This window comes from Macrobrachium rosenbergii, chromosome 14, assembly GCF_040412425.1.
Source record: "Macrobrachium rosenbergii isolate ZJJX-2024 chromosome 14, ASM4041242v1, whole genome shotgun sequence".
NCBI classification, from domain to species: Eukaryota; Metazoa; Arthropoda; class Malacostraca; order Decapoda; family Palaemonidae; genus Macrobrachium; species Macrobrachium rosenbergii.
In genome coordinates this window covers 14,881,013-14,953,101 of record NC_089754.1, presented here as the reverse complement: position 1 = coordinate 14,953,101, position 72,089 = coordinate 14,881,013, and the positions used below count along the sequence as shown (strand labels likewise).

Below are 72,089 nucleotides of genomic sequence, written 5' to 3'. Positions count from 1 at the left end.
ATTCCCTGTAGGTTATCATCACCTTCATTTTAAGTTCTTCACTGGAGGAGTTGGTAGAGTTGGCCCAGCGTCCGACTCTCCGACCGGCCAGTGAAGAATTAGAGGAATTTATTTCTAGTGATAGAAATTCATTTGTCGTCATAATGTGGTTCGGATTCCACAATAAGCTGTAGGTCCTGTTGCTAGGTAACCAATTGGTTCTTAGCCACGTAAAATACATCTAATCCTTCGGGCCAGGCCTAGGAAAGGTGTTAATCAGCTCAGTGGTCTGGTTAAACTAAGATATACTTAACTCATTTATAATTTTCATTAATCATTAAGTTATTTATTTCATTCCACTATGGCGCTGAATGACCAAAATAGGTCCCAGTGCTTGGGCTTGTCCCTAAATTTCATAATCCATCCATCCAGCAGAAGATTCGCCAGCCTTGCTTTGGATCAAACCTTAGAACAACATCATCTGATATTTTAGATTTAGTTGACCTTATAACAGCACGGACTCACAGCACAGACTCTTGCTCACAGAACAACATAAACAAAAAATAAACTAACGAAAGGCTGACAAAAAGATGCCGTGACAAGTATATCATCAGTCATGGAAAAGAAAGCTTAGCCAAAGTCTTAAGAACGATTTATTGCATGATGAGCTTGCTCTCCACCATGAGCCTTTATGACACCTAACAGGTGAAAACCAACGGGGTGTGAAGTACCCTTTTTGGTTGCGAGAGAAAATCCCTGCATTCAGAACCTTTGTTAAGGGAAGACCAACCGAAAATCAAAAAGCTTTTTATCTCCCATCTACAAAATGTTTCTAAAAAAAATTAAAAGTTTAGATTTATATTACAAATAGTAAAGCTTTATTTTTATGATAGGAATTATTCAAAAGCAGCCACAATCACTGTCTGACAACATTTATTCAAACACCACTTGTATGGCATAACTTCGGTTCCCCAATATTTACTCTTCCCTTGAATAAAAGATAAAAAGAGATGCGCAATCACTGCCAACTCGGCCAGCAACGGGGATTGCCACTGAGGCTTCAATGGTTTTTTCATTATTTTATCGCATTTGTTAGCATGTCCCCTGTTCAGTATATTTTGTTTTATTTGTTTTGTTAATGAAATATTAACAATATGATTTTAAAATATATATTGAAATATGGACCTTTGGACTTATATTTTGAGGTTGTTAAATCTTGATTGCAAAGTTTATATATATTGGTTTTACTCGTTGTGACATTATGAAATGAAGACAAATTACTTTTTTCATGTTTTGGAACACCAGTCCTGGAATCAAGTCTGCTGTTTGAGCTGCCCAGTGCTTATTTAATGATGTATTTGAAGGAGTAGAAGGATTCGGTCAGCATTCTTTAAAGGAAAGGTCAATATGTGCTTGCATATGAAAACAAGGGCATATCTCCCAAACAAATGTGTTCACATTTATGAAGCAAGAGCTCTTTTTGACGGACTTTGAAATGTAGAGGAAAGTAAAAGGTTAAATCATTTTCAAAGTGAGGGATGTAGGAAATTTACCAAAAGGTTGTGACAAGTTGCAAGGAAACATTCCCTGATATGAATGCTCTAAATCTTTATCTTCATATTGATAGCAGAAAAATTAGTATGTATTTTTATTCTCCACTTGAAATTTTGCAGTATACAAGTCTGCTGTCAGTATACCTAATCGACTTCTTTTTCTTGTTCTCAGCTTAATCCCTAGTCAGGGACAGTGTTTTTAATGGGCTCCTTCAGGGAGTTTCCATATTGTGTCCTCCCTTCGACATTTTTTTTTTTTTTGAGATAGATGAGACGTTCCTCTGCTTTCCTTTAACTTCCAGTTTTGCAACCATTTTATCTTCAGGAATGCATGCGAAATGTCTTGAGTAATACACCAACTACTGATGACAAATTTAATATACATTCCTTTTTCAAATTTGTTAATGTCAATTTAAAATCTATTGCAGTTTCTAGACAAAGGAAAAATATTTTACTTGATTACTACGTGTGGTGAAAGTTATAGAGGACAAATTTTAGGGTAAGGCAACACTGATAATTTATAGTAAAATTTCCATCTTTTTTATTACTAAGACGCATACGATTAACTTACATTAATTAGTAATGTAATTTATGGTCTAAGAATGTTTAGCAAAGACTGTGCATTATGGAATACAATGTCACTATTGATATTATGACTAAAGAGACTTTTATATTTCCTTAAAATACTAACGTTACCTCAGTCATATTTAATCTTGGTCCTAGCAAGTAAATTCATAACGGATTTTGTCTAACGTCTTAATTCATCGCTGAAACTGGTTTTATCCCTTCAGATAGATAGCTGTCCTACCAAGCTAAAAGTTTTCATACAGCGGCCAGGCTCTGTGTTTTGTTAAATGAAGTTAGCCTTATATCGACACGGTCAGAAAAATTTTAACAGCGATATTTTAACCTATCCGTTAGCATTTACCTAAGATTTATTCATAGAAAATGGTCAAGTCATATGTTTGACGAAGAATATCAAAACTTATCAATAGCGTATACCGTTATATAATGCTTTAATCGGTTACTCTTTTCTGTCTCAGACTTAGAAATTAAAATCTTTCAATTCTTCCCAATATTTCTTTCATATTTTCTTGAATTTATTCTCGCTGTTTTGACTATCACCAGCGGCTGCATTAACAGCGAACTCATTTTTCACCGGTCACTGAATGCAATCAGCAGGAAAATCCCAATCACCAGAGGGTGAGAAATGTGCGTATCCGTTTGCATAAGTCGCACTGCAGGAAACGTTTCCATATAGATAAGTATCATGCCTTAACTCTCGAGCTAGAGCAGTGCATTTTTAGTTTTCTGTAAAAGAAAACCATTGTGCCAGCTTTGTCTGTCCGTCTCACTTTTTTCTGTCCGCACTTAGATCTTCAAAAACTACTGAGGCTAGAGGGATGCAAAATGGTATATTGATCACCCACCCTCCGTTCATTAAAACATACCAAATTGCAGCCCTCTAGCCTCAATAGTTTTTGTTTTATTTAAGGTTAAAGTTAACCATAATCGTGTTTCTGGCAACGATATAGGATAGGCCACCACCAGGCAGTGGTTAAAGTTTCGTGGGCCGCAGCTCATACAGCATTATACCGAGACCACCGAAAGATAGATGTATTTTCGGTGGCCTTGATTATACGCTGTATAGAAAACTCGATTGCGCTGAAGAAACTTCGGCGCATTTTTTACCTGTTTAAATATTGTTGTATTTAATATAAATCGAAGATGACATGCTTATTTTCACCTTGTTTCCCTATTCCCGTTCATACTATAATCGTTCTGTTTTGTGCTTCTCGACTTGTTCCTTTTGTCAGAGACTTCTCCCCTCTCCTAATACTTCTTCCTTTCTCTGTCCTTCTCAAATAGAAAATTAGGCCGAGTTGTTTACGCCCTTCATTAGGAAGAAACAAAAAACCTCGAGAAATGTTTCCAGACGAGTTTTAGGAATGTCTCGGCCAACCTAAAAACTGTTAAACGTTCGCCTGAGGAGATCTCTCCAGACAAAGCCTGGCCGCAAAAGACATGGATAAAATGTGTGTTGTACCCTTTTTGATGATCACGTTGAGAATGTCAGAAAATTCCGGAGTTTAAAGTTGGGTCACTTTTCCCTACATTTGTCCGCCTTTATAAATCTACAGTAGAGGTAAGCGTGAAGAACCCCCAGCCGTTCCTTTTGAGTAGGCTCTTTTGGATCTTTCTACGGTCGTTCCTTCTGAATAGGCTATTTGGATCTTTCCTAGGTAGTGACCCCCAAGGGTTTTCGGGGGTCGTTATCTAGGACTTATATTTCTTGGGGGTCATTATCTTTATGATATTTACAGTCTTTTGTTTATATTTTTACGGTAATCCCCAACGGACTTGTACTAAACACGCCACAAAGGAGGTGGATACACATCAGGTGAAAACCCTTGGGGTCACTGTCTAGGAAAGGTCCTGTTTTGATCACGAAAAGAGCTTCGCCTCGCTAATTCATCAGGTGAGCGCAAAGGCCACTCAAGAGCGAATGTAATACATGTCAGTAAACTATGCAATGTTAGTGAATTCACTTTTTAATATATACATAATTAAATGCAAGGGTTTATTTTAAATCGTTACAATTTCCTCTTAATTTATAGATTTTCATACATGTTTTGGATACTCTTTCCAGTGAGAGTCTCGAATCCGATTGAAAAATAACTGGAGAAGCTGTCCATTACCTGGTTTCGAACCCATGAAGTTTAAAAAAGGGTGCTCTTGATGATTTAGGGTAGACTCACTCTTCCTATCTTGCTTAAGTTCAAATCAGTCGACGTTTTCAGTGAAAAGCATATCCAAGTTTAGGGATAAAAATAGGGAAGTTAAGAAATATATGGCTCCGTCGACTGTGACTATCTGTAACTCAATGATATATATATATGTATATATATATATATATATATATATATATATATATATATATATATATATATATATATATATATACACATTATATGTATATATATTATATATTATATATATATATATATATATATATATATATATATATATATATATATATATATATATATATATATTATGGATGTAAGATGAGAACACTGTCGAACTAAAAACCATAGGGATAAATCCAAAGTGATATAAGTATTCCTTCGATAATTTAATGAAACCTTGAGCGTTCGCGTGCTGCTGACAAGGGCCAAGCGTTGGGACCTATGAGGTCATTCAGCGCTGAGACAGAAATTGACTTTAAAAAGGGTTGAAAGGTGTAACAGGAGGAAAACCTCGCAGTCGCACCATGAATCAATTGTTAGGAGAGGGTGGAAAGTAAGGTGGAAGAAAGAGAATATGAACGGAGGTACAGTAAATGGAATGAAAGGGGTCAAAACCGTAAGTAATGCCTACAGGTACCGCATGAGGTGCACTGGTGGTTAAGCCCCGACGGGGACATGCTGCTTCAGGCTAAAATATTGACAGAAAATTTACATGCAAAGTCATTTCGTAGAAATATAAACAGATAAATAGCCAAGAGTTCAGTATGTCATTATCCATATCAATAGTTCCTCATTAGACGGGTGGGTACCGTTCTCTGCTAACATTCTGCTGGTCCCGCGTTCGATTCTCCGACCGGCCAATGAAGAATTAGAGGAATTTATTTCTGGTGATAGAAATTCATTTCTCGCTATAATGTGGTTCGGATTTCACAATAAGCTGTAGGTCCCGTTGCTAGGGAACCAATTGGTTCTTAGCCACGTAAAATAAGTCTAATCCTTCGGGCCAGCCCTAGGAGAGCTGTTAATCAGCTCAGTGGTCTGGTTAAACTAAGGTACACTTAACTTTTTTAACCATATCAGTTGTCAATTATGTTATTGAATTTTTCATTAGTTATTTTTACTGGGCCTGGCCAGATAGTCTCTGTGTTGCTGATGGCTTTGACCTTCATGCTGAATAAGAAAGAAAAAACTCATTTTGTTAACGAAAGTATGATGAAAAGATTTGAGTCCTTTAGGAGGAAACTGTCTAGTTCTAAAGGGGAAGAGGAAATCTATTTTCTTCATAAGTAGATTAATGTTTTGATCGAAAAATACGTTGCAGTAAAGTTTTGCATCTTTGCAAAGTGTGAGAATATTTGGAAAAAGTCATTCTGGTTGAAGTCCTCTATTCATTCATTTATTTATTTCTTTATTTTTGTTGTTTATGTTGCAGTTATAGTTTTCAGCCGATTATTGCAAACAAAAGCTACAATGTTTATCATTATGTAAACCAGACTGCAGCGATTGTAATTGCCTCAATGTATTAAAAATAAAAACCTTTACCTGGGAATTAGTTCTTTGGTCTTATTTTAAATTTATTCATGTCTATATTTATTTTTTTATTAGAGACTTTTGACATGTTTGTCAACGTAGCTTTTCTTTCCTTATGGAATCGTAACTAATACAAGTTCACAGATATTTATGTATGACATCTGCAGTGTGATTGGCCCGTTGTCTTGAAGTAATTTACTTTGATACCATGGAAAAACTATCATAAATCGTTTTTGTACTTTCCTGGTGATAGATACTTCTTAAAGGTATACACTCTTAAAACTTATACAGTTTGTTTAGGTATTGCTAAAATATCTTTTTAGTGCACCAATATTCTAATTCATAATCACTGACATTTGTTGTCTCTCATTAATTAAGATTTCTTGGCCTTAACGTTATGCTGTAGTAGTTTTTTGGAAAGAAATGATTATCTTTTCGAAATATTTTGTAAGTTAGATTATTCTAAGATTCTCTCTCTCTCTCTCTCTCTCTCTCTCTCTCTCTCTCTCTCTCTCTCTCTCTCTCTCTCTCTCTCTCAAGTCCACTGCGTGATTAGTAAGTTTTCCCTTCCTTCAATTTAGGGATTTAAAGATACGGCTTTACTGACCTGTAGATTTTGTTAACAAGCGTAGTTCATGAGAAAAGAAAATGTCTAAGTTAAAATTTGACAGCTGCTTCTAGTTGGTATATGGGGCCTCCTAACTTGAACCCTAATGACCAGAAATTAGCTTGAATTTAATGGTATCCTTCATCTTTGGCATTTTTAGTCACAAGTTTGAGTTGTGTTAATATCACTCAAGAAGAGAAGTGAGTTACAGTATTGTGCTGGATATGGACAAAGAATGCACGCGAAGTGCGACAGCGTTAAAATTTTGCGCTTAATTATTTTGTCTTTTGCTTCTAAAGGATTAGTGTAAATTCATTTGAGCGTAAATAAGTTGTAGGTGTAATTGACGACTGCTGTTTTGACCTTATTACCAGTTTACAAAGGGGATTTAGGAAATAATTCTTACCTGGCCCTTTGAAATTTCAGTGCGGGAGAACCTTACTTATTTGTTTTAAAAGTAATCACAAAAACAATTAGCCAGGGATGAGTAAATGTATTAATACATGTACACAGTTCCTCGTTGGGCGAGTGGGTTGCGTTTTCAGCTAGCACTCCGACCGGCCAATGAAGAATAAAGGAATTTATTTCTGGTGATAGAAATTAATTTTCGGTATAATGTGGTTCGGATTCCAATAAGCTGTAGGTCCCGTTGCAGGATTGGTTCTTAACGTAAAATAAATAATCCTTCAGGCCAGCCCCAGGAAGCTGTTAATCAGCTCAGTGGTCTGGTTAAACTAAGGTATACTTAATTAATACATTTACACTAAATGGTCATGCTACCGTATACTTATTAATTCTAAAATTCCGCTCAGACTTAACATATATAATTGTTAAATGAATCTGGAGGGTCCTGTCTGAGAGCACTCGGCATTTCTGATAACAGTCAAGACTCGGTGATTTATAAACTTGACCAAGCAATGGGATGCATGTTGATTACCCAAAAAGTTTTTAAATCTCAACACGACACATTTAAGCGAAAATCATACGTGATTGCCGCAATCTAAAGTTCAGTTCAAACATTTCTTAGTGTGGTAAAGAATAATTAATCACCGTTAAATTATTTGGCTTCTTTGTGTCCTTCGCACAGATATCAATTAATTTAATCCACGAAAACAAGACGTTTTAAGTTTTTCAACGCTTTACCAAAGTGGTCACAACAAGTAAATAAAAAGTGGACATTCTTTTCTTCCCTTTCTTCTTATTTTGTTTTTATTTATAATGTTTAGTTTTTTTTCCTTTTCTTTTCTCAAAAGCATCAAAGAGATATGAGGCATAGCGTGTCGGCCCTCTGGCGACGGTGTGAAGAAATTGTGAAGAAATTGGCCGGTGACACGGAATATATTGCACAAGTTTTCTCGCCGGTTATCGCTCTTCTCCGAGTTTCAATTTTTTGGTCGTTTTATTTTCTTCTTTTTTTTGTTTGTTTGTTTTTTACTCAGATTATCTCTGTTGGCAACCAGACACCCTGTAAGAGAACAGGTTGAATGATGATAAATGACTTTTGGGGAAAATGGAAGTAACAAAACCAAAGGTAAAGAAAGGAAATGGGATTTGGCAGTTCCCCCCTCACAATAATGGAATGGGAAGGATGCGACAGTGATGCAGATGGAGAGGACGTCTGAAAACTCAACTGATCCACTATTTTCATGTATATCCACATGCATACAAACACACACTTATTATATAGACATATACAGTATATAATACATACTGTATATATATTCCCGTGTGTATGTATGTATATATATATATGTGTGTATATATATATATATATATATATATATATATATATATATATATATGTGTGTGTGTGTGTGTATGTGTGTTGTATATATATTCAACAGTGTTTTATGGGCCTTTTGTCACAGAATGTCAGATTATAATATACATATATATATATATATATATATATATATATATATATATATATATATATATATATACATATATATATATATATGTTTGTAAATATATATAGATATATATACGAATGTCTTTTATTATAATATAATAGTGTTCTGTAAGGTTTTAATATGTGTGTGTGTTTGTAAAAATATAGATATATATACGAATGTCTTTTATTATAATACCAAATATTTTGATTACTCCACAAACCAAAATTTTCGATTAGCAAAATTATATATATATATATATATATATATATATATATATATATATATATATATATATATATATATATATATATATATACATACATACATACATACATATATATACATACATACATACATACACATTACATATACATATACGTACATACATACATACATTATATATATATATATATATATATATATATATATATATTTATTTATATATAAATGTATATATATATATATATATATATATATATATATATATATATATATATATATATATATATACTAGCGGGAGGCGTGCGCTACTGCACGGGGCAAGAGGGCAATTAAAGGATTCCCTGTTTAAACTCAGCTGCCAGTCGTGAACTGGGTTCTTAGTCTTAAGGACTTCTCTTCGGGTGCTTCTTTGACCTCATACAAATCAACGTTGTAATACCTATGGTCATCATCCCCATTAATAGATAATGTAGCCTCCAGGAAATAAAAAACAAAATTTCCAAAAATTTATAAAATGGTAAAAATAAATTGATGATACATTATAAATTTTCAAGAAAATCAGCTTCCTCCACGAACTTCAAAATATCTTCCCCGGGATCCCAGGAAGGACGATAGTTACCCTCTTCATCAATGAACTCTGAGAAGAAACGATTTCTCAAGTTCCCAAGGTTGGGGCACTGAACCAGCACAAAGTGCTACACAGAGACTGATGACAATAATACGAAATACACTTTCCCCTGAATGAATTCTTGGCTTGGGACAATTATGATACAAACTAAGTGATGCAGAGTACAATACAAAAATACAAAAAAATGTTTTAATCATCTGAAAAACAGAAATAAATTAATAAAGAGCATCCTGTTAACGGGAAATCAAGCTGCAATGATTTTGTTATCAGATCTTCCAAGGAATCCTGCCTTCCTCTTCTGGAGAGGACACTCCTCTTCAAAGGTGCCCTCAAAGTACTGGCCTCCCTAACGAGCCTTTGGCCCTCACCCTTGGGCCCCCCACAAGGTGTGCTTCCCCAGCTTGGCAGGATGCCTGCCTTCTCCGAGGCTGCAGCCTCTTGGTCGGACCCCTCCCTTCAAGGCTGCCCTCAAGAGACTGGCAAGCCTTGGGGGCTTTTGGGCCTCATCCTTGAAGTTCTTGGGCCTTCTCCAGGCCCACTTCCCCAGCCTGGCAGGATACCTGCCTTCCTCCGAGGAAGCAGCCTCTGGGTCAGACCCTTCCTTTCAAGAGTGCCCTTAAGAGGCTAGCAAGCCTTGTGAGCTTTTGGGCCTCGTCCTTGAAGTTCTTGGACCCATTCCAGGCCAGCTCCCCGAGCCTAGCAGGATACCTGCCTTCCTCTTGAGGAAGCAGCCTCTGTGTCGGACTTTCCCTTCAAGGCTGCCCTCAAGAGACTGGCGAGTCTTGGGGGCTTTTGGACCCCATCCTCCAGGTGTTTCAGCCCTCTCCAGGCCTGCTTCCCCAGCCTGGCAGGATACCTTCCTCCGAGGAAGCAGCCACTGGGTCGGACCCTTCCTTCCAAGGCTGCCCTCAAGAGACTGGCGAGCCTTGGAGGCTTTTGGGCCTCATACTTGAAGTTCTTGGGCCCTCTTCAGGCGTGCTTCCCCAACCTGGCAGGATACCTGCCTAACTCCTAGGAAGAAGCCTCTGGGTCAGACCATCCCTTCAAGACTGCCATCAAGAGATTGGCGAGCCATGATGGCTTTTGGGCCTCATTCTTGAAGTTCTTGGGCCCTCTTCAGGCCCACTTCCCCAGCCCGGCAGGGTACCTGCCTTCCTCCGAGGAAGCAGCCTCTGGGTCGGACTCTTCCCATTAAGGCTGCCTGTAAGAGACTTCCGAGCCTTGGGGGCTTTTGGGTCACATCTTTGTTGTTCTTGGGCCCTCTGCAGTCCCGCTACCCCAGCCTGGCAGGATACCTGCCTTCCTCCAAGGAAGCAGCCTCTGTGTCGGACCCTTCCCTTCTAGGCTGCCTTCTAGAGACTGGTAAGCCTTGGGGGCTTTTGGGCCTCACTCTTGAAGTTCTTGGGACCTCTCCAGGCCTGCTTCCCCAGCGTGGCAGGATACCTGCCTTCCTCCAAGGAAGCAGACTCTGGGTCGGACCCTTCCCTTCAAGACCTCCCTCAAGAGACTGGTGGAGCCTTGGGGGCTTTTGGCCCTCATCCATAAAGTTTTTGGGCCCTCTCCTGGCCTATATATTTACTATAAGACGTCTTCACTACGCCAGGATCCTTAGAAGTTGTCTTCAGCTCCTGAAGTATTCCTGGAGAAACGCCCATTGGATTTCTGGTCGGAATGATTCCGAATACAGGTTCTGGGTTTTTCCATTAAACGTTTGTTTGTTTGTTTGAATGCACACTTCGAGATTCGCGAGGCTGCAGCAGAAGGAGACGAAGACAGCTGGATTCTTGAAGACTCCTTGAGGAATCAATGATAATCCAGTGGGTGTTTATCCAGGAGTTCTTCAGAATCCTGGAGTCGTGGAGACGTCTTCAAGGAGACTTTGTAACCCACTGGGCGGTTCTCCAGCTGAAGACGGCTTCACATAATCCTGGAGTCTTTAAAACTTCAAGAAGACGTTATAATCCAACGGGGGTTTCTCCAGGAATGTTTCAGGAGCTGAAGATGACTTCAAAGGATCCTGGAGTAGTGAAGATATAAATACAGCTTGCTTGACCTTTAGAATTTATTTGAAGTGTTTAATTAACCTCATGTGGTAACCATGAACCATCTGCATTAGGGGAAGGGAAGGAGGAGGATAGAGGGAAGGGGATGGGGAGGAGGAACACACACACAGACGGGCAGCCACACACACACACACACACACACAGAAAGGTAGCCAAGGAAATTAATATAATATATATATATATATATATATATATATATATATATATATATATATACATATATATATATGTATATTTTTATATAAATATGTGTGTGTGTGTGTGTATATATATATATATACAGTATATATATGTGTGTGTGTGTGTATATTTATATAGATAGTGTGTATGTCTGTGTGAGAGAGAGAGAGAGAGAGAGAGAGAGAGAGAGAGAGAGAGAGAGAGAGAGAGAGATTAAGCAAACAGGCCGTATCACAAATGAATTTCCTGTGAAACTGGTAAACAGAAAGACTAAGATAAAATCAGTGACACACTTACAGGACTAACAAAACTAAAACTAATCCAGTGTTAATACAGTTGAAATATATAGCCTGCGAAGAAAGGTGAGTACATAGATTCAGTAACAGACAGACTAAGAAACAGGGAGAAAATGGAGATTGCTGAAAGACCCATAATAAGAAAAGCACAAAACTTAAAATCGACAAAAATGGAAGCAGACAGAAGTTTGAGCTCCTTCCCAAGTAGACAGCGGAATGTATAATGCTGTGATTAAAAGAGGAAAAAGAGAGAGAGAGAGACTCGTCATATTTTTTTGTTTACTCTCGATTTAAGAACTGGTGCGCCAGAGTTTTCCATCTCATTACAAAGCACTAAAGCTAATTAGGCAACAAATTGGGAAAATAAAGGAACTTTTGATCGCTACGAAAGTCTTCCATTTAAGCGTAAAAGCCGGTTAGAGATAAAACTTGCCTGTTTTGCCCAGACGGCTTTAGCGCTGACTTTCGTGCGATTTTTTAAGAATTATATGCAGTGTCTGTATATACAGTGCATTCATACATTATTTCAACACATATATATTTTATACACACCCATAATATATATATACATATATATATATATATAATATACATATATAATACATATATATATATATATATATATATATATATATATATATATAATGTATGAAGGAGAAGGCAGGCGAATCAGCCAAGGTGATAAAATATACAGGGGGGGGGGGCAGGAACAAACATGGCGACGTACTATAATTAATTTCGACGTGTTTGGCATTCAGCTGAATGCATCATTACGGTTCTGTACAATAAATAACGACTAATAAAAAAGTATATGACTCTGCTAGTCATCTAAAAAAATCGTTTATACGCTAACTAAAATGAAAATCAAAATTTTATAAGAGCCTGACGGCGTCTCTTCCAAACACGTGTGTGTGCGTGTGTTCGTCGTCCATCGGAGTGGACAAGACAAAAGCATCTCGTTTTCTTTCTCTAAAGGAACGCGATTTCAACCATACAATATTTCTGTCTGTTTCTCCCTAACCATTGTTGTCTTGATGTATGTACAATCACCACTACTTGCATTGCCATGCAAGCATTCTAATCATGTACTCATAACGTTCCAACGAATCTTCTGTATCAAACTGTGTGTATGTTTCTGTTTGTGAAGACGACAAACGTCTCGCCATTTCACATATATTGTGCTACTGCATTGTATTCATTAATCTGTCTTGAATCTCATGCAATTGGCCATATGTAGAATTTCCTGGCCTTTCCATTGATATATGTTTCATCACTGTATGTTAATCGTGTCTCTCAATATCGCCATCTGTTTGTCTGCCGACAAACACAGATGCCCGAATCTGTACCTCTGTTTTCACCTGTCTGTGTGTAGACGCTACCTTACCGCTCGCACGCGTCAGTATCATCTTCGAAGATTCTGTACGTTATACCCCCACCAAAATCACTTTCATGTATCATAATAAAGTTTTCATTAACCTACCCATCTCACAGACTCATCATCAACATAGAGTTACGGGCTGCTCCAGGAGCAAGAGCCCGTGCTGCCACAAGGCCAGCTAAATCTAAAACAACAACAACAATGTACGTTACGGGCTGCTCGAGGAGCAAGAGCCCGTGCTGGCACAAGGCCAGCTAAATCCAAAACAACAACTGTACATTTATCTCAGTAAGGAACTACCAATAAACCAGTCAACACCCAGCCAGTATGTCACTCAGTCCCCAGTCCTTACAACTTCACACTTACGTAAAAGTACACTCAAGACTGACAAAGTTACACAGAAAATTAAAAGCACATATGTTGATTAAAGGTTCAGATAAAAATACAAAAAAAAATATACAAAAAATTACAGTTATGAAATATTTGAGGAGCACTGGGGGTCGACCTACCATGGCAAGATTTAAACAAAAACTAAAAGAATGTAAACAAAAACAACAGGTTAAGAAAGGTACAAGGGCGTGGAGGTGGACTGGGTCACTTCTCACTTGGTGTTCAACTGTGGAACAAGCTGTTTGATGAAGAGACTCTCGAGGATCAATAATTCATTTGGGCTGGAGTTTTGACCCACAATAATGAAATTGTCATATTTAATGGGAACTTTACATTTTTTTGCCATGTTCACGTATACTGGACTGTTCAGGGTTTGATAGTGACGATCCAGTGCGGAAACTAAACTCCCTTGTGGCAGTCTATGCGAACCCTCATCATCCTCTGAGAAGAACCCACGTAAGTTCCCAGACTACATCTGGGACAAGAATATTTGTACACTACACCAGAGGACATGAGGGGGCATAAACGATCTTTAAATCGAAACAAGGAGCCAATTGTGAGTGGATTAATAGGGATAAGTTTAACATTTAATGCACCAAAGTATTTTTGTACATTGTTAGTAAATTCAGCCCTAAAGGAATCATCGCGCAAATATGGGAATCGGGCATAAAAGAGAAGCTTAGGAACGTTTATTTTATTAGCGCTAGTGCAGAACTCTTTATTAAGAACCCTGTAAATAATCCTGTTGACGAGCTTAGTAGGAAAGCAGTTATCAGTAAAATATGTTAAAAGACAGTTACAGGTTTGGGAACTAATTTTCATAGCTTTTGTTTTCGAAATTTTAAATTTAACTCCATTTTTACTCTTGTATATATACAGTAGAGCTGTCTCCCTTACATCTAACTGGTGTGTTTTCATAAGGAAATTACCCTTTATTTCTGTGAAATATGTTCTCATGTGTTCACTATCAGTCTATCTATCTATCTATCTATCTATATATATATATATATATATATATATATATATATATATATATATATATATATATATATATATATATATATATATATATATGGGGGAAGTGGGCGCCTCGTGGCGCAGTGGCAAGTGGTTGTCTCATGAAATAAGACACCCATCTATGAGTGTCAAAACAGACAACAAGGGACAATTGGGTGCGTTCCCAAGAAGCCAGTCAGTATGCCTCTGTTGACATAATACATAAACAGTGAATTAGGTACCTAGTTGGTCGCGGCCAGGGTGGGAAGAGAGAGAAAATGTACAGTATACCATAAAAGCAGAAGGGCCTTTACAATCTTTAGGTTCATAAAATTTTTAAATTAGTTTTTTATCATAACCATCTACAGACCGTGTACGTGCTAGTAAAATATTTTCCCGAAAACTTTTAATAATTGCCAAAATGATGAGGATAATAGCCCTTAAGAGTTTTTTTAGTATTTGTTAAATTATGCTAAAAATTACGGAATCAAGCTTTTTATAATTATGTCATCCAGTGTTGCTGTCGGATCCTTGGATTCATGGACGGTGGAACAGCTGCCAAGAGCCTACAAAATACTTGTAGACTGTAGTGTAAAGGTGTGATTTCCTTGTATCGGTGGTGTGGAATGGTGATGGGTTATGGTATTTATGAAGTGTCATATCTGCTTAAATTGGTAGAGAGTTACGAAATGTGAGTGTTACTTCAGTTGATGCAAAATAATCGGACATTGTACTAGAAATATTGTATTGCTATTATCCTAGCACTGTCTTGGTGGCAAGATAAACTGGGCTGAGCTAGACCTCCATATTCCACTTGGATTGTAATTTTTTAGCGATGTAGAATAAAAAAAATTCTAGTTGGTCAAGAGGGAAGCAAAGATCAAGAAACTTAAAACATGCCGAAGTTCACATATCTGTGCACATTAGGATTAATCCGTATTTCATTACCAGACCTTTAGAATGTGCGAATTCACATGGGAAACAAATACTGTGCTTTCATATCAGTAACTTGGAAGTTAGCCTACCAGTCTTGGGGTTTGGTAATTTCCCACGAAACACAAAACTGCTTAACTTTTATGCATTTTTTTAATGTTTTAAGTTTCCCACACAACCTTATATTGTCAGTATCCCTCACAACCATATTAACAATTAAAAGGGACTACAGTGGGTAACATAGGAATTGGGTTGAAGAGAACACTAAGAACAAGAAATTGGGAGGACAGGAGTGTTTATATTAAAATATATCAAAATATATTAAACTATATTGGTATTATTTTACTTATGGACATTAATTGCTTTCAACATAAAATATAGGTTTTTCTGTTGTATTATGATGTGATTTGAATGATTTTGAGGTTTATTTCCATCGCAAATGAATACTTATCCTTCCCCGGCAAATGATATACTGTATACATAATAAAATTACGACTTGTCAGAATACTGCACCCCCTCTCCATAGCTAATACGGCAAAACTGTGTTTACTGATTACAGTTTTGCCGTATTAGCTATGGAGAGGGGGGTGCAGTATTCTGACAAGTCGTAATTTTATTAATTTTGTATATATCATTTGCCGGTGAAGGATAAGTATTCATTTGCGATGGAAATAAACATCAAAATCATTCAAATCACATCATAATACAACAGAAAAACCTATATTTTATGTTGAAAGCAATTAATGTCCATAAGTAAAATAATACCACTATAATAAAGCTGGAATAATACAAGACTCTTGTGATTTAAGTAACAATGAAGAGAAGGAAAAAAATCAAAATGTACCCATGATATCCACATTGCTGCTAAGCTTCACTAACCCAACTTAGGACATCAGAGGGAATGGGTATTCACAGAATTGCATCATAATCTAGCCAAACCTAACTTAGATGCCAGGTCCTCTTTAGTGAATAGATACAATTATGTGGGAATAAACTTGGTGAATTATGAATTTTCATGTATTTTCGTATTTCAAGGAAAATTTCGATTTTCCATAGGTAATCATATTTTGAGCATTATGGGACATCCTTGTAACTTGAGAAACTATTTTTTTTTTACTATCTGTTACTCAAGGCTGGAGTGTTTATATTGTGATATGTTTCCTTAACATCCTTGGTACGAAACTGATGCTTCACTCGATGGGTCCATGATAAAATGCCGAAACGTGATTGGTTTTGTTGTAAGTTACAGAAGTTATGTATAATTTAGGAAATTGGTATTCCTTTAAAAATCTGGCCACAGTTTGTGGTTATGGCACATTTGTTTTAGCTGTCTTTCTTGCTTTGTGGATTGTTTTGACTATAGCTAAATTTCAAGCCTAATTTCATCCTCGTCCAGATGCTCTTTTCCTTTTGGTATGTGTTTTGCCTAATTTCTCTGTGTCCAAAGTGCAATTTTCCTTCAAATTTTAAGTATACCTTATTTTAACCAGACCACTGAGCTGATTAACAGCTCTCTTAGGGCTGGCCCGAAGGATTAGACTTATTTTACATGGCTAAGAACCATTGGTTACCTAGAAATGGGACCTACAGTTTATTGTGGAGTCCGAACCACATTATACAAAGAAATTAATTTCTATCACCAGAAATAAATTCCTCTAATTCTTCACTGGCTGGCCGGAGACTTGAACTTGGGCCTAGCAGAGTGCTAGCTGACAACTCTACCGACTCGTCCAACAAGGAACTATTTTCCTTCAATTATAGAAAACAGTGGTACTCATGGTATTGTAGTACCGAAGTGAAACTTGTTGAGACATAGAAAAGGCGTTTATGTAATTTCCAATTTAGTTATTCCAGGATACTTTTTGGAAGTTTCTCCCTTCTACCATGTTAGTTGATTTTGTTTGTGAACCACTGGTTAGCCCTCCACAGTGTGACACCCAGCGGTCTTGAACATCTAGGTCAGATTCTGACTTGTCTGACAACATCAATCCTGCTGATAGTTCTGACTCTGATTAAGTTCATGGAATGTTTCAATCTAATATTAATCATGCAATAGGTAGGGACCTGGTGCCCTAGGCTGTGTTAGGTGTGGTTGGGTAGGTAGCACCCTTGTTATCCTAGGTTAGGTTACATAGGGCGATTCCAGGGTTACCCTTCCCCTTACTAGGTAAGGATGCAGCTCCCTAGATTAGGTTTGGTAGTGTGTCTGGGCTAGTTGAGGACTCAGGCCTCCTAGGTTAGATTAGGTGAAGGGGTCCAAGCCTTCCCCCCATTCCTGATGAGGTAAGGGTGCAATTTCCGAAGTTAGGTTAGGTAGGTTAAATCAATCCCTGTATTTTACTAGTTTTGCCTTTTTCCCCACCCACAAACAACTTTTTCTCACTGTGGTCCCCTGAATTTTAGGATATAAGGGTGGGTCCACTACCTCTGCAAGTATTTGGTAACAAACGTTTAAAGCATACATTAAAATAAAATCCAATAATGGTTTAAAGGAAAATTTCAATAATACAGCTTAACTTGAATTGGGGGACCAGTTCTTAACAAGTACTTTAAATTGTACAGTGCTGCTGCATTGTCTTAGGGTAGGATTATCTTTTGACAGTGCCAAATGTTCTGTTATCTCATTGTGCATCTTTTGAGAGTAGAAAATGTTCTGTTATCTCATTGTGCATAAACATAACGATTATGACTCACTATAGCAGGCAACAAAATAACCTTAAATTGTTGCAGCGGCCTTTCTGTTCTAATAAAAATAATTAATCACTTGGAAGTAGCCAAAGTTTAAAGCACTCTTCCATCTTACCCATGACAGCAGCAAACATATTCCAAAGCAGAATGATGTGGCAGGTGATCTTAACCTTATTTTATGATAGACTAAAAGTGGTAGTACATGGTTTTGAAAGTATCATCACATCTGAATGGTGACTCGATTAGCAGTTCACATGATTATCTTTCTTGTGAAATGGAGGGTCTTGTATTCTTAAACCTCTATAGGGGCGATAGTGCTGTCAGTGCACCTCACATGGTTCACCATAGGCATTACTAAAGATATTTTTGCAGCCTCCCTTTGGCCTCTAGGTACACCTGCTCTTTAGCCTTTTATTTGCCTCCATTCCACATCCTTTCTTTAGTCTTGATGTCCAACCCCTTGAACTTCCTCTTTTTCATTGTCTAAACTCTAAAGCACTGAATGACTATAAGGTGCTTATCTTTATGCTGAATTGTTATAAATCAGTCAATTTGAATTCTCAAGACTAAATGGAAGAAAATGGCGGTCCTGATAATCACAGGGAAATTTGCTGAATAAATAGCAATTTTTGGGGTTTAAGCCATTCATTGTAGAGAAAGGTATAAAAGGAAAGTTTTGTAGACGATATTAAACTAGGTGCCATCTTCACTCAGGAACCTTGAGTAACAAATTACAGACATTGCTTCATTAACCTTAGCCAAAAAGTGTTACAAGGGAATGTTCAGGGTTGCATCCTAATCTGACCTACGAGTCCTAGCTGGCTGGAGACCTGGATCCCCCTTGGCATTACTGAAGTTAACATGTTCCTTTCTTCAAATCTGGCAGGTTGAAGGTTGTGATTTGTCAGGAGGAGGAGGAGGAGGATGTACTGTCCTTCAGTGAGACTGTTTGCATGTGGGTATGCACTGTCCAGAAGAAATTATTGCTTCCAGTCATCCTCCTTGTGCTTTTTCCCAGAAAGTTCTTTTTAAACGACATGTTGATAACATCCGGCCCCCTCCTAAAATTTTTTTTGAAAGTCAAGTAGATAGCAAGTTTTGATGTGTAAAACTGGTAAATGAATGAAATGTTTGTGGCATGGTCAAGCCATTTTCTCTGTATCTAGAAGTAATCCCAAAATAAGCTGGGAATCCTCATTGAAATTTAATATTGAGGTGGTAGGCAGGTGACTGGCATCAATCTATCACTTTTTTTTAGTCATCAACCTGTCCCTTTTTTAGACCATTGTGGAGTCCAGACCTCTGTCTTTTGTGCAATGACAGTTCTAGACTGGGTTGTGAAGCTTGACATTTTTTTTTTTATCTTTGTATTTGGTGGTAGAGCTGTAAATCTGTTTCCTTGTTAGCCAGTCTCCAAGGAGGTTGTTCCTGTGCTTCTGGCCTCGTGGCTTCGGGGCTACACACTTTCAAGTTCACTATTCATCGAGATTTAGAGAGTTGGCAGATTATCTTGATGAAGGGGCTGAATGCACTTGTGCTCCTCTCTTCTTTCCGTCTTGTCCTCTTCGAGGGTGTGAGTGTGCTCCTTCCCTTGTCTCCTCTCTTCCTCCTGTGGATTTGACATCTTTCCTCGATTCTCCCATGAAGTAGCCAGGACTTTCAAGACGTTAAGAATATATACCTATACTGTACTACTATAGCACTGGGATGGTGGTCATGGGCACATACAGTACCTCTCCCTTCTGTCTGGTTATTCATGCTCTGCATCAGCCATTTATTTTGTCATCAGAGATTCTGGTGGTTGCCCTGGAGTCCCTGTTTTAGAAAACCTGGTTTACACCTTTCTCCCTTCCTCCTCTCTAGGTGTTTTTCCCTTTTTGCACTTCTGTCATTTCCATCTGTCATTGTCTATGAAGGTGGTAGCTAGGAAACTTGACTCAGGTTGACCCTCTATATTCCCCAAGTATCATTTTTTGCACTGTAATAGGGGTACCAGTTTTACACCCCTTTAGGAACAAACAGGGAAAAGTGTACTGTATATGGAAAATTTACTGTTTTTCCCATACCTTCAGCTACCTGCCTATACTATGGCACTGTTCTTGCTTATGCTTTGCTTATGATTGTGTGTATGTGGTACCTGTCCCCATATGCTGCTCATGCATTGTCTGTGCTCAAGCACATGCATTACTTTGTGCAAAGTCAGCCTTTTGTCTTGCACAATGCTTGTTGTGCTTAGATGCTGCAGGTGTTTGTGCAGTGTCTGTGCTCATATGCATAGACTAACTGTACCTGTATGCTACATGGGATTGACATAACACTTTCTTTTGCTGGCTGGCTCCATCTCTGTGCATGTACATGCTCTACTTGTGCTTATGTGGAGCACATATTCGTGCATATTTGATGCCTCACTACCACAGAGTACAGAGACTGGTATTACAACTTAACTGCTTCCGGAAAAATGGTTGAGGTCATTTGTGGTCCTCGCCAACATCTTGGCTCATGGTTCTATGCTCCAACATTTTTGTTCGTGGTTCTATGCACAGTACTACTAGGGTTAAGCGAGGGTGTCCACAATCATGAGAGCAGTCCAGGGTAGGCTGTGTATCAGCTTCCTCTCTTCCCGGGAGGATCCTTTTCATTACGTAGGGATGAGTTGGAATCTGATGGTCCCACATCTTCAGAACTATGCAAGCAAGTTGGATGACCTACCATCAAGTCTCAGTGTTTGTTTGCATTCTCATGATGTTCTGTCTTAGAATTTACCCGCTTTCTGAGTACCAGTCAGTGTCTGATGTGCTGCCAGTACACCAGCAGAGCTCAGGTCACCTTTGGATGTGCTTGCATGTTGTGAATGTTCCTTCATAAATGTTTGTGTTCCACCAATATTAAGACTAGAGGAATTGTGGTCGAAGGACTTAAATGGATGTACTCTTAATAGACAAGTATTTCATTTAGTGATGATTGCACACCAATCTTGGCTGGTACTTCTGCTGTTGATCTTGGCATGATGTGTTCACTACAGCCCTAGACCAGTACTGTAGCAAATTCAGGACTGACCAACTACTGTACTTGCTTTGCACCAATGGCCATTGAAGGATTTTCATTGTGGTTGGGAGTTCATGGATGGTATTTTTTGATTGGCAACTCCCTCATGATATCTTCCTTCCACTCACACTCAGCAGGGACTGTGCATATGGTAGTAATCCTTTCTAGGTATAGTGACTAAGATCTAGGCACACTGCTTGACAATACTGTACCTGTTATGTTACACATCTTTACTCATTGTCATGGGTGCCTGGTACTAGTCACTTTTGGTAGACTTCTACCAAACAGATGGTTCCCTCCCCCCGCGCTCTCTCTCTCTCTCTCTCTCTCTCTCTCTCTCTCTCTCTCTCTCTCTCTCTCTCTCTCTCTCTCTCTCTCTCTCTCCATGATGTGTCAGATTAGGTGGTTTCCCACACAAGGTTCTCCTCCCTGCAGACTTTCTATGAGCTCTAGCAGCCTTCAAGTCAGGTCAGTCATAGAATCCTACCTATTTTGGAGAGCAATAGTTTTGGTTGCCTACCACTGTGCTCAGTTTTTTGGAACACAATTGGTTTGCTTAAGGCTCACCCGATTCTTCATCTTGCATAATGAGCATCAACTATGAAAGTGAAGGAGGGTCAAGGGTCATCTGAAGAGGAGACAACTGAAGATACAGTAGGATGGAGTCCTTATCCAAACTTGTTACTTCCTTTATTCATTTCAGTACTGATGCTACTTTTTCATTAGGCTTCACTCCGCCTTTTGACGAGGAATCTTTACCAATGAATAATTGTCTTAAGTCATCTCTACTGATTTGCTTCATTGTTTTGGGATGGATCCTCACCTGGTGTCAGCCCAAAGAAGAATTCTTGGTGTGGAGCATAGGAAGGTGCATGGTTTGCTCTCCTCTTTGACTCACACTTCAAAGGTATCTCCAGGTCTTCATGAAGCAGTTGGAAAGGTTGAGTACTACCATACTTCTTGCTGTCTCTGATGAGCATTCAGTTCCCTCACAACACAGGGAAATGAGCATTCACTCTTTCCCTTCCTTCTTACGATAGCCTTGCTCCTTTCTGGGAAGATAGGCTTTCATGAGGCAGTTTTGGGTAACGTCATCTTTTTGGTAAAGGGAGCTTTGGTTTTTCCTTCCTCTGCAGGGAAAGACAGAACATTTATTGTGGTCTAGAATAACATGGGCTCTCTGATAGCTTCATCCTTCAGTCTTGCTTTCTTGGTTTGGAGTGGATGACAGTTCACATGACTCTTCTGTTGCCTGCAGGATTCTTCCATTTAGACATCAAAATGAGGGATACCTCTAATATTCAGATTTCATATAAATATCTTTAATCTTTTTGCCTTCTTGTAGCTTTAATCTGTGAATTGATTATTAAGTCATTTTTTCATTCATCCTCACAACTAGTAGGCCTCATTCCATGTTTATAGTTTGGAGGGGTTTTCAGCCACCTCTGCTGAGATGAAAAGCTAAGGATCAGAGTATCACTTAAAACTTCTCTGGGCATACTCTTCATGTAGCCATTAGTCTTCTCAGTATTGCAAGGGTTTAGTGGGGTGCTATTGTACCTTAATTCAGTCCAGTTCTTTGTTAAGGGAGTTCCATGAATGTTCCCCCGTCCAGCTTCACTGGTTTCAGGAAGCAATGTCAGTTTTGGTTTTTGTGTGGCCCTACTTTTCTGTTCCTGGGAATTGGCCAAGTGGACATCAGGCTCATAAAACTCAGCTCTTGATCCTGATTCTGGTAATTTATTGAGCCTGATTCTGGTTATTTATTCTGTGATTAAGGACAGCAATGAAAGTCCCCCATTACCACCCATACTTATAGACAACTTATTTTGTATCCTGTGACTGGGATTCATTAACTTAGTTTGATTTTTTACTTCTCTCTCCCCACCGTTCTCCACCTAAGGCTCATTCTGGGACAGGTCTTTACCTGGTGTTGCCCCTCAGGAAAAGATTTTTCCAATATAGAGTCTTAGGTGTATGAGCTGTACTTCATTTAAGAATTGTTACTATCCAGGGAATATATTTTGGGAGTCCTTAGGAGAGGAGCACGTAGGTACAGAACTGTTCTTGCTTCTGTTCATCATTGGCAGCATGTTCTTGGGTCTTACTACCCATGTGGAGGTTGCATTTCGTGCACTAGCAGATATTTTTTGCCTACAGTGTTCTTTTGCCTGCAGAATAAAAGTTTTAAAACTAACCCTCAAACAATGCCAGTGCCAGCCATGCTTATATCAATAGAAAATAGAAAGCATATACTTGCTCACACTCTTGAAAGCACTAAGGCTTCAACTTGTACCTAGAAGCATTTCTGCCCAAAAGCACTGTTACTTAGTCTTTTAATGCCTTCAGTACAGACACTGTCTTGGACTCTTGATAAATGTGTGTACACGCTGGCATGTACCTCCAGTACAGGCTTGGTTAATTGGCATGAAGTAATGCTCAGGCAAATATTTTTCATCCACAATAATTATCTGATACAACTTGTCCTTAAAAACTTTGTGTAGTTCATAATCTCTACTTATTGCTTTGCTGTGGTCTTAAAATTATAAACGCTGATGGCTTGTGAAGTGCTAGAACCACCAATGACCTGCTGTAAACTTCTTCATATATGCATTATCAATGGCGCACACTTAAGGGTTTCAAAGACTGTCTTCGCCTGGATTGTTAGTAGGCTAGGCAGCATACTTTTCTGTATCTTATCATCAATCCATGTAACAAGTAATTTCATCTCAACTGGCCTAGCTCTTTTCTTTAAGAGGATAGTGAGGTTGACAGATTCACAAGATTTCATAGCAAAATAAGTGCCTGTGTGATGGTCCTTGTGAGCATGCTGCTTTCATGCTTGGCAGCAATCTAAAGGTTTCTCTCATGGTAATTGCCACCTTCTCATCAGCAACAATATGTACACAGATGGGCATTTTGTAGACAGGATGGATACTTCAAAACCAAAAAAAAATCAAAATGCCATAGAGTATCAGTTGTGTACACTAGCAACTTTACGGCAGACTGGGAATTGAGGAGCACTGCTGCTGCCTTGATGTTCAGGATTCACAAGAGAATATTGTACCACTAATGCTTACCCAGGAAAAATCAAAGTTCAAAATTTGGAGTATGGTTTCTCCAGAATGTGTATTATTGCTAACACCACCATAAAGTCGAAATATCATAAAACAGACCTTAATAACCTGGGAAGCACTTGTACTTGCAGGACAGATGTGCTTGTTGAAGTTAACTTGTGACATGTTTAAAGACTGGTCACAGTTAAGTGACTGCTATACATTCATTGTAATACAATTAAGGTGGTACAAACACCTGATACCTTCATATGAGATAGGTTTTCATCATCAAGAATCCCAAAAAATCCTTCCAAATGATCTTCAGCTTTCCTTTTCAGTCAAAAATAGAGGTGGATTAGCTTTGACAAGCTAAAAATCTTGGATAAAATCTATTTATGTAAAGTTCATGAAGTAGAGCCTATTTCACCCCCAAGAGAATTGACCTGATGATTAGGATAACTTGGCCAGGTGAGGATGAAGCAGCTAAGAATTCTGTTGCTTAAATAAAGTTGCAAGCTACTACACCCTCTTGCTATTCTTGTAGTAAAGCCTCTTGTAACCCGAGTTGCCCTTAAGAGACTACCAAGGGTGTTAGCATTAGTGATTCTTGAACTACAAGAAAAGTGGCTAAGGTACTTAAATAGGTTTCTCCAAGGCACTAGGTAGTTGTTGAAGAGAGAGACAGGTCTTGCTCAGCCATGAGTTTTGGCAGATTCCCTACCCTGAAGTGAGACTGAGGTGTGAAAGGTACTTGGTGACTGCTTGTCCCAGACTGAGTTGCACTTGTGACTTTTCATACCGAGCAGAAATTTTACTTTTCAGATACAGTAATTGATTTTTATAAGTTTGGCCTGATGACCTAGTACTGGAACAGTTTTGTCATTCAGTGATGTGTTCTTAAACATTCACAAAATAAGACGCCCACACTAGCTCTGATGGATAGTGATGTCAGTTGTACAGGTCGACCATCATTAACCCAGCAATCACTAATCTGGTTCATCACTAATCTGGCTCTAATTTCAGCTAGTGCAATTTCAAATTTCCCAGGTCACCACACCAACCTGCTGCTACTATTAGTTGGCACTACTTGTATGCACACAATTGCGTTCAGTGGCTTAAAGTAAAAATTAGAAAAACTCATAAGCATAACAACGTGAACCAAAACAAGCTGGTGCAAGTTCTCCTGATGCCAGAGAATGTGTGTGTTCGGATGTACCTTATGCATGCATTTGTGGTTATCTTTTGGGTTTTAAAAATAAAAAATGAGAAAATACAGTAAAAATGTAACCGAGAATAGCGTAAAATATAAATTATAAAAACCATAAAACGAACCAAAACAAGCTGTAGGAAGTTCTCTGATGCCAGCGAAAGAGTTTGTGTGTTTTTCCATACCCTAAAACATGATTGCATTAATCTTCTTAATTGTAGAAATAAAAAAATGAGAAAATGCAGTAAAAAATAAAAATGAGAATAGTGTAAAATAAAAAAAAAAATCATGAGTAACACTAATGAAAACAAGCTGTAGGAAGTTCTTCGATTCCAGCAACTAAGTTTGTACATTTGTATGTACCCTAAACACACAATTGCGTTGTAAATCTAAAAAAATCGGAAAATACAGTAAAAATAGGTATGAGGATAGCATAAAATATAAATGTAAAAAATCATAAGCGTAACAATACAAACCCAAACAAGCTTGTGTGTTGATACGCACCCTACACACACGATTGCATTTATCTTTTGGGTTGTAGAAATAAAAAATGAGAAACGGTAAAAACATGAGAATAGCATAAAATATAAATAAAAAAATCATAAGCATAACACAAACCAAAACAAGCTGGTGCAAGGTCTCCAGCACCAGTGAATGAGTTTGTGTATTCGTACATACCCTATGCACATGATTGTAGTTATCTTTTGGGTTGTAAAAATAAAAATCAAATTTAAAAAATGACAAATATAGCAACACAACAAAAAAAAAGCTGTAGGAAGTTCTCCAATGCCAGCGAATGAGTTTGAGTTTGTACATACCCTACACACATGATTGCAGTTATCTTTAGGGTTGTTAAAAAATTAGAAAAAACAGTAAAAATATGAGAATGGCATAAAATATATATGCAAAATTCCAAGATGAAGATGGGAATCCTGGCAGTCTTCACCTAAGGCATAATAATGTATTTAGTTCCAAATTTCAGCTCTTCACTTTGGAAGCAGCAGTGATGAGTTTTCTCGTGTAAGTCAGCAGAATTATCTGTACAGTACTATTTATTTTGCTTGTGCTTCAGTAAAATTTCCTTGATTTTCACTTAGTCTTTCTTTTTTCCATATTAACCAACTTGTACTGGCTACAGGGTGTGTTAAAGGTGGGATGAGATGGTTAACAGTTGGGTCAAGTATATTCTAACCTAATCAGCCTGTAATCCAGCAAAATCGGTATTTCATTGCTCTGCAGGTCCCAGTGATGCCTGATTAGTGATGGTTGACTTGTACTTCCTCAAGGTGGTAAGAAGCATACACCTGTTCAATGATAGCAGATTCTTATTTTTGAACATGGGTTTGTGTTTTATTGCAGAGGTTGATGGTGGCCAAAGAGTTGCAGGGGTGGTGCTTGGTAATTTAAAAGGTTTATAGAATCTGTCAGCTCTAAGGCCTCAAGTGGATAAAGAGGCCCACTGTCAGCCTCAGTCCCTTGTACAGTCAACCCCTGCCTATTTGCAGTTCCAGATTTGTGGACTCGCCTATTCGTGGATTTCTCTATGGAACATATGTACACATTATTCACAGAAAATTCACCCATTTGCAGTATTTTTCATAAAGAAATATTCACAAATTACTGTACTGTATTTTTATATTTTCATGACTAAATGCACTTTTTTGTGATAAAACTGTTAAAATATTCAGGTATAAGCATTTTTAGATGGTGTTTTGTGTCTTGAACTATGAAAATAGGCAGATATAAGCATTTTTAGAGGGGTTTTAAGTGGTCGCGGATTTTAGCTATTCGCGGGGTTAGTGATATGCATTCCATGCGAATACCAAGGGTCAACTCAACTGCTTCTCATAGTTGACACCCTTTCAGATGGAGACAATGACCTCTTTGTGTTAGTTTGGTAGGATGACTTTCCAGCTTTTGTAGATCACAAGGACTCTTTTTTCAGATTATTGTGTGTCCATTTCCTTGGGTAGCCTATTTCTTGTGCAAAATCTACCGGGCCAGGAATGTCTCCAACTAGTATCAGCCTCTCAGATGTTTACTAGTAGAGTACTTTCCCCAGTTGCTGTTTGGGCTTACAGGTTGTTGAAGTACTCGGTTTATTGCCTAGTGAAGAACTTGTACTTTCAAGGATTCCACTGACACTTGAAAATACACCTCAGTAATTGCTGATATACTTGGGTTTGATTGTTAAGATGGAAAAATCAGATTGGGTTCCATGAAAGAAGGAAGACGGTCCCCAACCTGCAGTTCCTGTCAAAGTGTAACTTTAAAGAACTTGATAACTGACTACAGTACCCATTTTTTATCCAAAAAAGGCTTTTATTCTAGAGTTTTAACTTTGATGCAATTTAAATTGATTTGGTTCTTTAATTAAGACTATTGTATATTTTTAATTTGCTCTACCATAGTTTAGCATGAATTTATTAAATTTACAACATTAGATTACAAGTGCTAAATGGCCTTAGTTGCCCTAACGTTCAGCATGTTTGCCTAAAATCTGTAAATCTATGAAAGAAAGATGGATTTCGATGCAACATCTATGGTGTGCCCACCTCTAAACAGGAGTTAAGAGAATCCTGGCTCTGTTGCAGGAGTCTGTACAGTCTAAGCTGCTCCTGCAGTTATGGACCAAGGTCCTAGCATTGTATTTGTAGAAAAGCTAGTTCTCAGGGCAGCTGCGGGTTACATGAGGATCTACCACTTCCCAATTATCACAGTGTACATTGACTGTAAGTGGTGGCAAGACCTTCAAAACCTCCCAGAGTTGTGCCTTTACTTCTTCCAGCCTTGGACTTTTTATAATGTCACCTCATGAGAGGGATTGAGCGCTCATTTCTCAGACCAAACAGTATACGGTTGTTAGTAAAGATAAGAGAAGTGCTTCTTATCAGTCTACTGGAGCTGAAGGCTATTATTGTTTAGCAGGACAATGAGAGTCATGGTGGACAGTTTTGTAACTATATTTTACTTGATAACATGAGAACTAAATCATAAGTGATGTGCCACCTGGCAATGCAGATCTCTGTGGGCAAAGGAGTGGGGCAATACCTCAATCCTATGGTAAATTCCAGAGTAAACAAGAGGCCAGCTCTTAGTAGTAGACCTGTTCACTTTCAGTCTGAACAAGAAGTTGCCAAATTATTACCCTGCCTTTCCAGACTAGGCAAACGGGGGAAAAGATGCATAATGGCCCCTGGGATGACCTGGGGCATTATGTGTTTCTGCCATTTTCACTAACAGAGTGAGTGATGGAGACACTAACAACCTCATATAAATAAGGCATAAGTTTGATAATGGTGGCTTGTCTTTGGTCCCAGCAGGAGAGGTACAGTACCTGGAACTAATAGCACTCCTGATTGGCATTCCTCAGACTACTCCACTGTGGGACAAGTTGTGGAGTCAACCACACTTCAGGTGATTACACCAGAAACTTGGGTAAGCTGAGCCTTCATGCTTGGAGGGTATATGTCAAGGTCTCATATTTTTTCTAAGCAGCTGATTTCACCGCCAACTCCAGTGGACTCTACACCACAGTTTTACCAGGTTAAATAGGGATTTTTTTGTAACTGGAGTTGGCAAGAGCAAATTTATCCTATGAGACCCACTGTTCAACAGATAACAGTTGAGGGTCATTGGGCAGCTTTGACGCTGGCTTTTAAGAGCAAGTAAAGGTTTATGTGCCAGAACTTCAAATGGGAAGTGCCTCATAAAACTCTGAGGCTGCCTCCTGTGATGTACTCTTGGTCCTGAAGTAGTTATCAAACCCATTATCTTATTTGAACCCCTTTTGACTAAATCCCTCAGGTACCTAACAAAGATCCATGCTATCATTAGTTATCTCACATTCTAGTGACTTGAAGATCATAGGTTCCTCTTATATCCCAAGGTTTACTGTCAAGATTGACACAACTTTCTCCCAGTGCCAGGTTGCTCCCTAATTTATCCCCCCCGCCTCTTGCCTGTAGTAGGGATAGAAGCAGATCTTGGTCATTGCCTGTTCAAGGATTTAAGAACATGTGTTAGGAGGACTAAACCACCTAGAAAACAAGGTGTTGCTGTTGCTTTGATTTTTCAGGATAGTGAAATGGAAGTCAGTAGGAATAAATTTTCATTCTGGTTGAAAAAGGTAATTTGGAGGTGCATGTAAAAACACTGCTGAGGCCCAGAAATCTAAGGTAATGAGATTAAAGCTGCTTTAGTGTCCTTAGCCTTTAAGGGGTACATACAAGTGTAAAATATTAGTACTAAAGTTTTACCATAGAGACCTATCTCGTAACTGTCGCTTTGCTTTTGTGGCCATAGTGCCTATAGACCAGGTGTTAATTATTTATGAAGGAAGCAAAACTCCCTCTGTCTCATTCTCTTCTTCATCACCACTATTTCTTTATGAACTTCCATCTTTCAAGTTACTTGCTGCTACCCCTTATTCAAGGGATAAGGGTTAAAAGGTATTTTTAGCCCGTTTTTTTTTTTTTTTTTATCCCTTCACCTCAGTTTAAGAATTAAACAACTTGTGTAAGGAGGACTAAATCTCAATTTAAGAATTTAACAACTTTCCAGTAAGTGCTGTAGGTGGATTCACCTTTGCTAATCTCCCAGAAAGCAAGGTGTTGCTGTTGCTTTGATTTTCCAGCATAGTGAAATAGAAATCAGTAGGAATAAAATTTCATTCTGGTTGAAAAAGGTTATTTGGAGATGGATGCAAAAATGCTGCTGAGGCCCTTAAATCTGAGGTACAGTAAATGAGATTAAAGCTGCTTTCATGTCCAGAAGAATTGTGCATTAAAATATATGGTCTGGTGTTTCCTCCTCTTCCTCCTGTAATTCACAGCTCATATCTTAATTTTTCATTTTATAGTTGCATTTTGGTCCCAGCATATCTACTTTGGCCTTAATTGTTATTACTGCTTCCCTTGTACCTAACGCATCTATTCCCTCCCATCAGTGAACCTCAATTTAACCATCTCTTTTACCTTACGTGTTCGTTTCAGTTTCCTCAGCAGTCCTATCTTGTTTCCTTTATAAGCTTTTGTTATGTCTACCACTTTTTTTCAGTTTTGAACTTTCCACATCTCTCTCACTTCTCTCCCAGCATAAGTTATCCTTATTTTTTCTTGTCTTTCACTAGCCTTTTTCTCTCTGATGTTATGAAGGTGTAGAACATTATTGTATTTTTATTCTATTTTACTCAGCTAATAAATGTTATAGATACTAGCCGCCCAATGTGGCATAATTGATAATGAGAGTTATTTCATTATTCTGTGCTACAGTATATCCCCTTCGGTTACTTTGTTTTACTTTCTTCAATGCTTCAGATTTCTACATTGGTAAAGATAGTAGGAATGACCACTCTTTCATGTATTTTAATTTTTCGTTTGCCAATATCCCACTTTCTTATTTCCATATACATGTACTGTATACATTATTTCATGTCATGAATTCCATTTTTCCCCATTTCATACTTTACGGGCACTTATCTGGGTACAATTCACCAAGGCATGTATGTCACCAATTCGTATTCCAGAAGGGGGATTGGGAGGACACAGCTAAATTTGGGCTTGTAGTTTTCAATTGTAGGGAGGACACAGCTAAATTAACATTTTGTTCAATTTCTTATAACTAGTAATTTTGACTGGGGATGCAAGGCTGGCCAGGGGGAGTGTTGTTCATTCTGTGGGGTCTTTCTTTAGACTGCTGTTCAGACAGACAGGCTAAAATAGGCAGATGAGTTTGCATTTAGTTATTATAGTATTTGCTTGAGTTTTTTTTTTTTTAGTTATGTGGTAAGTTACCAAGTACAGTAACTACTAGAGCATTCTAGTGTTAAACTAAAAAAAATTAAAATGCTTTAGATGGGCCAGAAAGGGGGGGAGGACTTTTAAAATGCACTAAAAAGTAAAAAAATAATTTTTTTGAGACACCAGGATTTCCTTACAATTAATCATGTCTATAGAAAAATAAAGGGTAGGGGAGGACACAGCTAAAAACATGGAAGGAAATGCTACAGGAAATAAAAATAATATATTTCTTTTCTTGTAGCATTTCCTTCCAGAAGGGGAGGGGAGGGACACACATTTCTTGATGGTATTAAGATGGGCGAGAGGAAGAGGAAGGGTTATGTTAGGGGGGGGAGGACACAGCAGTGAAGATGGGCGAGGAAGAGGGTAGGGGAGGACACAGCTAACTTTTATTTTTTGTCAACATGATTAATTGTAAGAAAATCCAGGTGAGGACCAAAAATAATTTTTGATTTTTTTTAATTTTTAGTGCATTTTAAGGGAAAAAGCATGTTTAAAATATTTTATTTTATACTTTTTAGTTTTGAACAGAAATTGTAGCCGATTTGAGGGAGGGGAGTAGGAAGGTGAGGGGGGAAGGGGAAATGGGATTGTGGAGAAGGGGAGGAAAATGGGAAGAGGGGTGAAGGGAAAAGAGAGGGAGGGACGGGGGAAGGGTAGGGGGAGGACACAGCTAAATTAACACTTGATTGTGTGCTCCAGAAGGGGGAGGGGGAGGACACAGCTAAATTTCTTGATCGTGTGCTATAGATGGGCGAGGAAGAGGGAAGGGTAGGGGGAGGACACAGCTAAATTAACACTTGATCATGTGCTATGGATGGTGAGGGGGATGGAAGAGGGAAGGGGAAGAGGACACAGCTAAATTAATACTTGATCATGTGCATCAGAAGGGGGAAGTGATGGAAGAGGGAAGGGGAGGGGAGGACTCAGCTAAATAAACACTTGATCGTATGCTCTGGAAGGGGAAGGGCACAGCTAAATTGACACTTGATCGTGTGCTTTGGAAAGGGGAGGGGAAGGGGATGGAAGAGGGAAGGAGAGGGGGAGGACATGGCTAAATTAAGACTTGATTGAGTGCTGGGGGAGGGGAGGGGTTATTTAGAGTCAAAGAAGTTGTGAAAAATCCAAAGAGTTTTGTACAAATCCTGAGATACCAGGAGAGGTCACTGTAGGGTCACTAGAGGTCACTGCTGATTGAGTTACAATATTTGACACGGAAAGACTAAAAAATATTGAGTTAGATGATGGTGGTTTTATTAAGCAATTAAGGTTTTCTTTCTGTGTTTTATAAGTATTGTACTGATATTAATGAGCAAATATGTTTGCTATTAACAGCCTTTTTTCTTCCAGAGACTAAGTGTGGCGCTGTTTTGGAAGCTTGAGATAAGTCTGTCCCATGTTCTTGAATGCTGTGTTGAATTTGATGCTTCATTAGCCACTGAGTGTTTCTGTACTGAAAGTAGAAAATCCAAGAAGGTACTTGACAGGTTAGTACTGTCTGTTAGGTATTGATAAATAAAATGAGGTAGTGTATATATTTCTTTTGACATATTAATGATTACCTAAGCGTCCTAAATATCTTATCACTGTTATAAAGTAAGGTTGTCAAATTTCTGTGATAAACTTCCCATTACAGCAATGTAATGACAGTCGTGTTTACTTAACAGAGCAATCCTTGAATTTTTTCGCGTAACTTCAAAATTAGTAGCTATATTTTAACTTACCGTAGATTAATGCTGACAGTTGAAAGCATTGGATGCATGTTGACAAGCTGATTATAAGAAGCTAGTGCAAGTTGAAACACATAAGAATCATCCCAAAATGCTTTACTGCTTATGTGTGACTTCAGTAACTTTTAAATTAAAAACATTTGACAGCATGGACTTTTCATCTGTTGGGTGATTGTGGATCATTATTCAAAGCAAATATTATGATGGATCCCTGGATTTTTGCTAATAAAACAGTGATATAAAGTACTGTAGTTCTTTAAAAATTATTGTAGCATAGAACTTCGGAGTATTTTAGCAATGGTGATGTTACTTTATTTATTTAATGATTTCAAAACCAAGAAGATAATTTTACTTACCAACGAATGTATGTATCTTTTCAGGAATGGAATATAGAATTTTGGCCCAAGGCCAAGTGCTGGGACCTATGAGGTCATTCAGCACTGAAACAGGAATTGATAGTAGAAAGGTTTGAAAGGTGTAACAGGAGGAAAACCTCGCAGTTGCACTATGAAACAATTATTAGAAGAGGGTGGAAAGTAAGATGGAAGAACGAGAATAAGAACAGAGGTACAGTAAAAGGAATGAAAGGGGTTGCAGCTAGGAGCTGAAGGGACACTGCAAAGAACCTTAATACTTACAGTGCACCACGTGAGGTGCACTGATGGCACTACCCCTCCTACAGGGTGTATCTTTTCAGTATCTACTTGTTACTTGTAATTTTGTACCAGAAAGTGTAGTATAGTTCCATGATTTATCCATTATGTTGGACCCTTGCAAATACTGTATAATGTTAGGTGAAATCTTCATTGTTATCACAGCCACCTACCCTGGGCTGTAGGGTAGATATTGTAATCTAATTTTTCTTGTCTATTGCCATCTTAACAAGCTAAAAGTCTTCTAACAATTTGTGGTTAAAGATATTGACTTTTTACTCATAAGAATTAACTGAGCTCTAAGGTTTTGTTTTGATTCTGTTCCAATTTTTACATTCTGCCCAGGAGCAAGAGCCAATAAGGCCAGTTTAAACTTAAACAGCAACATATACTGTACTCCAATTTTATGAGACTGCTTAATGCTTAATTACTACAGTATTTCCAATTGGTGTTGTGTTAAAAGATGGTCCATATTCCTTGTGGTTTTAAACCAGTGTGTATTTCTTTTAACATAGTTTATGGTTCTTGAATTTTACCAATAGAGGGTACCTCAGCTTTAACAATGGCCTGCTTTGCAGGTACAACAAATAAAGGTACAGATTTTAATTTTCTTTTAATTGGGTGTAAATATTATATGAAAATCGTTGTTGTAACTAAGTACAGTAATGATCCAGGGAAGTTCATTAGTAGTATGTCTGTTTGGATTTAGCTTCATGTTGGTGATATTACCATAATCATGAATCTGTTTTGTTCTCGATGTGTATTGGATGATTTTAATGTTTGCATGTGTGCACACTTGTTTTAAGTAGTGAGCATCATTAGTCATCAGTTTGCATATTTGAGTCCTTTGACCTGCTTCAGAGTTAATTCTTAACTAGGCCATCACAAGAATCATTCTCAATACTTTTTGTAGCCTAGTAAGACATTTTGCTAGTTTAACTTTTTGTTTTTTGCCCAGTGCAAAGAGTCTCAACAGTTTCAGATTTTCACATCAGTTTGGCCTTCCCTTTGTAAAAAGAATAAATAAAAAACAAACTTGGTAACACAAATTGTTTTTGTTTGGATTTTAGTTGTCAAGCTTAGTTTTCTATTTTCTTAAGGAGTATCATTAGTTGGTTCTTAAAATTAATTCATTTAGATACAGTAGTTTAATCATATCTCCATAATAAGGGGTCCCTTTTGGTGATTTTATTTCTGCCATAATAGTCAGTTGCTCGCTACGATCACTTTGATCAAGGTTGTGTTCTGAAGATGCTCTGTGCTTTCACCTTTTCAAGTGCAGTATATATGCCTGTTTAGTGATGTTACTATTACATTACTAGTAATTGATGAACTTCTTGTTGGTTAACAACTTGAGGGAAAATGTGTTGCTGTAGTTGATTAAGTCCCAGTGCTTTTATCTACCGAGTTTTAGGATGACCAGAGTTCGAAGACTTATGTGGAAATAATATAGCCTGCATGGGCAAAGTTACATTATCAGGTAATTTAAATGAACAGGCTTGTACTGTTTTGTTATTTGGTTGTTTTTATTGTAGTTATGGTTTGCAGCTGCATATGTAGTTCATTCTTGTTATTCAGTTGTGAGGGCTGTGATGAAACTGTCCAGTGTTGGCCTTGATTGTTAAGGCAGGTTGTTGTACTATCTCCTTACAAAGTGTAAATTTGAGACTCCACAAAAATCAGTATTTTCAAGTATTATTTGGTGTTTATATTATATTTAAAAGTTAAAGTAGTGTACTGCTTTCAAAAAATCTTTTCTAATTGTTTTGGGATGGATTGACTGGGACCATAACTTTGTGCCTTTTTGGTAGATTCTTTTGTCACTTAGCATATTGGATGAGGACTTCATTTTCACTCATGCATTTTATTAAAACATTTTTAACCATATGTTCTTTCATTTCAGCTTCTTGGTGGTGAAAGAGCACATACTGCCATCAGTGACTTTCTTCAGGTGAAATTCCAGTGGACAAAACCAAACTCCAGAGGTTCAGTCTTTGTTATGATTCCCCATCGATAAAATTTTCAACTCAAAAAAACTAGCCAGTGTGAAAGGTGACGACTGGTCAGACGAGAAGTGAGTCATAGGAAGTCTGCAAGTGTTCATAGATGTATTATTCTACTGTTGTTTTATATTGAATGGTGTAGGGAACTTATATATATTCAAAGGGTTTCTCTTATTTTTTAATCTGACAAGAGTTGCTATTGAGAAAGTCAGAAGTGTACATGCATTGATGGTCTGTCTTTTTTTTTTATATAGAGTGCCATGCAGTCTGTAAAACCCTCAAGTAGCCACTTGATTAATGTGTGGTGTGCAAACATCAGCCAGAATGGAAGTATGTGTGTTGATCCAAACAACCCAGTAAAGGTTAATTTCAAACAATCTTGAAAGCAACATTTCTCACAGCACTAAAAGTGGTCTCCTGTTCTCAAAATCAGTAAACACGTTTCCAGTTCCTAAAGCTAAAATAGTGGTTAGTGATATTTAAAGTAAGGTGAGGTTGAAAAGCAAGTCTCCATACCCATAAGATTTGTGTGTCCTACATGGCTATGGGATAATAAAAAACCTACAAGTTACAGAATCATTGTTTGATCTGAACTCAGTAGGTTGGTGGTTGTAACTCGGTAGACTGGTGATTACAAGCACCTCATGTCTGGTGGATATTCCTAAGGGGAACTACAATTGAGGTACAGTAGCAATAATAATTCCCTGGGCTGGCCACCTTTAGAAAAATGTGATTCATTATGGACAACAGTATTACTTCAGTGTACAGTAGAACTGTGCAATTAATCCAAAGATGGAAAAAGTCTTGGGCAATGAGTGCAGCTGTGGATTCTTCAAGAAATTGAAAATTAGTAGTTCTTACTCTGGAAATTTACTTGCTTGAACAACAAAGTAGAGAAAATATTTCAGATGTTTATCAAACTTCACCTTCATAGTACTATTTTGGAGCTGGTAAGCTTCCTTTGTGAACCATCAGATTCTTCATAGTTTCTTGCTGGTAGTTACTGTTCCCATCACTCTCCACCCACACATACCAGTTTATGTGTTTCTCCCAGTTGCTGGCTTCCTATCACTCTTGCCACCAGTCTTGCACAAGCTATTCCTCTGTTTTTGCCATGATTCATTAATCCACTCTTACCAGGCTTCCTTACATGTCCATGTGCCCTAGCTGTGCATCTTTATTTGGCTGTACACCTGCAATCAGCACACCTTCATCCATGCGACTGTTGTTGCTCATGTCAGTAGCTTTCTACATTTCTTTGATCCATCCCATGGCCTTGTCTGGCTCTCCTTCTGCCAACAGTCCTACACATTTATTGAAGCTACTGAATTGATGATCTAGTGTTCAGTTTTGAAGCCATGTACTTACAGCATGCCTCGTTCTGATCTGTCTCCTTCCTTGGCAATTGCCAGTCATTCGTGCTTAGTCATTCCTGCAAAATTACACTGCATGCCTGCTTATTATTTTTCTTATAGAAATACACACTTTTGTCCTTAATAGTCTGACCAAAGACCAGTGAAGGTCATGAACTCTGAAATGTTAAAAGGCATTTTTATTGTCCGATTTCTAATCTTTTGTGTAATGAAACAGCAGTCCAAGTTTTCAGTATTATGCTAAACTTGCTTGAATCTGAATTCTACCTAAGTTGGTTTTGTCAGGCCACTTTAGTTTTAGTGCATTTGTTTTTTGTCTTCTGGTTTAAGATTTTCTAATACAGCTTGTCATGGAATGTGTACATGATGTTTCAGATTTGTCTTCTCCCAGTGATAGCCTGATTTTTATTTAAGTCTGCAGTTTTAGTCTGATTACAAATTTTAATATGGCAGAAAGTTTGTCTTGATTACACATTTTAGTATGGCAAAAAGTTTTCTTACGCATTTTAATATGGCAAAAAGTTTGTCTAATTACACATTTTAATACAGCAAAAAGTTTGTCTGATTACACATTTTAATATGGCAAAACTGGCAAAATCTAATCAAACACTTTGAGTAAGTATATTTGATCCAAATTTGATCTTCAGGCAGGTATTCATGAATCTGTACACTCAGTTAAGGAAGAGCGGCCCAGATCATTATGGAGAAACTGCAGTGTTATTTACAACACCGGATGAGAATCAATGTTGTCTGAACATTATAAAAAATGAACTGATCAAATATGAAATCTGATGTAAAGCCAGTGATAAAGAACTTGAATGTCATTTATTATATAAAGTTTGCTATTAGACAAGAAGTGCAATACAGTATTCCAGTCTTTCCAGAATATCCAGATATGGAATGTGAGGATTTTCCATAAGTTTATTTCTTCACCCAGCCTGACTTTCAGTTATCTACAGCCATTTATACATCTGTGAAACTTCTCTTAAAGACTTTTGAGTTGCTGTTTCCTAAACAATGAAGCCAAGTCCATATGCTTAGCTAATACATATCTTTTGATATTTTCTGAGGAAATGTGAGTTAGCCCAAATTCTTTGTGGTTTTCTGACCATGCAGAGTTGGTGGGAACTTAGAAATCAGAAGTTGCATATTCATGTCCAATGTGGGTTAATAATTTCTGTATGGCAATGTAGTGTGAAATTCAGGTGCCCCATCCATACTAGTGTTTGAGCCATTATTTTTATTAATGACAAATTTTTCAATGTTCACCATTGTAGGCATGCAACCACCTTAGAGGAGGTTGAAGAGTGAATTGGCTTTTATTGATTTGCTTTCGTGACAAGTTTGGTTGGCAGTTTGTTAGCTCTGTAATGATTTTTTATTGTTAGAAGCATCACAAGTTTTAGTTTCATTGATTGAAAGAATTATCCTGTCGACTGTGGTAAGTCCATTTAAATGGTGCTTATGATATTTTATTTTTTTTATAGGAAATTCACCCCTTTCATTTCCTTAAACCTTGACAAAATTTCAAAAAAGAAATTTTTGGAGATGCTTACAATCCCATGCCAGTACTTTGTTTTTAGTGCTGTGTTTCTTCTGCCAAAACATCCATACTCATATGGATGGACTCAAAAAAGTCTGAAATTGTACATGAAAGTCATTTTAAGGAATATTAAAAATGTTAAATACTTAATCTTTAATTATTTCAGGTAATAATACAAGAACCTAGTCCTTTCAAGTGAAAATTACAAGGACCCTGTTTTTTAAACTGGAATATCTTAATTTTCACGAATGAACATTTTATTTAATTTAACGTTTAATTATTTCAGGTAATAATACAAGAACCTAGCCCATTCAAAAGAAAATTACAAGAACCTTGTTCATTCAAGTGAAAATTACGATATTCCAGTTTAATGACAAATCTATTCAAGAGGGAGTCACATATGAAATTGGGTAAGTAATACGAAGATTTATTACAAACCTCTTAAGATTTAAGATAAAAATATTTTAAAAGTAATACAGAGATTTATGTACCTCTTAAGATTTAAAGATAAAAATAACTGACAAACTTGCTGCTTTGGTATAAATGAAAAAGATGCATTTACGAAACTTCAACTGGACTCATCAATCATAAACAACCTTAATCTGTGCACCAACTTGCTGAACCCTGTGGGTCGATGCTTTCTTAGTCTTCACACTTCTGGTGGTCTTCACACTTCTGGTGGTGGAGGTAAAGTGTAATTATTAATAGATGCGTTATGAAAAATATTTTTTTTTATTTCTTAAATACGTAACTACTAATTCATTATTTTTAGGAGAGCGGGCATGAAAAGATGAGAGAAGACTGTAAGAGCAGAATAATAGTCCCCAGGAGGATTGGGTTACCCAGATAATTTTTGTAAAGCAAAAGTGGTATGAATGGCAAATCGGAGACTTCTAAAAAGTAATTTGGAGCATGCAGATACAGTACTATAATCTATATGTAACAGGTATTTGTCATTGTATAACATATTCTCGCCTCCCATGTACATAACATACTATATATTGATAAGGCAACTGTATTCTTGCCTCACATGTATATTGATAAGTGGCAACTGATTACATTCAAATCCAATGCCTACTGCCTAGCAGTTAGCCGCTTCCCCTCTCCAAGTTCGGTTGCTCATGTGCATTGTTCTTGTTATATTGCAACTTACCCAATAAAGAACCTACATTTTAGTTGTGCTTGTTTCATGTCCCATCCCAACCAACATAGTGTAGTAAGGTATTAAAGGAAGTTACAAGAAGAAAGGTACAGGTGACTTGCAGGGAACCAGAAGAAAACCAATAATATTTCAAGCTGAGGGGGGTTAAACAGAACATTATTCACAATGGATTCTCCACGTTGCTCATTATGAACATGATGACACCCCACTCACCCAGCGTTCACAAGAACCTGTCTACCTTCTACAGTCCCCAATCACCCAGCGTTCACAAGAACCTGTCTACCTTCTACAGTCCCCACCTGCTCTCCATCCCCAGACAAAATAACCCAATCAAGTGATTTTCTTTCGCTCTTACAATACCTGGAGAAATCACAGATCGAGGATCACACCAGGATCATACAAGAGGAGGAAAGGAGGAGACAAAAAGAACAGAGACAAAGAAACCACAAAGAATTAAGAGACCAACAAGAGAGAGGAGGACGAAATTCTTAGGCAACAGGGAGCAGACCACTGCAGTGCCTTTCTGCAAATGCTAGGCCCCCCCCCCCCTTTGTAATGCAAGCAGCCACAGTCCTGAAGTCCCAGTGCTCCCCCTCCAACACCTGCAGCTCCTACCTCACCACCAGAGGGTGCAGCAACCACATCAATACCCGCTCCCAGAAAGCAATTGCCTAGAACCCACCCCAACTTCACCTAGATGCAACTTTTAAATTTTTTCAGGAATGGTGACGTCAATGGGACAATTATTCAATCATGGTGGATCTGCCTTAGTTATCCAGAGAGAAACAACAATTAATCCAATGAGGATGTGTCTTGCCTTGGAGAGACAAAGGATGCTTGAGAACACCCTAGACATACCTCCAGACACCGGATTAAGTGTCAACAAAGTTGTGGATGCCCTTCAAGAACACATCAAGAGCCTTCGCAACGAGAATCTACATCGTAGGGACTGCTCACCTGCAAACATTTAGTCTTTTTCAGACTTTTACATAAGGCTTAATCAAGAACACTGCAGAGGAAGTAGATGTCTGTCTCAGTAGGGCTTCAGTTTGTGAGCAAACCCAGATGAAAATGATCATCATCATGGGAGTCAGGGATGAGGAACTGACTGAGAAACTCAAAGCCCTCGACACCAACGCCTCTCTAAAGGATGTTATCAATAAAACGTGTCGCACCTATGAGGCCACCAGAAAGGCCACTTCTGCAGTTTGTGCTTTGCCCTCAGCTGTGTTTCATACCAGTCATGCAACTGCATGCACAGATCCACAGAGAAGTGTCCAGCAGCAGACAGCACCTGCAGCAACTGTGCCACAAGGGACACTGGGCCAAGGCACAGAGGTGCCCTGCCAGACAGGCCCATTGCCGCCACTGCAACCGACAGGAACATTACGACAAGGGATGCCAAACAGGGTGCCACTTCCAGTGCCAAGCCTACACCACCCTCTCCAGATGTCACCAGATGAGAAGACCCTCTTGTATCAAGACACTGCAGCCAATCTCAATTTCCCTCTCATATGGTGACATCACATCCAGGATTCGGACGTTGCCAGACACAAGTGCCAACATCTGTTAAGGTATGGGCCCTCAGCATCTTTACCATCTGTGCATTCGTAGGAGCCCATTACAATCTCCACCAGTTACCCCGATGTTCTCACAGCAGATGGCTCTATGATGACATCTGCCTTATGATCCTTCACAGCCACTCTCACCTTAGTTAAGAGATCCTGTTCAGCAAGGATCCAAGTCCATGGAGGTGTCCGAACACCACTGCTGTCATATAGCCACTGCAAAGAGTTGGCAATTACTCCGCCAGTTTCCCAGACCTATTCTGGATGTTACCCATGTCAAGTAGGTGTTCAGAAATGCCTCTTCATGCCACCACATTGCCTGCCGAAGACACTGACTTTTTTCTACAAGAGTTCAAGGACATGCTGATTATCCAAGGAAGAACAGTAGAAAGCCCCACTCAAGCTGATGGAAGGACCACCAATGCGAATCCATCTTAAGGAATATGCTGTACCTCCCACCATCAATGCACCTTGCCAGATACCACATGCCTTCTGGGAACAAGTCAGGGCAGAGCTCGAGTTCATGGTAGCTCAGGGTATCATTAAGCCCGCAGGGGACGAACCCTCAGACTAGTGTCACCCGCTTGTTGTAGTACCCAAGTACAAAGGCGTTCGAATCACTGTTGACCTCATGTACCTCAAGAGCCAAGTAAAATGCCCTGCCCACCTGTCACCTTCACCACTGTCAAAGAGTCCACAGCATTGCTCCAAAGGCAAAGTTCATCACTGCATATGCCATACATGGGTACTGGCAAATGCAACTTGCAAAGGAGGATCAAAAGTTAACCACATTCATCACACCCTATGGCCAATTCCCGCATTGCAGAGGTCTAATGGAATCTGCAGCCACAGGAGACACCTACTGCCTTCAAGGAGACTAGGCTTTGCAAGGTGTCAAGGTAGTCAGCATCATCCTGCTGTTCGATGAGGACTTCCCCAACCATCTACGCCAAATCCGTGAGATGTTGACAAGCTGCTGCAAGTTTGGCTTCACACTTAACAAGGACAGGTTTTTGGTTGCTGCCTCCAGCGTTACCTTCTGTGGATTCTGGATCTCCAAAGACGGCATTTCAATGGAACCCGACAAGTATCAGCAATCTGGGACTTCCTTATACCAATGAACTTGACGGATCTTCGTTCTTTCTTGGGGTTAGTGAACCAATTGGCTGACTTTACGCCTGAAATAGCTAATGCAGTTCAGCCTCTTGAACCCCTTATGAGCCCCAAGCATGCGTTTGTATGGACTGCAGATCAAGACGGAGCATTTCACTGAGTGAAGACTGCCCTGGCTAGCCCACCAGTTCTCCCAGTTATTACTGATACTACTGACCGACGCTTCTCGACTCAATGGACTAAGATATGCCCTTACAACAGGATCACTGACAGGACCACGGCAATGGAAGACCCCACTTAGTACAGTGCGACTTATTTCCTCGCAGACGACATAAATGAGTTTGAGAGGTTAGTCATAACCTGGGCTACGTCCAAATGCAAATTGTACCTATCACCACCTACACTGATAACAGACCACTGCCCACTGGTGCCAATTCTCAACCATTCTCTTGATGCGGTAATAATCCCTGTCCATATCTGTTCACCTCACACCACAGGACGAAACAGACGGTGTTGAGGCTGGGACATACACTGCTCATGTAGCAGCTCAAGAGACGACACTTCACCCCAGGATGCTGACTGTATCAACATCTTCACCCCAGGATGCTGTACATCTGTCTTACTGCGTGCTCCCAATTTCAAGATCTTACTTCTTCTTCAGCAAGGGAGGATGACCGTCTCCATCTATTTCATCTGTGCCTCATCAATTCCCTTCTCACGCAGGTCTCCATCACACAGTCCTTCCATCTCTTTCTTGGTCCCAGGATTTCCCTGGACCTCCAATCATTACAATCATTACAACTTACATAATTCGTGCTCCCATTCTGGAAACTACGGGACAGCCTCTCAGTTGAGACTGAATTCGTACTTTGTGGAGAAAGGATTGTAGTTCCTGCCATCCTTCGCCCCCACACTCTATCACATCCATGACAGTCACAGAGGGATAGAGGCCACAAAGTGACAGGCACAACAGACTGTTTACTGGCCAGGAATCAACTCTTACACTGTAAGTATTGTCCAAGCTTGTGAGCCTTACCAGTTTACCACCCAGCCTAAAGCAGAAACCTCTTCAAAACGACAACCACCCTCGTCCTAGGCCCTTCGAATCTGTCAGTGGAGTTAAAAGCCAATCTCCCAATTGTGTCCACAAGGCTGGAGAAGTCCCCCTGGGAGGAGGCAGAAACTCCCAGCGAAGGCGCTTCCCCAGTGGAGTAGGACGAGCTCCTCCTTGGCGACAGACGGGAGGGAGGTGCTCTGAAAACCGCTTTACCAAGCCCCTTCTTTCCTGTTAACCAACTGCCAGTGCCTACTAATGCCTTACTAGAGGATGAGGAGAGGACCATCTTTGGTAGTCTGAAGACCTCCACTGGCTGTCTCATCATGAAGGCCAAACCAGGTGATGACAGGGCCCTTAGAGAGAAGAAAGTACCTCATGAGTGCTGAATACGCTGACGTAGGATGTTCTTTATCAACAGCTTCTTCATAGAAGGAGTTAAGTCCGCCTGTTACTGTGTAGCAGCAGGTTGCTTTTGTAAAAGTCCAAGGATGATGTCCAACTGCCACTGGATAGGTCCCATTGAAGTATCCGTGACGGCAGGCATCGGCGCCAAACATTTAGCTTCTGGCACCGAGTGTACTGAAGGCGAGAATTCTGGCACATGGTGCCCCGAAACTGGGTGTACAGACACTGGGCACTCATAACCCAATCCCTTGGACACTGGGTGATCCAACACCATACGCTCGGACATTGGGCATTTGAAAGGTGGGCGCTTCAACACAGAATGGTCGGACACAACACGTTCGGAAGCCAGGTGCTCACACGCTGGACACTTGGACAACTTGGATGAGGAATGCCATGTCAAAGACTGGTTCACCACCATTCACAAGTCGATCGGGACTGGAAGTTTGACGTTCGGACAGTTGGTGTTTGGACACAGAACACTTTTGACACTGCACATTCAGACACTGGGTGCTCGGACAACTTGGATGAAGAATGCCATGTCAAAGACTGGCTCTCCGTCACCAAAGTGTTATGCACACCCCATTCAGGATTAACCCAAAACTGCAGGAGGGAAGAGGACTGTGTTCTTGTTCCCCAGGAATCTTACTTGGGAGCCTGGAAGGAGCATGCCTCTTCAATGGCCTTGACACTTCTGAAAAACGTTTATGCCCCCATCCGCACTAGTGTCCAAATCACTGGACGACAGAGCATGCACTTCCATATGAACGCCTTTCCAATGGCCCGGTTGAGGTGGCAACTACCCATAGGTAAAATCTCGCTGACCTCCCTTGGACTTTCGGTTTGCTTCCTCCCAGGTTTGGGGGAGTCTAACATTGATCTTTGTCTAGAAGCATTGGTGGGATGAGTAGTCACCCCCTCCACTTGCACTGCACTTGCACCAACACTAATTACGCTTACCTGATCCATAAGGGCCTTAACCTTAGACCCGATTTGGGCTATGGTATTAACAAGCAGACCAAACTTTTGGTCAATTCTAGCTTCCAGGCTGGTGATGGCATCGGGTTCAGAAGAATGGGAGCTAGGTAACGGAGTTTGAAGAAAAGGCAAAGGGCTGGTGATCGGGGAGAACACAGGTAGAGGTGTAGAAGGCACAGGTTGAGAAGCAATATCCGATTTTGGAGTAGAAACCTGACTAGCTAAACCTTTATCCTTGGCTCTAGCAACTGCACTTCTCTGTCTGTCTCTTTGGAGTCCATCTAGATGTGCTTCCAAAACTTTCCATTTACAATACCCTGATCCCAGTCTTTGCATTCACTACATTTAAGTTCAAACGAGCAAATTTTCCCTCTAAATTGGCAACACAAAGTGTGCGAGTCATACTTAGCAGAAGTAAGTCTAGTATTACAACCTTTGCTGCAATACCTAATACTAAACATGCTAGAATCTGACTATGTAAGTCACAAGTCTGAATAATAAACTAGCTGAGCTAATAAATAGCACGCTACCAACACGAATACTTCACCGAAGGCGAAAGATACAACCATCCAGCAAAATTCAAATCGGAGCTGCTCAAACAACCGTGTACAGTTGTTGACTAGCAGAAACAAATTGGGCTCTTCAATACAGTAGTTTTGTACCTATTCTTCCCTGGTAGTTGAAGGGGGCGTCTAGTTACCTACACGAAAACAATAGCATGTTACCGTGAATTTCAAATTTAGAACTGCCGCGGTTAAGTGAAACAAATGGCTATGTAGTTACTTGGTAAGTTACTTATACAAAATCTTACATTTTTATATTCCCAGTATGCACATGTAACCTTAGAGAAATTACAATAAAAATTTTAAACTTACATTTTTATATTCCCAGTATGCACATGTAACCTTGGAGAAATTACAATAAAAATTTTAAACTATCAGAACTCTTTACACACCCACAACATCAAAGTAAAAGTCTACTTTTATATATTCCTAGGGCACTTCAATCAATACCAACTAGGAGGAATTCATAAAAAGTAATTCTGATGTAAAAAGTTTCTCATCAGAATCAATTACATGTTCATTAAGCTACTCTTTTTTTACAAAAAGATTAACATTTGAAATGAGTTCAATCTTAGTACTATTTTGTCTAAAGTCTCTTAATTTTTCCAGTTAAACTCTTGCCAGTAAAACAGGTCAGCTGACTCAATGATTACTATTCCTAACAAATGCTGTCAAATCTTGTAACCTGTAACTGAAATCTGAGACAACAATATAATAAACAAATACAGCCTGTTTTCCCAATTGCTGGAACCTCTGAAACTGCAGAAGTGACAGTGTGTGTATTGCATACTCTGACAAAAACATGAAAACTACCTTGTGTATGAATTTGATGCAATCGGTCTAAACAATTAATTTCTCAAAAACTTACATAATTATGGTATTAATGCCTTAAAACTAAACAGTATTAAATAGAAACTCATCCACAAACCTACTAAGAAACAATTTGTCAGGAAAAGTTTACAAGCCCATACAAGTCACAAGTTTTCAGTTTTCCTAAACTTTTATATTTAAAAAAAATAAAACACGAATTTGTGCTTACTTGACTCATATAATTGGCTTTACTTGAATATAGAACTAGAAATCTTTACCTGATAAGCAGTTTACTGACCGGCATTACTGTTAGATGCTTAAAAACGAAATTGCATTCCTAAGTGAAGAAACAGACTCAGTTTATTTCCTATTGCACAGTAAGCCATAAAATTTCTTTAATTCTTGTTAATTAAGAAAACTGTACTCTTCAATAGGTATACAGTACAGTAATCTAAATCACACTCACTTTAATAAAGAGGCATTAACAAATCTTAAAATCGCTCCATGCCTTAGCAATAATTACGAGTCGGTCTTCTTTCTCCCATCAGCACTAACAGATCCAAAGGGGTAAAAAAAAAAATAGTGGTGGAATTAAGGGTGGTGTTCTACCCTTACGATAGACTAGTATCCCCCAAAGCTTCTGCCTAACCTTTCAATTTATTTAGCATAAATTATGCAACCATTTTTCACGCAATATACAGTATTTTTAAAAAAATTTCAGTAAATTTATCTTAAATTAGTGAATATATACAGTACAGTACTTTAAAAGTTCATTGGCTATGTTAGACAGAGATGGATAATAGCAAATACTAGACTATTATGATGTACGGAGAAACAAAAATGAATGAAAATAAATTCAGTCCATTTTCCTTAAATTGCTGGGTGTTTATGTGAATCACTTTCAAAGTTACAGTATACATTGTTGGCCAACACAGTCAGTTCATAAGGATGAAGGAGAAGACTTAAAGTACCTAAGCAATTATTTCAACAATAAGAGTACATTAGCGGTTGCGATGTTCATTACATTTGTCTATCTAAAATAACTTAGCACAATACAATCATCATAATTAAGTTTAACAAAATAGAACCATCGCTTTCCATTTACGGCTAAATGAGCCACTTATGGAATAGAATATAAACTTTAACCCAAAGGCCAAGTGCTGGGATTTATGAGGTAATTCAGCATGGAAAGGGAAATTGAGAGTAACAAGGTTTTATGAGTGGAATAGGAGGAAACCTCACACTTGCACTCTGAAATTGCTGTTAGGAGAGGGTGGAAAGGAAGATGAAAGAGAATATGAACAAAGGTACAGTAACAGGAATAAAATGGGTTGCAGCTACAGGCAATGCAAAGAACCTTAGGTAATGCCTACTGTGCTGTTGAATATTAAATTTCTCCAAATACTTCCTGATACTGTATACAACTTCACTACTTTTGTAACCCATGTAAGAGGGGCCAATTTATACAATACCTGTATACTGTAATTAGAATTTTACTAGTCACTCAACAAATATAAAATTAAGTCATTGTGAATGATACTTACAAATTACCTTTAAATGTCAGCATTTATTTCCTTACAAAAAAAAAGCCACTGGAAGAAAAAAAATTATATTTTCATAAAATTAAGTTTCATATATACTTACCAAGTAATTACATAGCTATAGATTCTAACTTGTGCAGCAGCCTTTATTTAAAAAATCGCTGTGGCACTTCGATGGTTTAGTGTAGGTGACAAGCCCGCCCACTAACGGGAGTACTGGAAACAACTTAGCAGAAAACCTCATTCTGTTTGTGCCTTTGTGTCCATGAGAGGGGAGGAGGGTGGGCTCTGATTCTGTAATTGCCTGTAAGTATATATGAAACTTAATTGTATTATGAAAATATAATTTTCTTGTAAGTAACTTACCAAGTAATTGCATAGCTGAATCTCACACTGAAAGGGGTGGGATATATGGACATATTCTATTCCAGAACATTAAGGCATGATAATGACTTTAAAATAGAAAAATGCTTGTCGTTTCCTTATGTTTTAAGAGATTTACTACAGGTGAATACTGCCTCTGGTTGGTGCTCATCTTACCCTGTAGTGGCATGGCAGTTGAGCAGTAGGTCACCTCTACTTAAGTGGGAGTTTTGCAGCGGAGGATAGACCCAATCGCTGGCAAAGCATACGCAAGTGCCCTTGGCCTGGGCACTGTACCAATATAAAAAATAACCAGACAACGCTTTCACCTACACTGAAAATACCACAACTCCAGGTACGTACATTGTACCCCTAGCTCCAGAAAATTCGACAACTTACTTCAAGGCGAAGAGATAGTATGAGAAAAATAGAGATTCCTGTGCTTTCTCTCCTAGTACCATGCAAGGTACTGCAATTTTCAAACACTGTTTCAACTTCTTTCAAGTAGTGAGACACAAAAGATCGGTTTGCACTTCCAGTAGGCCGACTGCAGAATGTAAGTGAGGGACATACTGTATGTGCCTGAAAGCTAATACAGTAGGTAGAGACTGCCCTGATGTCAAGAGCTTTCACTTTAAAAGTAGGCAAAATGTCCTCCTGAATCTGAGAGTGCACCTCGGAAATTAAATCTTAGACGAAGAAGGACAATGCATTCTTAGTCAGGGCAAGAAGGGTTCTTGACAGAGCACCAGAGGTTATTGGATGGTCCTTTGATCTTCTCGGTCCTGCTCAGGAAATACCTTAAGGCCCTAGCAGGACAAAGAACTCTCTCTTCTTCCTCAGAGCCAAAGCATACATTTGTAAAGTCCCCGCTAAGTGGGTTTTCTGTGGTGGCGACCCGTTTTCTTTGCCTCTCCTAGGATCGCCACTCCTAGGATAACGGGTCACGCAAATTCAGACATACCCAATCATTTAAATTGATTTATGTAAATATTTACCTGCTACCAACTTGTATGTTGTGTGTTTCTTTTTCTCAGATATCAGAATGTATTCAACTCTGTTATTGCTCATGTGTGTAACTCAAAGTGTGTTTGTTAATTGTATTTATTGTCAAACGTTATTGACCTCAGGTCACCCTAGTTCTCATTTTATTCCTCGGCGTGATGTCAGTCCGCCGCTATATAAACCGCCTGTGTCCTCAGTAAAGCAGCAGTAACCTTATCCTGCTCGTTTCTTTCATACCTCTTAAACATTAAGGTCTTAATGGAGTAAGAACGGGGCCAGGGCTTGGAAGAGTCCTCATTCTTGGCTAAAAACCACGGGTACAGTAGCAAAGTGAACATCTTGTGAAAACAAAAAACCTACCCTTTATCGATGGCTTGGAACTCGCTAACATGTTAGCAGTAGCCAAGGCCACGAGGAAGAGTCTTCCAAGTAAGGTTTCTCTGAGAAGAGGAATGAAGAGGTTCAAAAGAGGGACCTGTCAGCCACTTCGACACTACGTCCAGGTTCCAGGAGACCGGATCTTCATTTCTTTGCTTAAACGTATCAAAGGACTTGAAGCGGTCGTTAAGATCTGGGATTGATGCAAGATTCAGGACTGCTGTATTTAAACACTGAGCTAAACACAGCTCAATACCCCTGAATGGTGGAGAACAAGAGATTCTTAGATCTCCTCAGATAAAGAAGGAAATCCACTATTTGGGTTACAGATGTCTCGGAAAAAAGACATTCAGTCTGAGACACCAGCTTCAGAAAATCGCCCACATAGCCTGGAAGATGCAGCTAGGAAATTGACGCCTGCATCTTGCAATAGCCTCTGCAGCGAGTCTTGAAAACCCTTACGCTCTGACAAGCTTCCAGACAGTCTGAAGCCTGTCAGGGAAGTGCGGACAACCCGTTGGTGTCTCTAAAATTGAGTTGACACAGTTTTTAGGGGAAGGAGTCTTGGAAAGTCCACCCATAACTATAGCAGGTCCTGGAACCATTCTTTCATGGGCCAGAACGGGGCTATGAGTGTCGTCATAACGTTGCGATGAGCCCAAGACTTGGAGGGAGGAAAGGCATAGTGGTCCAAGTAGGACCAATCTTGCAGTATGGCATCTGTTGCCCATGCTAGAGGGTCCAGGGCCTGAGAACGGAAGAGAGGAAGGCGATTGTTCCTTGAGGTGGCGAACAGGTCCAATGTTGGCCTGCCCCATAGTGTCCACTCGGTGGGAAGGACGTACTTTTCGACAGCTCAGCTCGTTCGCGAGAATATTTAGTTTGCCCTGAATGAATTGTGTGACAAGACTCACTCGATTTGATCTGTCCAAAGAGAAAATGACTGAGTGCCACCTTGCTTTTCATATGTACATTAAGGCTGTGGTATTGTCTGAATGGACTACTGTACCACAGTCTTGTTGTGAACTAGGGTCGAGAAGCACTGAAGCCCTAAGTGAAATGCTTTCAGCTCTCTGATGTTAATGTGAAGGTTCTGTTCTTCCGCCGACTATGTCCCAGAAACTTCCCGGTTCCCCAGGACGACTCCCCAACCTAGAACCGAGGAGTCTGAGTGGCAGTATAGGTCTGGGCTCAGTGTATGAAGGGCTTTCCTTCTGAAAGTCTTTATTCGGACTGCCACTATGTCGGTCCGACTTGATCTTCGGGTTGATGGGAAACGCTGTGTTTCCCTGTCCCAGTTGGCCTTGAGGAAGAATTGCAAAACTCTCATGAGAAGTTTGCCCAAATTGACGAATAACAGTCACCAGTAGGTTCATCCACTGATGGGCCGAGCAAGACAAAGGGGCTGGAAACTTGAGGACCATCTGAAGGCAGCTGGTGATTCTCTTGGCAGACAGAAAAGCCCAAAATTTCCAAGAGTTGAGACTCGTCCCCAAACAGAGGAACTCTTGAAACAGGGACTTATGAAGGTAGATGATATTTCCCAGTTCCTGAGGGAGGAGATGTTCAAGTCGTCTTGCACATTTTCCTCGAAGGGGATTGAAGAGGCAAGTCGTCCAGATATAGACTGACATTTATGCCTATTAAATGAAGACATTTAGCTATAGGAGCAAGGACTCGAGTGAACATTGAGGCACCGTACAGAGGCCGAAGCAAAGAGCCCGAACTGGAAGATTTAGCTGCTGGGAGCTGGCACCAGGCGCTCAGGTGGTGCCGGGAGCTTGGGTGGCGCTGGCACTCCGAGAGGAGACAGGCGTTTAGATGCTGACATGGGGTGCCTGAGGGAGTGTCCTGGAAGACGAATCTTTGATACTTCCTGTAGTCCAGATGGATGGGGAAGTGGAAGCATGCATCCAGCATATCCAAGGTTATCATCCAATCACCCTGGTGAATGGATGGACGCACTGAATGGTTCGCCTCCAACTGAACTTCATCTGTCGGATGAAGAGGATGAGGGCGCTTACGCTGAGGACTGGTCTGCAAACCCCAATGATCTGGGGGCCACAAACAGATGATAGTATAAGCCCACTGAGTTGATGTCCTCGACTTCTGTGGCTCTATTTCAAAGGACAGAGACCACCTCCAAAAGGGCCAAAAGTTTTTCCAAGCTCTTGAGTAGGCTGTCAAAATGATGGGAGAAGGGACCAAAGGGGGGGCTCTCCATGAACAGAATGGAGTAGCCCTCCCTCAGAACCTTGACAATCCATTGTTCTATCCCTCTGGTACTCCACTTCTCTCAAAACTCAAGAAGACACTTGAGCACGGGAGTATAGAGGGATGAATAAATTTGTTTGTATTTAGCATTTCCCAACCCGTTAGTGTGGTGCTTCTCTGGTTGTTGGAAGAGGGATGAAAACGGTGCTGTCTGTCTGTGCAAAAGACGGTTTTGACCAGCTGAGTTTGAAAGGACATTGATGGTGGATTATTGTATGGAGTCGTGTGTTTTCCGTTGGATGTCATTGTTTCATGTGTCTCTTCCTTTTTGCTCGTTTTTTTGGTTGAAAGTCTGTTTTCGGTTTTGTTTGTGTAATTTTGTCTACTGTGTTGACCGTGGACAGTCATCCATCTCCCAGCAACCGAGGATCATAGTGAGTATTGTATGTGGTTATATGTTCAGTGTATCTGTGTTGTGTATTGTTTTTGTGGACCCACAAACAACAACACTCACCCTGATCTTCGGTTGCTGGAGATGGAGAAAGGTCCACGGTCGCGAATCACAAAACACAAAACCACAAAACAAAACTGAGAACAGACCCTCCACCAACAACGAACAAAAAGGAAGAGACAATGCACCCATTGGTATCCAGAACAAAAAAACCACACGAATCGTCCACTTTCAAGGTTGGAGTACTCAAGACTTCCCCAAAACTGAAAAAGAAGACTCTCACAAATGCAGACTCTCTCTCTCGAAAACGTTGGATACAAACAAATTTATTCATCCTCTATAATAAATATTGGCGGGATTTAAAAACACAAAAACAATACACACAGGAACAGGACAATACTCACTATGATCCTCGGTTGCTGGGAGATCGGTCGCCAACACAGTAGACAAAATTACACAAACAAAACCGAAAACAGACTTTGCAAAAGAAGAGACACTGACAACAATGACATCCTCATTTCTTGATTAAAGACTTGAGCCGCCCCTCTTGATAGTTCTGGCCAATAAGCGAACATTGGAGCAGGTCCTAGACTGGACTGGGGCTTACTCCCACAAAAGGGATGTTGCTGGAGAGGAGAGACCGTCTTAGGAACAAATGCAGACAAATCCTTGGGGCATTTGGAAGAGTGCGCCAGAAGATCCCAATTTGACTTCTATTGGAGGTCCAACTTCTGGGCCTGCGTGACTCCTTTAGTGGAACGGGAGCACCAAAATTTCTTTCTTCTTCAAAATCCTCATAGAGAAAAGAGCTGGAAGTTCAAGAGAGCCATCGCTGATGGTCTTGTCTGCATGAGAAAAGTCTCCTAGCCAGTCCAAGTTTCCAACTAAGTCATGCAATCTTCAATCTTCTTGGCTAGTGCTCTCACCATCCAGCCCAAGAAACAGAGCTTCAAACAACTCAAAAATGGTCTTTGACAAGGAGGTCAAGTTCTGCCGAAGAAAACAATTTTTGCCAACAAAAACTCCAAACATTGGGAAGAAGAATCTTCCCTGGTGGTGTAGGAAAGTAACCTCCTGCGGATAAAGCACAAGGGAGGAAAGATGAAGGAAACCTTACCTTGCTTCCTCTTAGCAGAAAACCAAACTGCAATCTCCTCGAGTGCCTTCTTAGAAGACAAGGAAAGCACCACTGTGGGGAGCCTAGGTCTGGAATCTGGATGGTTCCTCATCAAGAGCCTTCAGATTATGCCGTCACTGTTACTGGCGAGCTGACTAAAGGAGGCTTTTCTGGGAATGGAACAGTGTATCCTTCCTTGAGAACACTTGACAATCCAAGGCTCGGCCCTTTCTCTCTCCATCTCTCCCAGAAGAGGATTCTGGCTCCTACTGGTGTTCGGAGGGGAATGTTCTCACTTGCAAGAGGACGTTTGGGTGGATGACTTCTTGATGGCTCTTGATACAAATCTGTTACCAGAACGAGATCTAGAATACAATCTTTGTTACCCCGAAAGGGATGTAACTGCCAAGGGGAAACAATCCTGGGGGGAAGCGTCAACATCACCTTAGGGTGCCTAGAAGACTGCGTGAGAAGATCCTGCATGCTCCTCTTCTGCAGGTAAGACAAAATCTCTAGCACAGTCGACTGAGGAAATAAATGAAGATGGTCTAGAGGGGAAAACAAAAGAGCAGACTTTTAAGCAGGAGTTACTCCCTTAGAGGTTTACAAACACCACAGCTCCTCCTTTTTAAGAACACCCATAGTACAGTGTAAAGGGAAGCCAACTCCTGAGAACCATCTATGATCCCTTTATTTATGCATGACTGCACCCCCAACCAGTCAGAGGAACTATCTTCAGGTACAGTCGCACAGTCTTTAATCTTACAGGCTAGAGAGCCCACAGCCCAGTCCATAAAACTGAGCACCTCAAAAAATTTTTAAAGATTTTTGAGAAGGTGAGAAAGTTCTGAAGAACTAAACATGATCTTCACTGAAGAAAAGGCAGACTTGGTGAAGAATCGGGAGGAGGCAGAGACTCCCAGGGAGGGAGCTTCCCCTGTGGCATATGAAAGGTGTCTCCTCTTGGTCACCCAAGATGGAGGAAAATTAAAGATGGCATGACCTTGCTTCCTCTTCTCTGAAAGCCATCCATCGATATCACTCAAGGCTTTCTTCACTGAAGAAGAAAGCAAGAAAGCACTAACTTCAACAGCTTAGAAGAGTCCGACAACTGCGCCTCCATCAGGGAAGAGGAAGCAGCAAGGAGCTGCAGGAGACAAGAAACTCGGAAAGGTACCTAACAGGTACCTTAGCAACGTGTAAGCGGAAGGATGAGTGTCCTTTACAAGTACATCATCTTCATTGTCAGAAGACACATGCGACAAGGCCAAATCCATGGACTGGGGAGCCAAAGGAGCCTTTTTCAGCGGGCTCAAAATGCTGTCTAGCTTCCTCTGGATAGGGTCCACTGTAGAAGGCAACTGCATACTAACCCAAGGCTGAAGCAGGTTAGAATGAGGAACAGGAGAATCACCAATGACTGCTTGTATTCCAACATACACAGAAGCAAGAGAAGCATCAACAGCAGTAGAAAGGTGCTCAGCTGAACGCAGGCGCCAATGGGCACTTCATAACAGCTGGTCCTCCGGAAGACGCAGAGCATTCAGTCAACAACAGCACTCGGGTGCATTATGATGCTTAAGAGAAGACAGGTACTCAGAAACTGAAGAAAGCCTGGGCGCTTATATGCCTTCAGGTGCTCAGGTGATGTCTGGCATTCAATAACAACTGGGGCTTCCGTTACTACAGGGCATTCGGGAGCCAAGGCAGACTCTGCCACTGGAGGACGCTCAGGAGAAGAAACTACATGAAGCTGAGCATTTGCAAGACGGTGAGCGCTTAGAAGTCACATTCTGACTTTCTGCTGTCAGAGGAACGGAAGAGAAATGCTCTGGACTGTTCCAACTACTACATTGCAGCCCATTTGCTAGTTGTTCCTCTCTTTCCCCGAAAGCAGGCAGGGCTAGTCACCTAACCATAACAAAATAGCGCGACCTGCGAATTTCAAAATTTTAGCTGCGGAGCGAGTGAAACTAATAACAGTGTAATTACACACCGAAGAAAGGCTGATCAGACCATCCACCACACCCAGAAATATGTTTCTTAAACATGTGCATGAATGATGGAAGGCTGATACCTGTAACTACCAATACATGACATAGAGCATAAGAAAAGCACTAGAGGAACCCTTTCTTTCCCCTCTAAAGAATGTGAAATCTAGGCTGGTAGATAGCAATTATTATCAAACCTTTGTACCCAGCCTCTCCCTGTGTTTAAGGAGGATGTAAGGAATATTATCAAACTGTAGCTTTCAAATAGGTACTTTGTTGTTTAACTTACATGCATCTAGCCAAACGAGCATGGACAGGAGTTACAGCTGACAATCAGGAAGGGAAAGTACCAGTCACATTTACTTCACCTCCCTAAGCTCAGCTATGAGTAAAGCTGAGATAGCTACGCAACTACTACAGCCACCAAGACAAAAGCCTAGGAGATGAGATCAAGGACCTTAGGGTGCACCTAAGGAGAAAGAGAGAGATTTGTATACAGTATCACTCCTATTCTGGATACCTGGAACAGATAACTGTAGCTGTTCCGACTAATTCAGAACAAGTAGAGCATTTCAAATCATATGTTCGAAACGTACTAACCTAATCGTAGCTTAAGTCTTACACTACGACTCCCAGGTTTATTTACTCATATTCCAAATTGCACTTAAAACAATGCATTGTGTTGTGTATATTAATCTAAGACATAAACGATCTAAACTTACTGTTAGTTCAAGTGGCACATTCAATATTCCTAGCCTGAATTGAGGATGGGACTGGCTTGAGCACAATCTCTACTTTGTAACCCTCATCCAAAGCACACTCCAAGAAATTTTCCTTACATTTAGATATGCATATCTCCTAAAGGAAATCTCCCTAAATGAACTTTTAAGATGAAAAGGAATACTTAAGTGGACTTGAAGGCACCAACAACTATGGCTACATTCCCCTTTCTTGAGCCCCTGCTAGATAGAACTACGCTGCACCAAAGCTGTGTCGAGACTGACTTAACGACCATCGCCGACCAACATCAAGCTTTCAACTAACCACCTTACCAACAAACAGCCAATGAACGGCACTGAAGCACTATTACACGTATACTTACAATTAAATACACGAAACAGCCAAACACAATGCTTTTCACACTAAATGCAAACACAACAAAACATAATATCTTTCTTCTACATAACATGCATTTCCACTTTACGTAAATTTGGAAAGAATACATAAAACTATACCACAACTTGCGGAAAAGTACAATCTCTCTTGTCGAAGTTTCGACAGTAATCAAACAAAACGGAAGGCGCAACACATACCTCACTATGCCTAGTAAAGGGTTGCCCAGGTCTCACACATCGCTGGAAGACTGGTGTCCTGGATTAGATCTAAGGACAATGATTCAGAAGAAAAGATAATAATCCTGTAGTTGACCAGTGCTATGGGAAGGAATTTGTACCCCTTTCAAAGATACTGATACCAGAGTAAGTAGTGTCATAAAGTAAGAAATCCCAAATCATTACACATTATATCAGGAGGAAAGAATCACAGGTGGTGTCAATCCAGAGTTGAGCATGACTGCTCTGAGTGCAAGCCTGGCAACATAGGGGAAGTAAGGAAGAAGCAGTAACTTCCAGGGGATGTGCAGAAGCAGTATCTTCCTTAACTGATAAAACAGGTTCGGAGTGGACGCGTCATCGTCGTGGGACCTCTCCAGATGGCGGTGGAACGACAGCCGCCTGGATCAAACGTCCACAATACAACCCCACTGCGAAGACAAGGGAGGGGGAGAAGAGGAGGAGTGGCTCCCCAATGCTCCGCAGGGTACCGCACCCGGGGTGGCGCCGCGCAGCTGGATCTCCAGTTTTTCTCTGAAGGGATATGGTAATCCGGCTACTATATCCCTACAATTAATCCTAGCCGGTGACATAAGAATTAAACCCAGGCCCCTACACATGTCCCATCTGCAGCACACGAGTCACAGCTCGCGCCGGGGTGGATCAGTCCACTGCAACTTATGTGGTGGGTGGGTACACCTTCGGTGCACCACACTGAGAACACTAAAAGACTACAATGTACATTGGAAGTGCATCATATGCCGTAACACACACACACAAACAAACAATAACAATACACAACAAGCACTTCCTATCCAACAAAACACCAACCAACCAACACCACACAGATCATCTCCCACATCTACCACACTTTCCTCCAATCCCAGAACACCATCACCCATTCCTACAAATCAAACATCCCCACAAACCCCAACACCCCATAGCACACACTCACCTAACGCCCACAGAAATGCACCACTAAATACACGCACTCACACACTTAGACATAATCGCCGCAACATAAACATCTTACAATTAAACATTGACGGCATTCGCAACAAACACATTGAACTAAAACATTTCATGCACAAACAAAAGATCCAGATAGCCATCATTCAAGAAACAAAACTGAAACACACACATAAAACACCCAACATAGCAAATTAAACAGCCATCAGACAAGACAGACAACATGGTGATGGCGGAGGCCTCATCACATACATACACCATAACATATCCTACATTGAAAAAGCACAGCACATCAGAACACTAACACAAGTAGACAGACATACAGAACTACAAGCATTTAATATCAAAATAGGGCACAATAAACAAATCACAATCATCAACACATACATCCCTCCAGAATATTCACCGGGTTTACCAGCAAACTTCACAATTAGACTGCAGGCGTTGAATACCCTCCCAGATATACTTCTGGGAGGAGATTTCAATGCCAAACACACAGAGCGGTACGCCCACCAAGACATCACACAGAGGCACAGACATCTCAACACAATCAGACCAGCTATACATACCGTATTTGATGGCTTATAAGACGCATGTCTGCATAGGACGCACCCCAATTTCAGCAGGACATTGAGGGAAAAAAAATGTTTCCTAGCCTATGCTCATATGATTTTGGTAAGTAAAAACTGTAGTATTAGGTTATCATATGCATATTGTTTCTTACCAACAGAATCAACAAAAACATTAATAAAGAAGTTATTTACCTTATTTATACTTATCAAAATATGTATTATACAATCAGCCATTTACTACGATCGAATGTTTCGTCTGCTGCTGAAAGCTACCTCATAGGTTTACCAATAGATTGCAACACATTCATTTGTAAACATTGTTTCTTACCGGCAGAATCAACAAAAACATTAATAAAGATGTTACCTACGGTAATATATGTTATATATATCCATTATATATTATAAAAGTATGCAATCAAGCTCTGGAATTTACTACGTTTCATCACTGCAGCTGAAAGCTGCCTCTTGGCTTGACATGAATACTGTTAGGTGGCAGCACCATCGTTTGTAAGCGTGCAGACAACGTTGGTGATGTACAGTAAAATGATTATGGAAAATATTTGGGGAAGAAGAAAACACAATCCATACACAGAAACCTTACTATTGCCAAAGTTAGGAAAATAAAATAATAAAACGTAAGACATCATAATAAGTGAGCATAACAAAAATAAAAAACTAGGCCATCAAATTTTATTCCTCTTCAAAACCAGAAAATTCACCGTCGTCGTCAGACTCGTCACTAAAACCCAGGAACTCCTCAGCTCCATCATCATCATCATTTTGAAATAATGCGTCATCCTCTGTTCCATCAAGAGCATTGCTGATACCACACTTTTTAAAAGATTTCACAACAATTTCTGGTTTGATGTTATCCCAAGCTTGCTTTACCCATTCACAGACTTCTGCAATGCTAGGTCTTTTCATCCTTCCTGTTGGTGTGAGGTCGTGGTTTGGCATTGTCATCCACTTGTTCCAAAGCTCCTTCATGTTTTGCTTGAATGGCCTATTAAGAGATACATCTAAAGGTTGCAGTTGACTTGTAAGCCCACCAGGAATAACTGCTATCTCAGTCTTTAATTCTGCCACTTTCCTTTTAATGACTTCAGTTCTATGGGCTCGGAACTGATCCCAAACCAAGAGGGAAGGTTTTCTTAATAATCCACCAGGACGTCTTGCCCATACATCTCGTAACCATAACTTCATCCCATCCTCGTCCATCCAACCTTTAGGATGAACATGAACATGCACACCTTTTGGTATTTTTTCTTTGGGAAGAGTTTTTCTTTTAAAAATAAGAAAAGGGGGCAGTTTTGTTCCATCGGCGCAACATGAAAGAACAACCGTATAATGTGTCTTTTCATGACCTGTAGTTTTCACTGCAACAGTCTTTGCTCCCTTCTCGCTCAGTTTTATTTGATGGAACATCAAACGTTAGTGGAACTTCATCCATATTTCCAATCTGGCCTAGTTCAAAAGGAGTTTTTTTTCTGGCAGCTATAACAAAATGATGAAAATTTACTATTTTATCATCATAGTCAGCTGGCATTTTCTGTGCAATTGTCATTTTTGTTCGCATTGACAAACCTTCCCTTTTCATAAACCGATAACACCACCCTTCTGTGCCTTTAAAATTCTCAATCCTGTGTTCGTGTGCAAATTTCCTGGCTTCGTTCCTGATCATTTTCGTAGACACACACCTGCCTGAGTTCCTTTGATCTACTACCCACTTTTTTATTTCCTCATCAATTGCAGGCCAATGTGGGGCTGAAAAACGAAGGTTACGGTTTCCTTTCTTCGCTCCCCGTAGTTTATTTTCTTGCAGCCTCCAAGAACGTACCATTTTTTCAGTAGGAGGAGGACCAAAATATCTTGCTGCTGCTCTGTTGCTGTGTTCTTTAGCATATTCTATAACTTGAAGTTTGTAGCGAATAGTGTAACTTTGCCTCTTGCTTCCCGTATCCATATTTGCAGGGGTAAAATCCAGTAAATAAAAATGTACCCTATGTAACAGCTCGAGTCTCGTGAGCAACTGAACAAAGCCATGTTATTATTCTTAAAAGAGAATGCTAGCACGAGTTACGAAGTATCAACTCAACGAAGCCTTGTTATTATGCCTAAAGAGAATGGTAGCAGGAATTGTCAACCACCAATTGATCGAAGCCATGTTGTTATGCGTAAAGAGAATGTTAGCAGGAATTGCCAACTACCAACTGAACGAAGCACTTGTTATCTGTGAAGCTCTCGAGATAATCACCAATAGGTGGCAGCACACGTACTGTAACTCTGTAAATGTGGAATGCGGCGATGCGCTATAGACGACGATAACGATAACACATTTTAATGAAAATATCGATAACAACAACGTAGATATTGATTATAATACCAGCAGTAGTAATTGTGGTAATGGTAAGTGTGATAATGATAAATATAATTATAATAAACTTTGGTTTTTAATAGGTTATTAGGATAACATTGAATGTTAGGCTAGGCTACAACATCTACGTGACGTTTCATGTATAATTTCGGCAAAAATTCTTAAATTTTGAGCCTACATTATGTACATAGGACGCAGGGGGATTTTTTAGGCCATTTTTTTATTAAAAAAGTGCGTCTTATACGCCGTCAAATACGGTACTAAACAACACAGATATGCACACACACACCACACCAAGCCAACTTTAGTCTCACTTCCCCAGACATAACATTTTGCTCACCCAACATAGCACCATCAATCACATGGAAAACACAAACAGACCTATCATCAGACCACCTTCCTATTTTAATAACACCCGAACCACACATGACACTTTCTCACATACAAGACACACCATCCCTAACTACAAGCGCGCTGCCTGGGATGAGTACTTGGAAACCACTGAGGCTCATTTCCGGGAGCTAAACCACACACACATAACATCATCACAGACACTAAACAATACAACAATACAATTCAACGACATAATAAACAATGCAGACAAAAGAAACGTTCCTAAAGGCAACAGAAAACACTACAACCCAAACTTCACGCCTGACATAAACAGACTCATAACAGAACGAAACAATTTAAGAAATACACCAACCCCACACACACAAACCGCATACATGATTTAAACACAGAAATAAACACCAAATTAACTAAAAACAGACAGAGAACTGGCAAACTTTTCAAGGTACACTAGACTACAGAACCAACCCATCCAAACTACACAGAACTATCAACAGTCTCATCAATTCAAACAGTGGGAACACTCAAAGTCACGCCTCAATCACCACATCTGACAAGATCCCTTCACGCAAACAACAAGCCAACATCTTAATAAACCACTACGCAAAAATCAGCCACCTACGCAAATACAAAGAAGACAGACACATCTACAGACGCAAACAACAGTTCCCATTAGATTACACAGTAATACTAGCCACAACAGAAGACACTGCTAGAATCATTAAACAACTTAAAAACTCTGCAGCCATGGGCATCGATAACATTTCAAACATTCACTTAAAACATCTAGGTCCCCATGGCACACAAACACTGACAAACATATCCAACTATTCATACGCACACTGCATTATACCACACATTTGGAAACTGGGGAAAATAATAGCACTTCTAAAACCAAACAAAACACCTACACGAGCAGCTTCATACAGACCTATAACTTTACTTTGCACACCATCAAAAGTAGTAGAACGCCTCATCTTACGCAAAACCACACCACACATACCACTGTCACCCACTCAACATGGCTACAGACCACACCACTCCACAACAACACTACTCACCAACCTCTCACAAAAAATACAAGATGGCATTAACTCCAGACACCCACCACAAAGAACACTGCTAATCACAATAGACCTAAGTAAAGCCTTTGACACCATCTCTAGACCACTTCTCATCAACAAAGTTTACAACACTACACTACACAACAACACCAAACGCTGGCTCGCCAATTACTTAACAGACAGACAAGCATTTGTACACTACAATGGCGAGTCATCCAAAATCAGAAACTTCCTGAACGGCGTCCCACAAGGCTCCGTCCTAAGTCCAACACTTTTTAACCTATTCATGCATGACATACCAACACCACCTAACAACATATACATCTCTCATATGCAGACGATCTAACAATCATATCAATACATGCAGACAAAAACGTATGCTTCACACTAGTACAGACTTACATAACACAACTTGAAAACTGGCTCACAAAACAGATTACAGGTAGCACCAACAAAATCCACAAGTACACTACTCACTAGTCACAACAAAGAACATCAGTACAGACCCACAGCAACGCTGAACAACACCACAATTCCACACACACATGAAACAAAAATCCTAGGAGTCACATACAACACTTCAATGTCATTTGCTCCACATGTCAGTAACATCATCAAGAAATGCAGACCTAGACTAAATGCACTAAGATCACTAACAGGCACAACATTTGGACAACAAAAAGAAACGCTCATCACAGTATACAAACAATACATCCGCTCCATAATAAACTACGCCAGCCCAGCCTGGCACCCTGCCATATCCAACACACAACTAAACAAACTACAAATAATACAAAACACAGCTCTTAGAATCATCCTTGGCAGTACACAATCCACACCAATAGAACACTTACACGCTGAAACCAAGATTCTCACCATCAGGCAACACTTAGACATGAGAGGCACACAATTCTTGGCATCAGTCATAAACAACACAAACAGCCCATGCTATTACCTTCACGACCACCCTCCAACACACAGGCAAATAGCGAATACACCACACAGACACTATACAAATATCTTGAATTCTATACCACCACCCACAAACATCACACAAAACAAAAAGCACATCCATACTCACCTCACCAGACAAGCACTTAATAACCTTCCCAACAACAAAATACTCGGCACCCCCCCACCCAACATAAGCAGCACAGAAACACAGCTCTCAAGATTGGAGAGAGTACACCTGACTCGACTTCGCTGTGGTCATCACCAATCACTAAACACCTACAAACACTGCATAGACAACACCCAAACAGACATATGTCCACTCTGCCAAGTTAGTCCCCACACAATTACACATCTCTTAGTAGATTGCCCTAACTTGGCAGCCCTTAGACAACAACACAACATCCACACTACCACACAGTATGGTCAGATCCAGTAAGCGTGGTGTCCTCCTTGCGCGGTGCAGGCTTCCTGGCATAACAGAGTCTGGGGAATGACAACAACTACAACACAACAACAACAACTGATAAAACAAGAGACTAAGACAATGCTAACCTTCAAATCCACAAGTTGAGCTTATGCATAATGCACCCAGTTGGACAGTCCAGAGAAAATGCTGCTCAATATCTCGCAGGGAGAAGGCACTGGCCCTGGCTACCTATGATATGAGCATGATGTTTTCAAGAGACCTACCCCTTAAAACCAAGAGAAAAGAGTACTATGCTCAGTCACTATTAAAGTATGAGAAATCTGGTACAGGAAAGTTATGCTACCCTTTCAAGAACAGATTCGAGAAAGCAATACGTACTACTTACCATAGTGGCTCTGGAGCACGTTAGTTCCAAAAACTACAGAACCATGCTCCCAGAGGCTAAAACCTCAACAGGGAACAGCAAAAGCAAAAACTGCCATCCAAGATTATGAAGAACCACTGGGACTACTAATCTCAGGTATCCAGGGTAATAATATGGGAAGCAAATTCCTGGAATGCATTGTCCTGAATGTTCTTATGGGGGTAAACCCAGAGGACTAGCCTCACATGGAACTGTCTCCATTATACTGACCTGCATCAGGACTGAAGTGGATGCTGGAGTGTTACCTACTGTATCCCACAAAATATTCCTGGAATAAAAGCAGGAAAAAACTCTTTGCCTTATTCAAAAGCATGAACATCAGAAATTGTCCTTAGTCCTGTCAATATTCCTTTGAAGTTTCCTTGGACATTTCCTAAGAACACAAGGGAAACACAGAACCCCTTCTGAAGGGTTCTGTCCCAAAATAGCCCATAGGATTACAGTATCCTCTGAATTCCCAAAACAGAGCCCAAAATACAGAACAAATGGCACTGAAATCTCTTTGAGCTCCTTTCCTAAAGTCTAAACGAAAGATTCCCACAAAAGCAAGACCCTAAGTCCCTATCCATTGCTGGAGCTTATGAACTTACTTTCTTACAAATTTCTGGGTAACTATAACCGTAATCAACAAGAGCAGCCAAGGGTATCCTCTAAAATAACCCAAAATTCAAAGAGTTTGTTGGTGTAAACTTTAAAGAAGTCCCATGGACAAATGAATAAAAGAACCAATCCTCTGGGATTCTTGCACAATACTATAAAGATGCTCTCTCTGAAAGGCCAACACCAATGTGGAGTCCCATCCTGGAACAAGTCTCAGAGCAATATTGATTGCAAGGAGAGAGAATAAAACCTATGTATTTGCAGGTTATCAAGGCTCCCCATACAGAGAATGAAAGAAGTACAAGTCCTACAAAAAGTCTTGAACAATTAACGAGAACTGGCTACTTTAACATTTAACTTAATAACGAGACCAGAAATAACGTTCATTCAAATAGGAAACCAGCATCAGTCCCACCTACAGTAAGTTCCATGGACAAGCACCCCCAAAACTGACCAGGACGGATCCAATTGGAAGGTCTGGGCTGTGAGGGAATCGAACTGCAAAGTCACTTCCAGAGAATGTGGGAAAGAATAACATTTTTTTAAAAGATCTTTGAATTACGAAGTGGAAGCATTTCGTGCCAGTGTTGCCCAGAATGGTTTGGTGGACGGTGCCAAAAGGGATGGCTTCCCACTCTATACTAGTGATTAAGTCAAGGAAGTTATTGGTTTCTTGTTCTTGAAGTGGGCATTGGCAACTTCAATGCAGTTCAATTCAAACTGGACTCCATTCACTTTGATTTGCACATATTTTGTTTTTCTGGAGGTAGGTGGTGGAACTTGGAGGAGATGGAGGTGAAGGTGTTGTTTGACGAGATGTACACTCTGCTTTGTACGGATGCCAGGCATCTGTCTGAGTCTAGGCTTGAAGACACTTGGGAAGTCCTGCAGGTGTGGGTCCATTAGAATTACTGTAGATAGGGGCATTCGCTTGGACCCAGAGGTCAGTGGGGCCATCTAAACAGTAGCCAAGTCCAGGTAGCAGTAGAATGTGACACTGACAAGCAGCCCATAGTGTTAAATGAAATTGATGCTGAGCAGGAGCATCTGGATTTTTGTGACAATGAAGTTCCACCTGAATTTCTTCCCCATAGGATAGAGGGTGAGCCATCTGTATCTGTATGTTGGTATAGGGCTCCTGTTAATTGCTAGTAGGCATAGCTTGGTGTCTTGTGTGTGGCTTACTCTTCCTTTAACACCATAAGGATGGATGTAAAGGTGCCAGTATCCACCAGGAGCCTCCCGCCAGAGGTATGATTGGTGACATAGAATCTGGTGGAGCAGGCACTTGTAGATCTGTGGTAGGTGCCATAATTTTTCAGATAGCTGCTTTGCTCATTTATTTTCTCCAGCAGCATCTGGAGGTGCAGTTCTTGGCTGCCTTACCAAATTTATGATGGTAAATGGAAAGCACTGGTGGGTATGCATGCCCCTTTTGTCACAGCTTGAACGGGCATTTGTGCATGGCATTGGCTTGGGTCTCATTGTGCTGGTACTGGTCCTAGTCTTCTCTGGCTTCACAGATGGCCAGCCAGTGTGTTGTGAAGCCTTGGAAGCCTCCAGCAACTCATCAGCCTTCTTCAACAGTTCTGCCAGGTGGACTCCTCCAGCACCTGGGAGGGCACATCAGATGTTTATTGGAAAGCAGCACGACTATAGAGTACTTCTCTTTCCCTGTCACTGTTCTTCAGCTTCTTTGTGTCAAGTTCTTGCAGTTTCAGGAGGGAATCAAGTCTGCCCCATGATGTTCTGGCCATTGTGTCTCACACTGGTGTGTTCAGTCATTCAAGGCCCTATTGTGTGTGGATGGGTGGTGGTAAGGAAAACCAAAAGGAATTTGTGTAGGTCCACATACATTATCCTCTCATCTTGCTTGTCCAGCCAGAGGTTGGTGCTGGGGAAAAGGGCATTCAGGACTGCTTTGAGTAAAACCCACCTTTTAAACAGAACTTGTGACAATTCAGAGATACAAAATTATATTTCTTCATTCTGGAACCAGGCAAATAGTTCAGTTGATGAGGGGGGGGAAGTTTAGAACACCCATATTTGCTACTTTGTCCAAAGACATCATGTAGTATTCTTCTCTTACAAGATTGGCTCAGTAGCAACCGGCATGGCTTTTGTTAGTCAGTCAGTCACCAGGGAGTTATGTGAGAACCATGATTGAGTTTACCATGCTATTGTTATGACCTCTGAAGCTCATGTAAGAGTGCGAGCTTGAGCCATACAGAATATTCAGTCCATTAGTGGCTTTATATTTTGGTTGAATCGAATTGAATATAGAATTTAGGCCAAAGGCCAAGCACTGGGACCTATGAGGTCATTCAGCACTGCAATGTTAAGTGACAGTAATGGTTTGAAAGGTGTAACATGAGGAAAACCTTGCAACTGCACTTGAATCAATTGTTAGGAGAGGGTGGAAAGTAAGATGGAAGAAAGCGAGTATGATAGGAGGTACAGTAAAAGGAATGAAAGGGGTTGTAGCTAGGGGCCGAAGGCACGCTGCAAAGAATCTTAAGTAATATATTTTGGTGGGCATGGCCATAGTTAGGCTGCTAATCATCTGGGTTAATGCAAAAGCCATGCCTAGTCTACCTACAGTAGGTAGAGTAGCCAGAACTGTAGGGTTCTTTGGTTGTCAGGGAATGGCCATATTTAGTTCGTCAGTTGTCAGGGAATGGCCATACTTAATCCATCTGGTGTTAAGAGGTTAGGTAAGAACCATGCTTGTCCACCAGGCCACTCCAAGAGGTCACCAGTGTAAGATAAAGATAAATACATGTCCTGGGGTTAACTGGCTTATTCTCAGGATGAAGCCTGCTTTTGAGATTTGCCAAGCAGGCAGGAATGTAATGACCGAGACCCAACATTCGGTAATGCCCATGACATATAAGCATGTGACTGGAAGCTGTTCCATGACTGTCTGTTGATCCTGGGGATTAAACCTGGGTTAAGCAGTGAAGCTCGGTACTTGCAACATCAGCTTTAAAAACCACATAATCTTAGTTATCAATCATGAAAAACTGCTGTTGCCTGCCCACCGTTCCCAATTTGGATCTAGTTCGACATTCAAAACTGTTATAGTAAGGTAGAATTATTTGCTTCTTGTGACCTTCCTTAATTTTAGGTTATTCTCTCCTTAAAAGAATGGTAAGATTGCTTTGTTTTACAACTATCAGGGCATTTCTAAGATACTTAATTGCTTGTGGCAATGTCAAAAGCAGATCTATTTACCAGAGAAAAATAAAGTAAAAGTGTAAAAATAAAAATACTTTCTGAAAAATTGCATACAGACATCAAAAGTGTGTCAAATTTCAGTGATTATGAGCTCAAGTATTTTTAATACAAATTTATATTTTGTGAACCTGGGGCTAAGTTCCCATTCAATATGCCACTAGAACAGCTTCTGCTGAGGGGTAAGAAGCAAAAAGGCTAAAAGAATGATTAGTGGTGATGACATGATATTTGGAGCACTAAATAAAACTGGAAAGTTAATTTATATCATCCCAATCAATGCCAAGTACACCCAACACCCTTTATAGAATGATTACAGAAAGAATGTTGCCAGGAACTAGATATAGGCTAATTGGACTGCTGGAAAGCCATCTGTCTTTTCAATAATCGTTGTATCCATTTTACAGTCAACCATTCTACTAATTTTGTGAATACAAGAAATTGCCCATACAAATAGGCTAAAATAAACAAATTCTGGAGGGAGGTAAGGTGTAAAGTTCCTCACTTAGGTGATTCATAAACACTTACCATAATTTTCTAGAAAGGTTATGTTCTTAACAGTTCACTGTATAGCACGGCCCTAAAATGATGCAGCACATTCCTTTTAGAAATTGCTTTCATTTACAAGAAGCATGTTACAATCATGTAAGGGATATGACACTTCATGTTAAATGGGTTTATTTCCCATTTATGCCTGGATAGAAACCCTGGTTCCACTGCAGAACTCTTGCATGCCATCATACTGCTATGCAAAAAGGTCTCTTGAAGAGGGGAGTCTTAATGGGGCAAGGCCCCCCCCAACCAGGCCAGGTCTAAGTACCCTATAATAGGCTAAGTAATGATGCATCCTTGTTTTGTCTCTGGTCTGCTTTTAAGCAGGTCATGACCAATGGAAGATGTGCACCAAACTGCACTTTTACCAAGCCTAAGCCTAATCATGTAAAGGGCATTGGTGCCTTATATTAGATTCCATTCCCATATTTTACCCTGAGTGTTACAGTACTCTAGGTTAGGTTATGTATGGTTCCAGCACAGCCTACTTCTCCATCCAAGAACCTTGGTTTCCCACTATGGAGTTATGGTAGGTTAGGAGCTACATTTTCCTATTGTAAGAAAATGCAACAGAAACAGAAAAAACCTGAATAACTATTGCTATACAAATGCATTAGTTTATCATTGATTCATTCAACATGCAGGATACAATAATAATCACTGGGGTGGGGGAGGGATTGTTTAGGGTGGTAGCACATAACACAATCTAATGTAAAGGTGGTTTGTTTGTTACGGTTTCACTTTAAACCATTATTGCATTTTGGACTTCAAAATATCACTGCCCTATATTTTAATGTGTACTTTGCATGTTTCTGACTAGTTTTGTTTGCAAATGGAAACTTTCAGAAACAGTAGACCCCACCATTATATCCTACAATTCGGGGGTCCAGAGTGGGCAAGCAAGGTTTTTGGGTGGGGAAAAACAATATGAGTGAAACAGGACCTTAATACCATTTATAGTTTTCATTCAGATACAGTAAGTCATTAAATGTTTTTAAAATAATATCAAGCACTATGGTAAGGACCTGGAGCCCTGGGTTACGTTAAGGTTAGGTGTGCCTGATTAGGTCGTTTGTTAAAGAAACAAACGTCAGAAATGTCCAATGTACACAGCCTAAAACACGGGAAAATGATAATTTCATTGAAGTAAAATCCTACCATTCATTTAGACAGTGAGCCAAAGTTAACCAAATAGAGTTCAATAAGAAAATCTTGAGTTTCCTATTCTTGCCCAAACTATTGGATATACAGTAGCCCAACTATGCCCACGGCTAGGCCTACTACTGTACAGTAATAACCAAATTTCTAGGCTGTTTATTTCCTGCTGGATACTTCACAAATATACGAAGACAAAACCTTTTTAAACGGTTACTGATTGATAACAACGCAAGTACTAGAACTTATCCAACAAATGATTAACATCATAAAAGCAAAGGCAAGGAAAGGAAAATGGTGAGTTCATCTTACCTCTCTCATTATGAAGTTGCTCCTTGTGAAGATTCACGACTCTTGCTTGTCACCGTCTTCTTCTAAAGGGCCGTTGGATTTAACAAATACGTTTTAATGACAGTGGATTTCTTGATGACGATCCAAGACTGTTAAGAGTACGGCAGGTGCAGCAAAAGGAGCAACGTGATATAAACGACGAATAAACATCTGTCCATGAAAGTCTACTACGCCTGTTTGCTGTTTTAACCACCAGGAGGCAAAGAAAAATAAATGCACACCACAACGCACCTCAAGGTGGCGAACTATTCAAATTTCATCTCGCTGCTTAAACCTTTAAGAAGTTGGATACAGATGTAAAATTTACTTAAAGTACGTGAAAAATCATGAACGAATTTTCTCACTGGAGGCTCCACTGAAAGCGTCAGATTAGTTGCCGTGTAACGACACACTTCTCAGTTTGCAAGGTCTCTGTTGCCGATTTGTGCAACCTAAATTTTTTTTTAAGCTAGGATTTATCGTGGAGGCGGTTTCACAGTCAGAATTTCATAAATGCAAAACTTTAACATTATCCCCTCTAAAAAATAAACAGAATGAAAATTAATCTCCAAGTGCAAGTTAATAGTTTCAAGAGATATTATTAAGAGTAAAGCTCGGGTCATAGGTTTACATTACTGTAGCACTCATTTAGTTTCTCAACCATCCCTCGAACCTCCTCTTTACACATTGCCAATATGCAGTTATCATTAATTCAGCATTTACAACATTCATGAAAAATTGAGATAATAATTAAACTGATAGGCATAACCATTATCTTTACCTGCTTTTCGTGAATTAAAACATTTATTTTTTAAAGATAACAGTTTAGATAAGGAAATTATAATGTTTATTATTTTTTACAGTATAGGTAATTAGACCACGGACAACTAAGAAGACAAAATGCCGTTTCATTAAGGTAGTAGTTTTCCTGCCTGAACTAGCAAAATTTTTAATATTTGAAGTCTTTCCCAATTCATCTCCCCAAATCACCAACCATTGGGTACGATCCTGATGGACACATACAAATCGTATTTTTACTTGAACTTGTTTTGCCTTACCGAAACGGAGAAAACTTACGCCAAGGTGAACGTCTGTTTATTCTAAACCTATAATATGCAACAGAAGTGACTGTTTTCGTCATATACACTGACCGACTTTTGACGAAATATTTGTCACTTCTGTAATTTTTTTTTTTTTTTTTTTTTTGCATTCATGGTGAGTAAGGAGCCTCAAGTGTGCGCTATTGACTATCAAATGTTTAGCGCAATGCAAAGAACTGCGTAAACATGTTAATACTGCTTTCTATAGACCATAACATTTAGTGCTACATCGGGGAATAACAAATCAAAAATTGTGAATATTCTTAACCCCGAGTCTACTTTTGGCCTTGGAGAACGAGCATTTTCAATTTTTTTCCATTTATAATACATAGTCAGCATTTAAAAACAGAACGCAAGCGAAAACAATGGGAAATTATCACGAGAAAAACATTAAAAGCTCATATGTTAGTGGAGATATTCTGAGAAGTTTATTTAAAAATGTAATTTTGTGAGCCAGCCATTTTTGCTGGTTGCCACAGGCCATATACCAAAATTCATGACGTTATTTTAATTCTGGTCAAGAAATGTTTATTTTAGTCACTGTGAACTTAAAAGCAGATAATCAGCTTAATAAATAATAATTTTTTGGTAGCTATTATTATATTAACTAAGAGAAAGAATTATACAATAGCTTTTCTGATGACTGTTTCCAGACATCAAATCAGGAGCTTCCCATATTGCGACCAGTAGTAAAGACCCATTCATATACATTCTTTCGGAAGTCATTCTGAGGTTTATTTACAAAAGTGTAATTCTGTCATGAGTACCCGCAGCTTTAAAGAATAACCAGTGTAGTATGAGGACGATTTTTTATACACTACAAACAGCTTTTAGACAAAAAGAAATTCAGATGAATTACATTTTCAAAATTAAAAATAATCGCAGTTCGACCGAAGAAAAGGAGTAATACAACTCTTTCTAATTTAAATTGTATCCCTTCAAATATCAGCAGGTAGCAAAAATTTCCACCATAATTTATCTAAGTTTATGGCACAGTATGTAAAATTTTAACGAGGTATTGCATTAAAGAATGAAATATTAATCAGGATTATCTTGTAATAAATCAAGTAATCACAACTGGAGTAGTACGAGAGGCGTCATGTTTTGAATGAATTAAAAAATTAGGTTATAAAGCCGAGCACTTAGCGACTTTCAGCCATTCAGAGCTCAGGACGGGAAAGAGGGAGCTGATGCGGTTATTTTGACTGGTTACTGTGTGTTCATTGGTGTGGCTACTAGGTTCTGAAGGAGCAGAGAAGAGTCCTGAGATGTACATGGCAGGAGTCAGATATTATACTGGACAAGTTCCTTTCGAGCTCGAACAGTAGGATACCTCCGTTGGCATTAATGGAACTTTATAGGAAATACTAATTTGTTATTTCGAAGAGGTAATTTGGTTCTATGAGTTTCTTTGACCTTCGTCCTTCATCCTTTTTTTAT

At 39.7% G+C, this 72,089-nt stretch overlaps 2 long non-coding RNA genes across 5 annotated transcripts; one reads left to right on the top strand and one right to left on the bottom strand.

Moving 5' to 3' along the window:
* The first annotated feature begins 15,052 nt into the window (after positions 1-15,052).
* LOC136845732 (uncharacterized) lies at positions 15,053-39,854 on the top strand. 2 transcript variants are annotated; one of them, XR_010855229.1, is made up of 6 exons: positions 15,053-15,158; positions 32,548-32,684; positions 33,308-35,060; positions 35,484-35,654; positions 38,666-38,909; positions 39,272-39,854. It is a non-coding gene; the product is annotated as an uncharacterized lncRNA (long non-coding RNA). The 2 variants fall into 2 exon arrangements; XR_010855230.1 differs by having other exon boundaries at positions 33,308-33,494; positions 39,272-39,850.
* Positions 38,638-69,960, bottom strand: LOC136845731 (uncharacterized). 3 transcript variants are annotated; one of them, XR_010855228.1, is made up of 4 exons: positions 69,532-69,952; positions 47,797-47,997; positions 38,991-39,174; positions 38,638-38,937 (listed from the first exon to the last, which is right to left on the bottom strand). It is a non-coding gene; the product is annotated as an uncharacterized lncRNA (long non-coding RNA). The 3 variants fall into 3 exon arrangements; XR_010855227.1 differs by having other exon boundaries at positions 38,638-39,156; positions 69,532-69,960; XR_010855226.1 differs by having other exon boundaries at positions 38,638-39,174; positions 69,532-69,941.
* Between the last annotated feature and the right edge of the window lie 2,129 nt (positions 69,961-72,089).